The following is a 72089-nucleotide window of genomic DNA, read 5'->3' as shown; positions in this document are numbered from 1 at the left end:
ACTGTTCATAATTTTTCTCTTTTCTTTTTGTTTCAGTTTATGAGCAGCAGCTCGGCTCCTGACCAGTGGAGGCCGAAGATACTTGAGCGAGGATCTATACTCGTAACCACTCGATCCAGCTTGTCGACGGCTTTTTTTTACTTAGGTTCGAGTAGTGACGAGGAGCAATACACCATAGAAGGACCAATACCGGAAGAGATACCAAGGATAGAGGGAAACCCGAGAAGGATGGCCACTCAAGGAGAAGAAGATCCTGAGATCGGGACGCTAATGCCATACCGAGGGAGAACCACCTCATGCCATAGTTGTGACCCTAGGGCAAACTGCCTGTGATGTGAAGCCTCATGTGATCGCCATTCTGCCTACATACTACGGGAAGAGTTACGAAGGGCCTTCCGAGTTCCTTCATGAGTTTTGTAAGATTTGTAGGGCGCAGAGGAGGCCAGCAGGGGCGACCGAGGATGATTACAGATTGAAGGCTTTACCGTTCGTTTTGAAAGGGGAGGCAAACACCTGGTTCATGCGCCTGCCCCCCCGACTCCATTGAGAGTTGGGCCGATTTCAAGTCAGTATTCCTAGGCGAGTTTTTCCCATCATCCAAGACAAGCGCGTTGAAGAGGGAAATAACTAGTGTGAAGCAAGGGTACGATGAACCCTTGAGCGATTATTGGGCGAGGTATATGGGCCTTTTAGATGCATGTCCCAATCATCGCATGGCGGACATTGAGATACATCATACTTTCTATGAGGGGATGAACATAACAACCAAGGACCTGGCCAATTCGTCGTCGGGAGGAAGCTTCACACAGCTACGGTGGTCAGCGAAGCAAAGAGGGTCCTAAGGAAGCTACTGAGTGCGAAGAAGGAGTATGACCATTCAAGGGATGGATACAACCGAGAAAGGGTTGCAAGTGCCTTGTCTACTGACCAGGAGCAGAAGCTTGAACAGAAGATGGATTTGAAGATAAATGAGCTGAAGAAGTCACTCCTGAGCGCAATCGAGAAGAATACACCGCCGACTTCCCCAGTTGGGAACTACAAGGGTGCAGAACAGGGAAACCAAGGACCTAGCTATGATCAGCCAAACGACTTGGTCAGTATGGAGCAAGTCAATATATCTGCAAAATAGTTGCTCAAAGTGTGCAGGTTGAGTGTTCTAGCCAGTAGGCAAAGCTTCAGATACTTCAGGTGAAAAGGGCCTCAGAACGATTACGTACTGACCAGTATACATGCAAAAATGGCTCGAGATGGAGAAGAAGGATAGCTGGGACTGATCAACCACAATTAAGGGCAAAGAAGTCATCTCGCCACAAGGTTTTACCCTAAAATCAAGGGTAAGCCTCCCTATAAAAGGAAGCCACTTGGAGAGAGAGGGGAACGAATAATTTTCATCATCATCACTCTTAGGTAGAATTCTCTCGGTAGTTCAGTCCTTCAGCCCAGTCCAGAGTCTCGTTCCTCGCCACAACCATGGTCACTTGAAGATCATCAGTTCGCTGGAGTTCCATTCTCTCGTTCCAGCCAGTTTATTCCGTAGTCGTAGCAGTTCCATCGCCCGGAGTGGTAAAACAATCTTTATTCGCTTTCTTAGTTAACCTTTACTTGTTTTCTATCGTTGGATCTACTGCATTTTCAGTACTTATCATCCTTTGAAGTGTTTTGTTGAGATCCAAACGTTTTATGCAATGAAGTTGTTTTTATGCATCTCTTTCTGTTCAATTCTGCTTCATTCTGCCTAGGTAGCTTAGATCTAGTTGTTTTAGTAATTTCTAAGTGTTGGAAGCATGATTTCATTTGGAGTTGTTCGATCTGTGATTTGTTAGTTCAGTGGCTGTTTAGATTTATTTTCCAGAAGTGTCTTAGTGTGAAATCCGAGTTTACGTTATTCTGCCACTTGCATGTTGACCAGTAAGCATAATTGCAGTTTCAGTGTTCAAACTTTTGATTCGAAGTTTTAATTGTAGATCTGAGCTATGAAGTTTGTTAATCTGTGTTTCTCGTCCATGAAATCTGAGATTGTTGATCTGAGTTTATTCATGTCGAAGAAGATAACATCCACATCCAAGTTTGGGACCACTTTTACTTTTTAGTTACTTTTGCTTTTGTCCTTTACTTTTTCTACCTTTTCAGCTGGTACCCTACAGATCTGTCAGTCTAGTCACCTAACTACTTTTTTTCCTCTGATATTTTGTTTAACCTTTTATAGTAAACTAGCACTTTCCATATACTTCCTGAAAACCATGTTCCCCACTTTCCACGTACACAGCCGCCTGTCCACACCTTTCCCACCTCCTAGTCAGTAGAGTACCACCTTAAATTCCAGTCTAGATAAGTCTCAACCCCAAGCGTGGTAGCTAACCAAACCTTTCCAGAATATCACCGCAATCACTCCAACCGTCACCATCTCTGTGGGATTCGACCCATACCTTCACTATACTACCCAGTAGAAGAGGGTTGAGGAATTATTGATACCAGGTTTTAGGCTTAGCAGGAGGATTGTTTCATCCTGATCAGTAGGATACATCCTTGTTTGAACGGCACCTACGCAAACCTGCTCTTTCAAATGGCGCCGTTGCCGGGGATGTATGGCGTTATTAGTAGCTATTGTGCGTGATACTTTGGCGTATATACTGTTCATAATTTTTCTCTTTTCTTTTTGTTTCAGTTTATGAGCAGCAGCTCGGCTCCTGACCAGTGGAGGCCGAAGATACTTGAGCGAGGATCTATACTCGTAACCACTCGATCCAGCTTGTCGACGGCTTTTTTTTACTTAGGTTCGAGTAGTGACGAGGAGCAATACACCATAGAAGGACCAATACCGGAAGAGATACCAAGGATAGAGGGAAACCCGAGAAGGATGGCCACTCAAGGAGAAGAAGATCCTGAGATCGGGACGCTAATGCCATACCGAGGGAGAACCACCTCATGCCATAGTTGTGACCCTAGGGCAAACTGCCTGTGATGTGAAGCCTCATGTGATCGCCATTCTGCCTACATACTACGGGAAGAGTTACGAAGGGCCTTCCGAGTTCCTTCATGAGTTTTGTAAGATTTGTAGGGCGCAGAGGAGGCCAGCAGGGGCGACCGAGGATGATTACAGATTGAAGGCTTTACCGTTCGTTTTGAAAGGGGAGGCAAACACCTGGTTCATGCGCCTGCCCCCCCGACTCCATTGAGAGTTGGGCCGATTTCAAGTCAGTATTCCTAGGCGAGTTTTTCCCATCATCCAAGACAAGCGCGTTGAAGAGGGAAATAACTAGTGTGAAGCAAGGGTACGATGAACCCTTGAGCGATTATTGGGCGAGGTATATGGGCCTTTTAGATGCATGTCCCAATCATCGCATGGCGGACATTGAGATACATCATACTTTCTATGAGGGGATGAACATAACAACCAAGGACCTGGCCAATTCGTCGTCGGGAGGAAGCTTCACACAGCTACGGTGGTCAGCGAAGCAAAGAGGGTCCTAAGGAAGCTACTGAGTGCGAAGAAGGAGTATGACCATTCAAGGGATGGATACAACCGAGAAAGGGTTGCAAGTGCCTTGTCTACTGACCAGGAGCAGAAGCTTGAACAGAAGATGGATTTGAAGATAAATGAGCTGAAGAAGTCACTCCTGAGCGCAATCGAGAAGAATACACCGCCGACTTCCCCAGTTGGGAACTACAAGGGTGCAGAACAGGGAAACCAAGGACCTAGCTATGATCAGCCAAACGACTTGGTCAGTATGGAGCAAGTCAATGCTGCCGGGTACTACAATTTTAGTGGGCACTGGATCCAAGGGAGACAACGGGATGCACCATGGAGGGATGGTTGAAAATATAGCCCAATTACTGTGTTAATGTGTCTAAGTATTTTAGTTTTCTTCTATGTGTTTGTCTTTGTTATGTATTTTTCTTTGCATCATAGTTAGAGTCTAGGGTAGGATAGAGTCGGTCAGGGGAGTAACCAGGCTAAAATTCGACTTACTTCTTTTTGTTTGTTCTTCACGCTTGAGGACAAGCATGTGGTAAGTGTGAGCAGTTTGATAAGTCGTATTCTAGGCCTTGGTTACTGGTCAGTATGATGTGCATAATTGATTATATCTGCAAAACAGTTGCTCAAAGTGTGCAGGTTGAGTGTTGTAGCCAGTAGGCAAAGCTTCAGATACTTCAGGTGAAAAGGGCGTCAGAACGATTACGTACTGACCAGTATACATGCAAAAATGTCTCGAGATGGAGAAGAAGGATAGCTGGGACTGATCAACCACAATTAAGGGCAAAGAAGTCATCTCGCCACAAGGTTTTACCCTAAAATCAAGGGTAAGTCTCCCTATAAAAGGAAGCCACTTGGAGAGAGAGGGGAACGGATAATTTTCATCATCATCACTCTTAGGTAGAATTCTCTCGGTAGTTCAGTCCTTCAGCCCAGTCCAGAGTCTCGTTCCTCGCCACAGCCATGGTCACGTGAAGATCATCAGTTCACCGGAGTTCCATTCTCTCGTTCCAGCCAGTTTATTACGTAGTCGTAGCAGTTCCATTGCCCGGAGTGGCAAAACAATCTTTATTCGCTTTCTTAGTTAACCTTTACTTGTTTTCTATCATTGGATCTGCTGCATTTTCAGTACTTATCATCCTTTGAAGTGTTTTGTTGAGATCCAAACGTTTTATGCAATGAAGTTGTTTTTATGCATCTCTTTCTGTTCAATTCTGCTACATTCTGCCTAGGTAGCTTAGATCTAGTTGTTTCAGTAATTTCTAAGTGTTGGAAGCATGATTTCATTTGGAGTTGTTCGATCTGTGATTTGTTAGTTCAGTGGCTGTTTAGATTTATTTTCCAGAAGTGTCTTAGTGTGAAATCCGAGTTTACGTTATTCTGTCACCTTGCATGTTGACCAGTAAGCATAATTGCAGTTTCAGTGTTCAATCTTTTGATTCGAAGTTTTAATTGTAGATCTGAGTTGTGAAGTTTGTTAATCTGTGTTTCTCGTCCATGAAATCTGAGATTGTTTATCTGAATTTATTCATGTCGAAGAAGATAACATCCACATCCAAGTTTGGGACCACTTTTACTTTTTAGTTACTTTTACTTTTGTCCTTTACTTTTTCTACCTTTTCAGCTAGTACCCTACAGATCTGTCAGCCTAGTCACCTAACTACTTTTTTTCCTCTGATATTTTGTTTAACCTTTTATAGTAAACTAGCACTTTCCATATACTTCCTGAAAACCATGTTCCCCACTTTCCACGTACACAGCCACCTGTCCACACCTTTCCCACCTCCTAGTCAGTAGAGTACCACCTTAAATTCCAGTCTAGATAAGTCTCAACCCCAAGCGTGGTAGCTAACCAACCATTTCCAGAATATCACCGCAATCACTCCAACCATCACCATCTCTGTGGGATTCGACCCCTACCTTCACTATACTACCCAGTAGAAGAGGGTTGAGGAATTATTGATACCAGGTTTTAGGCTTAGCAGGGGATTGTTTCATCCTGATCAGTAGGATACATCCTTGTTTGAACGACACCTACGCAAACCTGCTCTTTCAAGCGCATTTCTAGCTTTCCACGTGAGACTTACCATTGCAGCAAGGGCTATCCATTTTGCTTTTTTCATGACAGCTGATCCAACATTCTCTCGCGCCATCCATTTAATGGCACTTGGTATTGTTGTGAGGGGTCTTCTGATTCCAAGCTATATCTTAATATCTTGCCTAGTTCTTCTAGTTGTGTTGCATGAGAAGAAAAAATAGCTGGCCGTTTCTGGTTCCACGTTACATAGTGGACATACCCGATCAATGTCGAGGTATGTGAGTCTGCCTCGGGTTGGGAGTCTTCCCCTGCCAGGTGGTAAAGGAGTACTTTGGAGGGATGTACCCTTTCCACACATGTTTAGGCCAAAATCTACGCTCGCCCTTCGGTCGAAACCATTCATATGCTTCTGTTGACCCTGTAGACTGGTACCAAGTCCCCAGCAATCTCGGCACTTCGTCTCGCGGCATGTTTTGGAGTAGAAAATCCCAGTTGGCAAGTAAAGGTTTGATGAGGGATGGGTCTCTCTTCCTTGCGGTCCAGTCCCATAAATCCCCGCGTCCAATGTACACATTGTGCACCCATTTAATACAAAGAGATCCTTTTTGGAGAAGATATTCCAAAGGACACGCGAGAGAAGTGTCGTATTCCATGATTTAAGGCTTTAGAATCCAAGGTCTCCCTCCTCCTTCGGTAGGCAAAGGTCTTGCCAGGCGACCGATGCTTGTTTTGTGCCCCGTAGGAAAATACGTGCCACTAGAGTGATCCTATCAATAACAGTCCCGGGCAACGGGAACACTTGAAGCCAATAACACTCCACACCTTGCAGAACTGATCTAATAAGCTCGGCTCGCCCAACATAAGAAATGTTCTTGTCCGTCCATTTCTTTGTCAACGAAGCAATTTTGTTGACAAGGGGTGAGTAATGGGATGCTTTGAGTTGCAATGAGGTTAGCGGTACGCCCAGATACCTAATGGGTAACTGCCCATCAGCAAAATGAAAGGTTTCCTTGATTTGTTGGAGCTCGACTCCATGTACACTAGCTGTGAATAGATGAGACTTCTCCCTATTAATCTCAAGTCTTGAGCACCATGTAAATTCCTCTAGTGTCTTGGAAAGGATAGTCATGGATCCCACGTCTCCTCTACAAAATAACATCAAGTTGTCCACAAAGGCAAGGTGTGTGATGCCTAGTGTTGCACACTTGGCATGATAATTGAAGTCTTCGGTTGTTCTTACCTACAAGAGTCTTGAGAGATATTCAATACATAAGATGAAGAGGTACAGTGACATTGGATGCCCCTGTCATAACTCCGATTTACCCAGGAAGAACCCATGCGGGCTGCCATTGATTGCAATAGAGAACGATGGAGTTGTGACACACTCCATTACCCATTCGATGAAGATAGGGTGGAACTTAAGTCCTAGCATGACCGATCTCAAAAATTCCCAACTGATAGTATCATATGCCTTTCTAAGATCAATTTTGACTGCACACAGTGGGGTAGACCTCTTGAACATGTAGCCTCTGACCAGCTCTTGTGCCAAACAAATGTTGTCCATGATGCTCCGGCCTGGGATGAAAGCTGACTGTGCTTGATTAACAATCTTTGGAAGTAGGGAAGACATCCTCTTGGAGATGATCTTGGTTATCACTTTATAGATAACGTTGCAGCAAGCAATGGGTCTATAATCACCCACTTTTGGGTTCGATGAAGTCTTAGGAATGAGTGAAACCACAATAATGTTTAGCCTCCTTAATAGCTTGCGTGTTCTGAAGAATTCCTTGACAGCGTCGATGACATCTTTTCCGACTTGTGTCCCAAGATTTCTTATAGGAAGTTGGGGTATAACCGTCCGGTCCAGGAGCCTTGTCGCTCCCAATGGAAAAGACTATCTCTTTAATTTCGTCATCCGTGATGATTTTGATTAACTCCCATGCTTCGTCGGTGTTCAAAGTGTATCCATTTTGCAGTGTCTCCATTCAGATCTGCTCAGTTCTTTCCTCACTCCGAACAAGCCAGAGAAGTAGTCAACAAACTTATCAATGATCACCCTCGGTTCCCTTAGTACTTGGCCATTTCTTCGCAAAGGAATGCAATGTAATTGCGGGCATTATTCCTGTTGACAAGTGAGTCATAGAAGGAGGTGTTCCGGTCACTCAACAAAAGGTGCTTGAGCTTGGCTTTCTGGCTGAAGAATTACCTCTCCTACCGACCCCAATCTTTTGCCTCTTACCTCAAAATTTTGATCTCCTCTCGAAGCCGAAGGTTGTTTGTGTCTGCATCTAGTTGGAGCTGCATCTTCTCAAGCTCAAAAGCTGCTTCCTTTGCTCGTTTGAAGATTAGGCTTGTTTCCTTAAAGTTGAATTCCCTAAGGTGGAATTTGAGTGTCTTTCCTCTCTTAGCAAGCACAAACTGAGCAGTGCCGCTAACATTTATAGGCCACTTATCATTGACCAAAGGATCATACACTGCATGGTTAGTCCAAAAGTTGAAGAACTTGAAGGATTTTGGAAAAGATACCGTGTCTCCAAAGAGTGTTGTTATGGCAAGCGAATGGTCAGAGAGAGCACTGGAGGGCCTGAAAACTGTGGAAGCCATGAATTTGTTGTCATGCCATGCCTCGTTTGCAACTATACAGTCAATCTTGCTGAACCTTGTTCCGTTAGTCCAGTGAACTTGCAGCCCGAATAATGCATGTCATCTAGGCCTAATAAAGTGCATGTGTCAATTGGGTCTTTCATCTCATATTCTGTAGCCACTCTGTCCCCCATTCTTTCATCTGGCGACAATACACAATTGAAATCCCCACTAAAAAGAGCTGGTTGGTCATCATAAATGAAGTCTATCAATGAATCCCACATAGGCAATCTTTCAGTATGGGAATATAGCCCGTAGACAAGAGAAAAAAGGAAATAATTATTGGAAAGCATGCATCTAATTTTGACGTTGATGTTCTGTGCTTCCACCATAATGGGCTCCACGTCTGCCTTGGCCGGGTTCGACATAAGCAACATTCGGCCATTACTGATTAGTTAGAAGTTGTTCGCAGATTTCCAATCAGGGAAGTAATTTCGCAAGAAATATTTAAGATTCTCGGGATCCATCTTTGTTTCAAGGATCCCCAAAACGTCAACTCCATTTGCTTTAACGAAGTCGACGATTGCAGCTTGTTTAGAGGGTTGTTGCAAGCCCCTTATATTCCAAGTGGCGATAATCATAACGCCCATTGGCGTTGTCTTCTAACCCATACTCCCAACTGCCCGGAGGGGGTCATGATGTTGATTTAGACCGAGTTCTGGAAAAGCTCTTCTTCCTCGATTTGTGGCACTCACTTGTCCCACACTTGGCCTGTTCGGTTTGATCGGTCGCCTGAACCACGATAGCATTTTGTATATTCGAACCATTTGGAACCGGTGAACTGACAATGAAAGAGTTGGTTGCCCCTTGTTTTGGTCCTGGGCTCCTTCCACGTTCGGAACCGCTCTTAGCCGCATTAACATAGCGCGTGCCATCCGCCACTGCATCTGCCGCTGTTTTCTCAATATTGATATCCATTAAGCTAAAGGGGCAATTGTTGTTCTTCTGCTCCTTAGGCTTCACACGTTGCCTGTTCGGTTCGTCCAGTTCTTGGTAAGCTTCCACTTCGTCACAAATCAGATCAAATCTGTTAGGCGAAGAAAAGGCAAAGATTGTATCAACTTGCTCTGGTTCAGGGTGTTGCACTCGTTCAACCACTAAAGGGTTTCCTGTTGGCTTCCATTGAGCTTTCCCTATGGGCTGCTTTGCTGGTTGCCTGTTTAGATCATGTTGTGGTATAGGCCCATTGTTCCTTCGATCATTTGGTTTTTTCTTCGTCCCAGTCGTTCCTTGCCTTGGTGGCTGGCGGATAGTGTCCTTTGGTCCCATGCATCCGTTTTCCAAATGGCCAAAAGAGCGACACTTAGTACAGTACTTGGGAAAGCACTCATACTCAATCTTAAGATCGTAGAACTCTCCGGTGTGAAGTCTTATTGTGAGTGATTCCCTCGGTTTGGTAACTGCGTTGACAATCACTTGAATCATTGGCCCATCATTATTCTCCCTTTGGAGTGTACGATAGTCTGTAGCAAGTGGGACCCCAAAACATGAGGCAATCTTGTTGATGGCCGAATGTCACGACCACATCTCCCTAGTCAAAGAAAGTGTAGCTATATCGCGACTAAAACTTACTGAAGCTGCCTCAACTCATCATAAGATGCTTAAATCAAAGGAAACATTGTCTGAAATGTGTTGAGGGTACAAATCGTACTGAATCAGAGTAGTTATGGAACAATTGTCTTTGCTAAAAGCAAGTTCTAAAATTTTCGCAACGGAAGAGTACCAAGACAGATGCAATATGTATGAAGACATACTACACCAGCTATCCTTCTACTTATTTGGTCTTCTGTCCCAACACCTCCTCGGCTTCGACAACGATCAACCTGCACATTAAGGAAAACAATATGCATGGCTGAGTACTTGATGCACTCAGTGGGCTCATGCCAAAAACTATTTTCTTTTAGTTGTCAGCCAAGCTGAGTGAACGCGGGGTTTTTCTGTAAACAAGTCCCGGCCACTAAAATCTGTTATTTCTTTCTGAAATAGACTGCAGTCATTTAAACTTTTGATGATATGCCATATCAGCTGCGTGAATCGGGAATGTGGCCACATTCCACGACCACTGGGCCGGCCAACCTGGCGCTAGCTCACGACCCACGAACCGGCCAACCTGGCGCTAGCTCACGGTCCCTATGTGTACACTAGTCCGAGTAGGATTTACTGACCTACCGGGACCCGAATTCGATTTAACAGATAGGCAACCACAAAACAAAACATGGCATGACAACTCATTCAAATAATCATGTTTTCACATAAACACGCTTTGAAAGATAGAAGAGAAAGGCCCACCTCAATTGCTTAAACTCTTACAAAACGGGTGCTTTCCTTTCCTGAGATTACGTGTCGAGCGACGATGTTCCTTTACAAAATTTAATATACTTAAATTAGGCTTTAAATAATTGTTTATCTTGCATGTATGCATGTCTAAGCGTGTGCTCTTTTTTTTATCTCTTTCTTTCTAAAACTTAGAGATCTAAATTCTTTAATTAAATCGGCGATTTGATTTATTCAGAGTCTTGCCGAACTGCTCGGGTACTAAAATTCCCGGATTATTTTCTTTAAGTATTTTGAAATACTTACTTGTCTAATAAAAGTCCGCCTTAATTATTTACTGACTTTTGTTGTATCACGGCTAAAATAATTTCTCTTCTTCCGTGGCTTAGAGAAATTAAATTCCAAATTTATTTAGGGCGGTGGCCCAAATTCTGTTTTAAAAGAAAGGAGAGGGCCCAATCATTTATAATTTTCATACATCAGCCCAACTTCCATGTACTTAAATATCAACCCACTCTCTCTCCCTTTTTTCTATTATTGCTTTGGCCCAACACGTAATGGCCCAAAAGAAAAACAACAAGTCCAAAGGACTACTCCACTTCCCCTCTCGGTTGACACCCCCTCTCTCTCTTCCTCTTTCTCTCTCTCATTTTTCCTTCACAAGATCGAAATGGGGAGTGAACCCTAGGTCGGGAGTCCCCAATCGGATTCCGTCGCCCATTCTTCTCCCCGCATCGGCGCATCACCATGGTCAACGCCCAAACGCCGGCGGAGTTTTACCTCTTTGAGCTCTCTCCCTCTCTGGCTCGCTACAACGGCGCTGAGCTATGTCACCGTCGCTGTTGGCCCTCCGTCTCCAGCCAATCGACGGGCTGCCGCCGTCGAAGTCCCGTGGAGAGCCATCCCAGCTTCGCGAGGCTTCCGCCGTCGCTGTCGCTCGCCGAGCTCACGCCGCCGTCGCTGTTGCTTTTGGCTACCTCCGCGGTCTCGCGGGTCTTCCCCTAGTGACGAGCCGCCCCCGATTCCGGCTATCCGTGGTACGCAACGGCCTAAAGCTAAGTCCTTCTATCTAGTTACTACTTAAACCATTTGTGTTGAACGTGGGCAGTAGCTAAATTGATCCTCCAAGTTAGAAGTCTCGTATGTTAGCTTGTTGGAGTAAATTCTTGATCAACTTAGGCTCTTACTGTTTTTGCTCATGAGGCTACTTAGCTTTTCCCGTTGTGACCATAGCCCTCTATGTGTAGATTTCTCGGGTTCTAAACGAGGAGGTTTTAAGCCTGTTACCGTTGTAGGTGAGGGGTTGTCCATCTTCTTCTAAAGTAAAAGGGAAGACTTATGCAAATTTATGATTTACGTTTCTATTTTTATAAATTTCTACATGATGTTGTGGTACATGCTTGAGTGTGAGGTAGGAAAGAAAGGAAAAAGAAGAAAGGGGTTACCTTCTTCCACTGCCCTTGATCTCCGCTCTTAGCCTCGGTCTCCCTCACACTCTAACTCACTGATTTGCTGACTGGAATTGTTGTGTGGAAGAGAATGAAATCGAGGCATGGGACATTTATAGAAGGGCTGTAACTGAAAGCTGCAAGAGTTTGTTTTAGTTGCAGCTAAAGAGAGTGCAGGGGAAAAGGGTTTTTGTCTCGACTGAGTATTGGCTGTTCTCCTGCCCCTTTTTTCAGGACTAGTACTTGTGAAATAATTGCAAATTTCTGATTCTGTTATGCTACTTACTGCAGTAGCCTTACTTGCTCAGTCCCTTGCAGCCTTTAATTTGGTTTTGGTGTACATTGCAGGTGCACCAGGTTGCAGAGGTTGTTGGCTATGATCAGCCGGTTGTTGCAGCCGGGAGACTGCTTTATTGGGCTCGTGGCAGCCTTTGCTCAGGCTGGGGTGTGCAGAGTACAGCTGCCGCGGCTGCCCCATTTTGGTAAGTCATTCCTACTTCTTTTGAAAAGCTTTGCTGCCTCTTTCTCTACTTAAGAAAACATGTAGTCTCTGGTTTTGTTTGCTAGTTTCTCCCACTTCAATTGTTTTAACTACTTTGGTTCTACATTGTAGGCTTTGGAGAGAATTATCCACTATGCGGGCTCGTAGTTCTCGGCCCAATGGTGTGTATCTGGCAGAGACAAGGAGGCTGATTTCCCCCCAGTCTGTTATCTCATCGGTTCGGCCCCGCGGGCCGTCGGAACACTGGGCCGACGTCTAGGCTAAGGGGGAGGCCCAATTGCTAACTTTCTTTCTTCAACATGTAATAGCTAGTTGATGTGTATTTTTTTTTTGCTCAAGAATATAAACGAATGCTCTTTCATTCTCGTTCTTTAAATTCTAGTCTCTATTTCATAAATTCTGAGAAATTAGACCTCGGCTGTTACACCGAATCATTCCACAATGTTTCTCTAAGGTCCACCAATCGTACCCAAAGCGGAATGTTGATGTCCGGTCTCTGTTAGGGTTGAAGTCTGAAGACATGGGCTCAAAGATTAGTGGGATTCCGAAGATGGCATGGGGGCCTTTTTGTCTTGTGAGTTCCATCTCTTCTTCGTTTGCAAACTGGAACACCATCCAACCTCGCCTATGGAACGACACTCTAGCCTTGTGCGGCCAACGTTGCATCAGATCATAAACATCCTGCTTCTGCTTCCTAGGGAATCTTCCTGCAAAAATGCCAAGGATGCAAACTCCCCAACTCTTGTGGACGGAAACATGGTCGGATTTATCAAGTTCAAGGATGGCGGTGCTTGGGTTGAGCGATGGTATGTGTTTAAGGGTGAGGTCCCTTCAGAAAACTCTAGAGCTCCCTCAAAGCATTTTGATCTTCTCATCCAAGTGGAGCCGTGGTCTTGTTGTGAGGTTGGTGGCTGTATTGGGTCAGCCATGGGAGTGTCTGGTATCACCTCGCGTTCGTCTTCGCTAAGGTCACTTAGCTCCCCTTCATTTCTATTGTTGCTCGTGAATCCAGACATATGAGCTTGTACTTTCTTCAAGGCTGCCTCATCCTTAGCTTGCTTCTTGCTTTTCTTGCCCATTGCCCGTGTCCATGTGCCTTCATCAGTATGGTTGGACATAGCTTATCTCACGGAATCTCTTTTGCAATGACGCTGGGCTAGCCCAAAGAATATTGGGCTTTGGAACGTCCCTTTTTTCCTTACTCCTCTCTCCACATGGCTGCTAAAGTGGTTGACTTATTCCAGCTAAAAGAGGCAAGGACAAAGTTTTCTTTCTCCTCTAATTGGCAGGTTGTGCAATATTAGAAGCTAACAAATTGGAGGCACATGTGCCAGATTTGAAAAGGGATCTCACCAACCCATGCAGCAGGAGGGTTCTATTTTTGGCAAAGGATCCAAGATATTTTTGGTTGTGCAGTGTCCTTTTATCCCAACCCAAATGGAGTCAATTCTGGACAGCTGCAGCCCTAGTTAAGCTGTGTTGACCAGGCTCAGGTTCAAGTGACCGTTTCCGGCGGTGACCGTAGTGATGCCGGAGCAGGTCGCTGGAATCTTCAAAAAAATTGAACTGATCCTCGTTTATGTCAGAATTTGACCTTGCTAGATACCAGCAATAGCTCAAATCCAACAAATAAACAATAACAGGCAAACAACTTCAATGTAAAAGCTTCAAATTAGAGAATCTAGCACGCTCCTTCATGCAAGGATGAACTTAACATTAAGAAGGAGCACACTTGATTCTACTTGAAGAACACAAAAACAACTATGACGGCATACTAAGAATGAAGCTCCACGAAATTAGCAATGTTGCAGTTTAAAGCATGCCATAGTTGGAAAAAAACCGGAAATAATTCCTTTAAAGTACTGTTCACCAGAAACTGTTAACAACTCCTGGTAATCGCCGGCCAGACCAAACCCGATTTTTGTTCACCTTACAGAATGCTGCCGTTAGCCTTTAAGAGCGAGCTTCCAAAATCTAAGCTTGCTCCGTTCACCGTGGAGGGTATCGCCGGCCAGACCAGCCGCGATATTCAGCTACCCCACTCGTCGTCGCCAGAAAAAACAAACGTGAAATCAGCGTAGAAACTCGTGAACCCCGCCGGACAGACCTAGCGCGAGGTTTTGAATGCTACCATCGTCTCACACCCCCCGGACCTACACCTCCCGTTTCAGTTTTAGATTCTCTGATCTCCGATTTGTGACTGGAGTTTCTCTACTGTGAAATGGGGCTAAGAGTAAGGAGGGAGGATGGTTGAAGGTGGACGGAAAGTGTGCTCAGCAGAGAGTGAGGTGCTAGGATCCTGGAGAGAAAAATCCTAGTGAGAGAAAATATCAAACCACATTACTAAGAGCTCTTTCTTGATCTTGTATTTATGGAGTGGACTGGTTTTTGGTAGGAAACCCTAGTAATTTTTCTTGAAAAAAGATTAAAAATGTATAACTAAAAATGGTTTTGGTCTTAAACCTAGCAGAATAATCTTACTTTCTTCATATGGTAATACTAAGAGCTAATATCCAAGTTCATAAGATTGATATGCTAATACTAAGACTAATTACAACTTAAAATCAAAACACAAAATAAATATTAAACTAAAATAATACAGAGGATGAAATAACACATTTACAAAATCATAAGACAACTGGTTAAATGTTAAGTGATCTAACGTTCACACAAATGCAAAATCCTAGTTATAAATTCAGTAGTGAAGCACCAAAGTAGAGCAACTAAAATGAGCAAAAGTAATAAGTATGAGTAGTATTCTATGATAAGCATATAGTATACGATAAACAAACAAAAAAAGTATCATAAAAAACCTGAACTTCAAGACCTTTCAGCTTCACTCTTACAGTCAGCAACACCTCAAGCAACACCTCAGTTAGTGTCCTGGTGAGACAGAAAGCAATGAAACACCAGATTAGGGCAACTGAAGTTAAGCAAAAGTAATACTCCCTTCGTCCCTGAAAATTTATCACATTTTTCCATTTCCGTATGTCATACAAAATTTGTCACATTTCACTTGTTACCATTTTTGGTATGGACCCCACATTCCACTAACTTATTATAAAACTAATACTTTAAAAGTAGGACTCACATCATACTAACTTTTTCAACTCACTTTCTATTACATTTCTTAAATTCCGTGTCCGGTCAAACTGTGACAATATTTGAGGGACAGAGGGAATAATATGTATTAGTTCTAGTGGTAAATATATTATAAAGAAACAAATAGTAAAAAAAAGTACCAAAAGAAAACCTCTGAACTTCCAAAATTATCAAATTGTATAAAGGTAAGCAACATCTCACTTTTCATCTTATATAGCCAATTACAACTGCATTAGAATTTTAACTTTTGTAGGTTATAAATAATTTGTTTTACATAATCCATTCTCTTTAATAATGTTCTACTTTGAGTAGCCAATTTATAATGTGTTTAACTTCCGTAGGATATAAAGTATAATCACCAATAAAATCAGAACTTAATTCCATAATCATTTCAGGTATTAAAATTACTTTGAATAGTTTTAAATATGTTACATTCTTAAAAATAAGTTGATAGAACAAATAGGGGTTGAAAATTATAAGATCTAACAAAAGAACGTATAGTGGTTAAACTTTAAAATAAAATTTGATACAACACAATAGAGTAGACTGAATTTATACATCTTTAACATGATGAAAAATTAAAATTTGCTTATTAAGATTATATCATTAAGAGTTTAACATAAAGTTTGTATGATTAGAATAGAAATTAGGGTTCATGGTTTAGTTAACAAAGATAAAAAGCAGATGTTAAGTTACACAACCAAAAATTATGGCAAACAACAAATTGAACAAAACAAATTCATAACAGAAACTCACCCCTAACAATTTGACTCTAAAAAATAATGGCAAACAGCACCATCACAGAATCATTACAATAAACTAAACAATAAACTAAAAAAATATGGTCCCAAAAACATTCTAAGATGGGCAAACATGTAACATCAACAAATGGCCAGAAAAATAAAACCAAAGCACAAAAAATCTATTGAAATTGAGATACTAATGATAGCATTCCACCCTGGTCAGTGTCAAGATTGTTCTAACCAAATGACAGCCTTATTGTTCTTTAAAACTTCATCATCACACCCTTCAAAATCCAGATCAAGACATCTCTTGGCTATGGACATCAAGCAGCTCACACTCAACATCCTTGGTTAATGTAGAAGATATAGGACAAACAAAACTTTCTTCACCAATCTAACAAAATACAGAAATTCAGAAAAAAAATTTAGAGTATATAAATATATATAGTACATAGGTTAATAATGTAAGTAAAATACACAAAAAAGAATAAAACCAAGATCAAAAGTACATTCCTGAGAACCCCAAATTTGGGGGATGTAACTTGTTTACAACATCCGCTAATGTGCAAACGTATTAACAATAAAAGGGTTATAAACACTAAACTCCATATCACTCCGCAACAGCACCTTAAAGAGAACAATTTGACAACTGGCTTTTCCTCTATTTCTCTAGGAATATAATCAAATTCAGCAACCTACAATATTTAAAATTTAATCAGTAGTATAGAACTATTAACATATATCATAAATCTATGTTCAAATATAGGAATCAATACCTCATTATTAGCAACAGTAAATATTAGCAACTCTTTTACCTAAAAAATGGACTCTCTCAAGATCCCAAAGAAGAAGAGTAGCATTGGATCTCCCATCCACAATATGAACTACAAACCTAAATTTAAATGACAAATAACAACATAGTTCTCTATTCTACTATGCAAATAGTTTTGAAAACTAAAAAAAGTACCTAATCCAACATCGCAAGTAGATGAGGAAGATATGTATGAAGACGATACATATGAAGCATTGGACAGAAACATCAGATAAGAGAAGCTTCCCACAATGTGGGGGTGAAAGATAAAAACACAGTTCTATATTCTACTACTATACAGACAGTTTTGAAGACTAAAAAAAACTAATAACTAATCCAACATTGCAGGTGATGAAGAGATGTATCTGAAGCAATGAACATAAAATCATATAAGGAAAGCTACGACAATAAAAGAGATTCTCCTATTTAAGATGTAAGAACATAGAGAATATATAAATAGAACATTGTGAAGCACATGTAAATGTAAAACTATTCAAAAAAAATAAAAGATATAATAACTTCTGTTAATCCAACATCACAGTTTAGATTATTTGGATAAAATACGGCTGAAGCAATGAAGAGTAGAATCAGAAACAAATTGTTGTGAGGTAAAACAAAGGTAAATACCACAACTTTTAAGTTGAGTGATGGAGTTGCTTGGTGATTGTGAAGTAGTAATAGGTGGGTACTTAATTATTTATAGAAGAAAATGTGGGGCTATTATGATTAAAAAATGGGTCTGCAGATGGCATGAAAAAATGTAGGTTCCCAAAATAACATAATAATTAAATAGAAATCTCACATATAATAATAATAATAATAATAATAATAATTAAAAGATTAACAAAAAATATTAGTATTCAGGGAAAATGAATATATTTTATAACACTAATAAAATTATATTGGAATTACTTTAAAATAGATAAATATTGATAAAATAAAAAATATATAAAACTATTAAAATAATCTAATAAGTACTCGAAATACATAAATATGTATAAAAAAATATATCACAAACCAAAGTAAATATAGGATAATATGTAAGTAGTAGATTACTAAAAACTAAAAATTCTAACTGAAAAGTTAAATTCAAATTATATTTTTAAAATTAACAAACAGTCTAAGGAGACTAAATAGAGAAAAAAGAAAAAATAATAAAACCCCCTAAAATAGAATAAATAGAAAGAAAAGTATACACGCACATATGTAATAAAGATAGTATTATATTTTTATTTACCGTTACTATACTTATATAGAGTCTACAACTATATACTTGTATCATTTTTATATACAAACATCAAAATGCGTTTTAAAAAAACTTTTTTTTATTATTAAGTATTTAGTAATATATCACTGCAGCCCTCCATAAAGTAAAACCAAGCAAAACTTAAAAGTAGAGCCTCCTCCTCTCATCTCGGTTAGAACCTAGAGAAAAAATCAGAAAAAGAAATATGGAAATAAAAAAAGGTGCAATTGAAATATGGTATGTTGCTTCTAATTCTAATGATTACTCACACTCACCGATTACAGCAATGCACGCTGCTAGGTAACCTATAGAGGCGCAGCAAAAAGTAGGAGAAGAGAGACGAAAGAAGAAGAAGATAAAGAGGTACTATACTAAACAATTAGTAGTAACTCTGTAGGTGAATTCGCATATTAGAATGAGTAAAGTTTCATTATGGTTTAGTTCCTTCAAATTCACATTTTGAAAATTCTGTCATTTACTATATAAATTTTGAAAATTCTGTCATTTTTAATACTACTCCCTCATTTACTATATAAATTTTTAATACTACTCCTTCAAACCCATCAATATAAATTCTACTTTAGGAGTCTGCATATTACACATCAGATTTTTTCTTCTGTTTATTTTATTTCGAAACTGTCAATTAAAGTACTCTATGAATTCTTCATATTTCTTTGGGTCAAAATCCATCAAAATAAATTCTGCTTTAGAGTTTTGCACATTAAACATCAGATTCGTCTATAATTTTTTAAAGTCGGTTTGTTAATATTTGCAATAATTATAGGAAAAAAATGTTCTTTAATTCAATATCCAATATAATCTTTCTTCATTAGATTTTATTTTCAGGTTAAAGATCTTCCAAAGAGAGAAACAAAAGAAGCAGTTGCAGATTTGCAGAAATTAAAAAAAGTTACATTTTGCAATTTAATTGTATTATAGGATCTGTCTATTGTAATAGGCCTACACCTATACCTTAATTGTGTGATACCGAGAATAGGAGTGAGAAGTGCTTCAGAAGGTAGTTACCAAGCATTGACAAACTAATTTTAAAATATGATCTGAAATTTTAACTCATAAAAAGGCAACAAAAATTATAAAAATAAAAAAGGAAAATAACTTCATTTTCCAATCAAAACTGTGCCACGTGGCCGTCTAAAAAACTGGCGCTATATATATCTATAGATTTGTATCAAATTAATGTGGCATGTTGTACTTTTTATTTTTATTTGTTAATAAGTTATTGGTGAGCTAAGTTACTATGCCACTATGGTATTGAATGATCATAGATTTTTTACTCCATCTTATTAGAAAGAAAAGAATTAATAAAATTAGAAAATTTATAGGAGTATTTTTTAGGGACGGATTAAAAAAAGAAATAATTCATACTTTTCTGAGGCAGAGGGAGCAATAAATAACTAAAAATACTAGTATTATCTGCAAGAGAACAAACATTCAATGCAATATAATAGGTATCGATCCCTTAGGGAAGATAATAACTGTAAAAGGTACTCTATCCGTCCTAGCTAAATAACACATTTCTTAGTCGCCACGAGATTTTAGAAGTAGTTAGTTAATATGGTTAAGGGAAGAAAGAAAGAGTGGGTTAAGTATTAAATAGAAAGTGAAAGAGGTGAATATTTAAATAGAGAGGAAAAAAGTAGTTGTATGTATTAATTACATAGAGAAAGTTAACGAAAACAGAAATGTGTCATTTTGATTGGGACAAACTAAAAAGAAAAGGATGTCTTCTTAGTTGAGAAGGGGAGTATAAATAAAAGTAAATTCGCTTGTTTTAAAGAATTTGACTTAAGCTTAACAAAATTACAGAACAAGTAACTAAATTAACAAGTAGGTGGAAGAACTACACCTAATTTAGTTCGGGTAACTAGACTAACAAGTAGGTGGAAGAACTTCTCCTAATTTAGTTCGGGTTGCCAATATTATATTTCTTATTTTAAAACTAAGATTCTATTTTCTATGGATCTAATGTTATTTTACTCTCTACTACTGTCAGTGGAAGACATATTAAGGACCGGAGGTGGGCTAAGCCCCTTCCAATTCATTTTTTTCATAAACGACGCATTTAAAGATAAAAAATTAAATAGTTAATACATATAGGTGTATGGGGATTTGTTCCACTCTTATTTTTATTTGTTTATATTTTACCAATAAGCTATCCTATAATTCCTCCTCTCTATGACGAGGCTATGCCATTAAAAAATAATTTCTCTTTAAAAAGTGATCAACAATTCGTTAAGATTTTTTTTAAAATTTAATAGTCTTAATCGACTAACCTATATTGAAAATTTTATTACCAAATTTCTTTTTAATCGACCAGGAGAGGACGAGAAATATATTTCTAGGTAGAGTAGTGATAAAATGCAAATTCAATATATTGTACAAACTCCAAACTTTTCAACACAGTGAACACAGTATAAAATTTCAATATGTTGATGTCAATACGGTGTTAACCACTGATATTGTGTTGATTTTTCTATTGATGTTATTTTTTCATCCGTTGACATTTTCTAACGGTACAGATTATTAGTATGTCTTGAATCTGTATAGTTTGCCGCTAGCCGAATTGTTATATTGGGCCTAGCTCGTCGTCTATGTGCCTATTTATATAGAAGTAGGGCACATAACTCTGTAATCTGAAAATAATCTGAATACAAAATCCAATATACTATCATCCAAGTATTGGCATTTTAAAAATCAAATCCAACTTTAAGTATGGAGTATTTTTTTTTGACTTTTTAGTCTTTATTATGTATAAAATGTGCTTAAACAAATTTCAAACAATAAGGTGAAAATTACAATTTTATTGATAATAAATTTGAATTAGACTAAAAATTACAACTTATAATGAATATATTTTATTTAAAAAAATTAATAAACACTACTTAAAGTTAAACCTTTTGATTTTTAAATATCAATACTTAATATTGGACTTGAGCATTTAAATTGGAAGAGAGTGTATTGAATTATAGGGAAAACACTACTTGAATTATAGAGAGTGTATTGAATTATAGAGAGTGTATTTCAACTTATAATGAATATATTTTATTTACAAAAATTAATAAACACTACTTAATATTTTATTTATCATTAATGATTTGCTTATGTTTATAAATTTATGTATATGTTAACTAATAAATAATATTATACACATTGAAAGAATAATTCTTATACAAATTGTATAAACCTAACAATTATTATTACACAAATAAATATTTTCTATATACAAATTATATTTCTCAATAATTCTTTATTTTTATCAATCAAGAATATATTTGAATAATAATTTTGTTTATATATATCATACAAAACATGAAGAAAAGTATAAGACAAAAGAAAGTTTTGTATCCCACATTGGAAAAAGATGAATGAATGCCCTAAACATGTAGTTATAAAAGAAAGTACTTCAACATATTTTGTCCCACATCGAAAGTGGAACATTAAAATTCAAGGATGTCTCTATAAAAGAGAAACAACCAAGAATGATTTTGTCCCACATTGAAAGTGGAACATAAAACATTCAAGGATGTTTCTATAAAAGAGAAACAACCAAGAATGATTTTGTCACACATCGAAAGTGGAACATAAAACATTCAAGGATGTCTCTATAAAAGAGAAACAACCAAGAATGAGTTTGTCCCATATCGAAAGTGGAACATAAAACATTCAAGGATGTCTCTATAAAAGAGAAACAACCAAGAATGGTTTCATAAATTCGCAAGCCCATCAAATATATATGGGCTATTACGAATTTCTTGTATTCATTTATTTGTAAATATTGATTTTAAATATTAAAATCAATTTTTATAAATAATTTTTTTTTAAAAAATTCAGTTGAACCGGCGGTTTGAACCGTTGAACCGCCGGTTCAAACCGGTAAACCACCGGTTTTGAACCACCGGTTCAAACCGGTACGGGTTTTGAACCGCCGGTTCACGGTTCACGGTTCACGCATCCTTCGACCCTGAACCGGCCCGTTGGAACTGGCAACCCGCCGGACGGTTCAAACCGCCGGTTCCTGTCCCGGTTCCGGTTTATGAACCGGCGGGCTCGAACCGGCGGTTAACCGCCGGGATGGTTCGGTTTGTGCACACCTAGATGAAACCCATGTGTTCTTTCTTCGAATTTATTTTCTCTTTACTAAAATAGTAATTTTTAAATTGGAAGGGGGGGTTTCTGTTTTTCTTACTCCCTCCGTCCCATTAAAGTTGACCCACTTTCTTTTTTGATTTGTCCCAGTAAAGATGACTCTTTACTATATATGGAAACATTTTTATCTCTACTTTATTCCATCTCTCTTGCTTTACTCTCTCCACTTTACACAACAGAATAAAATTGCAAAAATTCTCGTGCCGCTCAAAGGAGGGGTCATTTTCCTTGGGACTAAGGGAGTATTTAATTGTTTCATTCCCCTAAAATATTTTTGGTGTTTGATTTAAAGTGGAAGTGTGAATGGGTACGTGTGTTTTGGAATCTGAGTATACAAATCCTTTTTTCTTCTTTCTGAGTCAGTATCTTACTTTGAATTGGGCTTGGGAGTATTTGATCTATCTTGGGAGTATTTGCTTTATCATTTGTTGAATTAATTGGTGATTAATTTTTGGGTTGCTTTCTTTTGAGTTGGGTTATTTTAAAATAATTACTTATGGATTGGAGTGGAGTTAATTAAATCTTCGTGGACCGAATTATCTATGTGCAAATTTTGTTGGGGACGTGCGCGACGCTTTGGGCGACCAAAATTAATCGAAATAATTAAGTTTCTAATAGGAGAAAATTTTTAATCTTATCGATAAAAATAATTGAAGCCTTAGGATGCATGTATCTTAATTATTGCTTGATTCCTTCTATTGATCTATGTGTTACTTTAAATTCTAAAGGTGCTATATCGCAAGTGAATCGTGATCGCAAGGGAAATAATATAATTTCGGATTAAGCACTCTAGGTGGGCTTTCTTTTATATAAGCACAATGTCCTAACTCTTTTATCGATGGGAATGAAATGTTAATATGTTTATCACGCCGTATTTTGATTTTAACGCACCTATCTGAAATGGCCTTGCCATTTATTATTTAAATAGAATTCAGGTTAGGGCCGCAAACCCTACTAGGTTTAGTGTACACCTATAGTAGACCGTGTGCCAACGTACGGGTTGGCCGGTCTAGTGACTTGGTTTGTGGCCACATTCTAAGTTATGTATGAGCAGATATGGTTGACGTCTATGGGAAATTGGCTGCGTAGCCGTGATTTTTGAATGATGGAATATTTTGGTGCCTCGGGCATTTCTAAAGCTAAAACCCCGCTGGTTACCTGAAATTGGCATGATATATATAAATATTATTGATAAACTGTTTTCGGCATAAGTCCACCGAGCCCTGCATGTGTTTTCCCTATGTGCATGTTGAGCGGCGACGGGGCTGGGTGGTGTTGATCTTAAATTGAAGTCTTTGTGGTTATTATTTGAATTCCGAGTGTCGTTGTGTCTTCATACATGATGTCACTCTTTCTCTTGAACGCTTCCGCTAAGATAATACTATTTTTCCCAATTATATTTTGAACCCCTTTTACTCTTATAAATTATGAAATAGTAACTGTTGGTCGTTGAATTTATGACATTACTCTGATTTTCCCTCCGTTATTTGAATATTACTTATTTTGGTTAAACTCTTTATTGAAACTGATAAGGGAAAGACTCTTATCAAGTGAAAAAGATAAATAAAGTCGCAGAGAAACCGTGCTCTGTCGACAATCGGAAGTTATAAACGGAAAAACTAAATAAAGATAAAAGACAATAATTATGATTTCATTGATTGAATTATGAAAATAACAATAGGTCCTATTTATAATACTCCTATGAATAACCTAACTTGGTGAATAAGATAACAATTATATGGAAAAGATATGATAATATAATAATAAAGATATGGGAGATATTTCCGAAGATATACTCGTATCAACTCCCCCACGATTAAAATCCACCTTGTCCTCAAGGTGGGACCCACAACACAATGAAAAGCATCGCGAACATACGCTTTGGCGGGCTATTCCCTCCTGGATCAAATGCACACCAAACAGTTGAGCATCTCAGTCGCAAAGACAGTTGAGGAATTAGTTCTAGGGAATCATAACTGAATTTAGGGTTGCTAGGTGCTGAGTAGAGGCTCGGTGGATGCCCATCGGAGGCAGCAACAAGCTGTTGGTTGAGGAAGGGTGGAGCTGTCTGTAGAGCGGGGTTCAGCGGCCACGGCCTTGAATCTGCGAGCCACATCTCTCATGCCTCATCTTGAGATCCTTCATTCTGTTCAATTTCATCGCTCACATCTACCCCGACAGCAGTGTTGATGGCAACATCGATGATGTTGTTGGGAACATCGTGAATGTCTTTAGGAACATCCGCACTCAATACCATCATGAAAGTGTTATCAATGTTCTCCTCAGTTATATTCTCATCATCAGTGTTCTCCTCAAACCAAGCGGTCACACGAGCGAGCAGGGCGGCTTGGTCCAATCTATACACACGTAACTTCACGTTGTAATCGTTTACGGCGGCTAGTTGGGCAGGGAAGAACGATCGAGCCATGAGGTCAGGATTATTGGGGTCAGAACCCTGGTATGTCGCTTCACCATAGGCGAGGTACGGGTTGTGAGGCGGCGACTGATCATAGGTCGAAGAACTCTGCTGCGTGCGCACCCATGGCGGGTCCCAGTAAGTGGGCTGTCGGGCCTGGTAGGGATGATATTGTGGGTGGAAGTGCCTATCCTGTGGATAGGATTGTTGCAGATCTAATGATCCAATCGGATGGTGTGGTGGCTGATATATGGGTTGCGATGGGTGGTGGGCGAATTGCGGCTGACGGTAGTCGAATTGGTGATGGTAATAGGCAGCATAAGTGGATGACATGATGGAGGTAATTCGGAGGATGAGAACCGAATGAAAGCACCAATTGATAAGGAAAAGACCCTTATCAAGTGAAAAAGATAAAGAAAGTCACAGAGAAACCGTGCTCTGTCGAAAATCGGAAATTATAAAGGAAAAGCTAAATAAAGATAAAAGACAATAATTATGATTTCATTGATTGAATTATGAAAATAACAATAGGTCCTATTTATAATACTCCTATGAATAACCTAACTTGGTGAATAAGATAACAATTATATGGAAAAGATATGATAATATAATAATAAAGATATGAGAGATATTTCCGAAGATATACTCGTATCAGAAACCCTAGAATATTTCCCTTTCTTAATGTCCTATTAGTTGCGACCACCCGCGTTTATTAATCTTAGAAAGGGCGGTCGTGACAATCATAGTACATTTCATCTATTGAGAAAAAAAAGTTAAAACCATCGTGCATTTCATGATTTTACCTGTGGTATCAGTTATTGGAAAAGAATAGAAGCACTATTAAGAAAACAATAAATAAATGGACACAGTTTTTGAGACATGACTAATAGTATTATTATATTATAAATTGAATCATCTTAGAGCACCCGCAATGGGGCGGACGATAAGCCGCCCGATGCCTCGGGTGCGCCATCGTCCGCCACTGTGGGTGCGCGGACGATGGCCGATGCATCGTCCGCACCCTATAGATCGTCCGCGGACGATAGAGCATCGTTCGCGCCATCGTCCGCCCAATGTGGGCGACGCGGACGATGCAACGCATTTTTATTTTTTATTTTTTTTAATTTTGAAAAAATTATTTATATAAATACCCCCTACCCCACCTTCATTTGTAACCTTTCCATTCACTTTTCCACACTCAAATTACACTATAAAATGGATTCCGGTGAATACCCAAGTCCGAATAGTCCGATGTTTGAGGGTGGTGCACGTTGGCCGGGTACAGACCCTGACGAATATCGGCCGTTCGACTCCAACACGCAGTACGATCCCGAATTCAGTACGGATTCGTACGGTCTGTCTGACATAGAGCCGTCTCCAACTTGCCCCGCTGCCCCCTCTGCCACCGCCGCCCCCGCCAGAAAGAAGCGGAACCGGCACCGGGCGTACAAGTTGCCACCTCCAGAAATGAATGAAGAATACGCCCTCGGGAGGACGAACTACCAACCGGATGAAACCCTCGGCTTGGCGAGGTGTTGGGTGGATATTTTGGAGGACCCGGTATTAACGAACAACCAAAAGCAGGTTGCGTACTGGGAGCGCATCGCCGAGCACTAGAATGAGGCGAAGTCGCCGAGCGCGTACAAGCGCCATAGGGAGCAGCTCCGCAAGCATTGGGATCAGGTGAAGAAGCAAGTCAACCTATTCTCGGCGGAGTACGAAAAGTGATCGAGGGAGCAGGGAAACGGCGAGAGCTTGAGCGATGTGCGCGCTAGAGCGCTATTATCGTACCAGTCAATGTACGGCGACTTCAAGCATTTCAACATCTGGGCGCTCTTGAAGGACAAGCAGAAGTTCCAGGGCGGGACCACCGAAGCCGGTGCTTACACAAGCAGCGAAAGCGTCGCATATCCGGTGGACCTCAACCGGACGATGTACAAGGAGGAGGAGAGTTCCGGAACACCGGTGTCTTCCCGTCATCCCATTGGCGTCAAGGCTGCGAAGAACAAGGGGAAGGCGAAGGCGACATCCTCCTCGCAAGCCGTGCCCCCCCCTCGCCGATCCCGACCCCGGCGGCACTTGCCTACGCGGAGTTGGCAGCGGCCGCCAACCGGAGGACGTTGTTGGACACGCACAACGCCCTCATGCAATGTCAGGACCCGGCCTAAGCCGAATACCTCCAGGGGATGATCGATGAGCTACGCCGCAAGTTGCGACTTTTGTAGAGAAGTTAATTTTTTTTTCATTTCTAACTCGTGTAAAACCTTTTTTTAATCAATTTAGGATTTGTCGTTTTTAATTAATCGTGGTATTTTTAAATTATTTTGCATTGACATATTTGAAAACATTTAAATTAATTAACAAAACAATAGTGAAACCTATATAGGGCGGCCTTTAGGGCGGCTTATAGGGCGCTCCACTGCAGGTGGAAAGGTAGGAGGATAAAATGCTAACGTGGCGGTGCATAGGGCGGGCTTTAGGACGTCCCTTAGGGCGCCCCACTGCTAATGCTCTTTTTCACAAACATCGGGCGGCCATTGTTGTCCCATTTTTATAAGCAATTTTTATTTTAAGATTTATTTCAACCCTTTTGTCATATAACTTTTGATGATTTAGTTTTCAAATACACTTATTTAGTAAGGGCTATAGATAATTTTTCAAAAATATAAAAGGATTTAGAAGTAGAATAAATAAGAAAAATATATTTTGGGTAAGGGCTTAAGCCCTACCCTTCTTCTATGTGTGTCCACCTGCTAGGAAAATAACTGGTCAAACACTCATCAAACTGAAGAGAATGATCGGAGAAGACGATTGGAGAAAGGAGAAAGAGAGAAAAGAAAGTGGGCAATCATTTTCTTATTTTTTACATTTCTATTGCTAAATATATACATCTAATATATTAATGGAATGAAGGATATGAAGTGTAGGGATTGCTTTTTCTTTCTTCTCTTTACACTATTTTATTGACTGTATGGATTTCATCTTAATGGAGGTTCTAATTAAACACGTAATCTTAATTGTTAATAAGTTTTTTCGTAAACTAACTTTTTTCAAAAGAGTTGGTAAAAAAAATAGTTTTGAGGCTGTAAGGATCTCCTAATTCATTTTTCCTACTCTATTCCTAATCCACTAATGTAAAATTGATATATGGATCCACTAAAAGCCTACTCCATTCCTAATCCATGAATGTGCCGCACTAAATCAGCGCCAAATCAAAACAACCTTTCATCTTCCATTTTCAAAATCAGCGCCTCTTAATTTATTAGTAGCGGTAAGTATTTCTCCCTTCTCCATTGAAGCGTTGAAGCTCACAATATACCATTCGATAAAAAGCATTCACAAGTAGTAATTGTTTAGAAGCATTCAAAAAAGGTAAAAACTTTGCAATTTTTTTTCTGATATCACGTTAAATGAGTTATATTAGAACAATTTTTTCTGATTTCACGTTACAGATAGATGTGTATCTACAGTCTTTTAAACATAAAATCAGGATCCTAACTCTCGGAAAATATAATGCGGAAAATAAAATAAAATAAAATACAAACAGAAAAATAAAAGAACAATGAAACTAAAGACTATATTGTGAATGTTTTTGTTGTGTTTTTAATGAACAAGTCCACCACCCTTATATATGGTCAGCTTGTGGTCTAGTTATGGAATACAATCAATGCCCTTAATCTACTCCAAATTAGTGTTTAATGTGATTTTATCTAATTGCCTATCAATCGTGTCTCTAATTGATTCTTGATTGCTAATTTAGTCTTGATAGGCTCCAATCATGTTGATATTGATTCTGTTTGACACTCCTCCTCAAGTTGAGTATCAAGATTTTTGATACTTAACATGCACGATCTTCAGTTTGATGAATAGTTTATACTCGTATTTAGGAGTCCTTCAATTTTTCATTGATAGTTTAGGCTCGTATCATAGAGCTTCTTCAAATCATCATTGATAGTTTAGACTCATATCAAGGAGTTCTTCAATTTTGGTTAACAGTTTCTGCTCGTGTCTTAGGAGCCGATTCCGACAGTTTTAACTCATGTCGAGGAGCCAATTTTAGACCATTCTCGGCCCATTCCAGCTCAAACCATGAGCCAATTTCGTTTCTTTTTGGAAGACCATTTTCGGCCCTTTCTACAGCTCAAACCATGAGCCAATTTCATTTTTTTTTTCTTTTTTTCCATTGATGGTGCTTCGTTCAGCTTTCCTTCTTTCAACAGTGGTTGAGCGACACCGCTTCATCAGAGACCACCAACAAACCTTTTCATTTTAGCATCTCCATCTCGGAGACTCTCAGTAGTCCGGCAGGATTTCTTCCTCTCCCATCGATTCTCTTTGTCCTTTCTTTTCTCCAAAAATCATCTGCCAATCGTAGGCCGATTTAGGGTTTAGGATGTTGCTGCTGTCAGCAATTGATCAAGTTGATCTGCTCACTCGATCAACTTGAAAAGCTGAACTTGCCTCCTGCAGCACACTTGTTGGACATGAGCACTTGATCAACTCTTCTTCAGCAACCTTTGTGGCCTTGCTATTACCTCTTCCGTCAGTTTTGCTTCCACCGTGATGACTTTTTCGCGCCTCTCTTCCTTCCCGGTGACAGCCTCTCCCCCTGTGACGGATTATACTTTAGAAGCCGTCAACGAGCTGTCTCCGGATCCTTTGGGCTTTGTTCCAACTTCATCCGCCTCATTCTCTTCTGCCGCCCTCGACCTCGATCTGGGGTGGTCTCGTTCGGTCGGATACTTCCTCTCCCCCTCGGCCGGACAGACCCCTCGTTCATTGTCCGAGGTTCGTCGCGCCTCACCGTTCCTGTTCGCCGTTCGCTGCTGTCTCGCCTTCTTCGGCAGAGACCTCTTCGCCCGGCTCCAAACCGCTGGTCTGCTTCTCCTCTGTTTGTCCGGTCGGAGCACTTCATCTCCCCCTTGGCCGGACAGACCGAGAACTCCTCTCTTCCGGTCTCCCACCAGCTCCACTTTCTCGCAAAATGCCCATTTGATTTCTCTCAGACCTTTCAACAAACAGCTTACGCGCAAGAGTTTCTTTCTGAAAACCTCACCCAGATGCTCTCTTCCATTTCCCCACAATTTGACCTACAAATCCACTTGTATTCCCAAAATCCGCTCGCTCAAATGCTCGTATTCGACTTTAGATTGGCTGCAACCACTGGAAAACTTTCTCCTTCGAATCCCTAAAATCATCCCTCGCTCAATTAACGCCCCTCGACATATGCAAATGGTGTTTCGCGCTCTCCTCCGCGATCGCAGCGTCGAAATGGGCGGCAAATCTGCTCTTCAGCCCCTTTTTCTGGATGTACTTGAGCTGGACGTGGGTATTCTGGCCGTGGGCGGCGGCAATTGCGATCGGCGCGTACGGCCTCTACAGCCTAAGCAGACACTTGAAGGGTGAGGCCATGTTGGCGGAGCAGCTCGCCATCGTGACATCGACGCTAACGTGGCTGACGCTGGTGCCGCCGGCACATGTCAACGGTGGCGGCGTGCGCTGTGGGCTGAGGGAGGCCGACTGACACCTCGAGGTCATAGTCAAATCAAGGTCAGACTCATCAAATTAACACCATCTGGTTGTTCTCTAGCACCACTCTCACTGTCTCCTTCCTCTTCTGCTTGATTTGGTTTGGTTATCTTAACGAATTAATTGTCGTATCATCTCCAGATCGCTCTCCAGATCGGACCGTTGTAGCTTCGACCGTTTCTTCTAGTTCAGCGGTAGACGCGCCGATTCTACCCGCTGCATTTGCGGTGCCGGCAGCCCGGTCGCGGTGGTCGCCGATCCTGGAGACTCCTCTGCCTCCTTGATTTCCTCTGTTCCGTTTTGCCATCTTTCGTTTCATCTCCTCCTGTGGATCCGAGTCGCCCTCGAGATGGATCTGGGAAGAGGTTGTCTTCTCTCTCATGGCGGTCGGGTCAAGCTCCGTCCGTCGCATTCGCCATCAGAGTACTTCTTCGCCCGATGGATCAATTTTTCGTTTTTGAACAAATCAGAGGGATCTCTTCTGGTCCATCTGCAGCAAGACAGAACTCAAGCCAGGTTTTGGAAGTCCCTGCTACAGTAGAGTAATCAAGAATCCCACCTCAAAGATTGTCTACGACGAGCACAACTCTCTGAATTTTTTTTGGATAGGTATATTAACAATTGGTTTTCAAACAAACTAACGAATTACGGATCATTAGCTCCTCTGATACCATCTTGGAAAATATAATGCGAAAAATAAAATACAAACAGAAAAATAAAAGAATAATGAAACTGAAGACTACATTGTGAATGTTTTTGTTGTGTTTTTAATGAACAAGTCCACCACCCTTATATATGGTCAGCCTGTGGTCTAGTTATGGAATACAATCAATGCCCTTAATCTACTCCAAATTAGTGTTTAATGTGATTTTGTCTAATTGCCTATCAATCATGTCTCTAATTGATTCTTGATTGCTAATTTAGTCTTGATAGCCTCCAATCATGCTGATATTGATTCTGTTTGACAATAACTAAGAAGTTTTTTTAATATATATACTGAAGTAGTATTGTGATGAAAGGAATTTGTAAGTAGCAGTGAAATTAGTGTCTTTAGCAACTTCTATTGTGTAGTGAATATGTACTGGAGTATATATGTAAGGAATTTCTATGTGGCAGTGAATTGATTGTGTAGTGTAGTTCTTTTCAGAAATTAGTTTTCAGAAACTTTAGGAGAGAGAACGAGCTTCTCGTTAGGAAGACAATGAGAGAAATTGTTTTGAAGGTTGTTTTGATATTTTGTTGATATTTAGTGCGGCACATTCATGGATTAGGAATGGAGTAGGCTTTTTTTTCGCCCGCAGGGGCGTAGCGCGGGGCAGATCTTGCTGCAATTAGCCTGGGTTCAAATCCCACTGCTGTCGTGTAGTTGCTTCCATCTCTCAGGCACAAGTGTGAGGCCTTAGAGATGGGCTTTTGGCAGTCAGTGGGTTAAGACATCCCCCTTAACGAGCTACTGCTTACCCTGATTTAACCCCCTCATATGATGTCGGACCGGAGTGTGGGGGCCGCCAAGGCGACGGAATCGCCTTTTGCTGCAAGGAATGGAGTAGGCTTTTATATATATACAAAAATAGATCTATATGTCAATTTTACATTAGTGGATTATGAATGGAGTAGCAAAAATGGATTAGGAGATCCTTACCGGTCTTGATGTAGTTTGATTAGAACGGAAAATTTTAAACAAAAAATTCAAGATGTCTGCAAATTTGCTAATGTTTTACCTTCTCATTTTTTTATTATATCTTAATTCTTAGACCATGTATATTTTCATAATATCAGTATTATTTATTTTAATTATGAAACACTTTTCTAATTTGGCACTCAAAAGAGATTTTAACATTCAATTAAATTTATAAGCTAAAATACTTATAAATTCCAATCATATCAAATACTCTCTGCGTCCATGAATAGGAGTTCTGTTTACTTTTTTGCACTTGTTTTATAAAAATTATAATAAATAGTTAAAGTGTAGAAATGATAAAGTAAGAGAGACAATAAGTTAGACGCTCTCTCTTACTTTACCATTTATGCACTTTAACTATTTATTATAAATTTTATAAAACAAGTGCAAAAAAGTAAACGAGACTCCTATTCGTGGACGGAGCGAGTATTATAGTATACTCCCTCCGTCCCGGCCTAAGTGAGGCGTTTCTATTTCGGCACAAGAATTTAGGTCGTGGTGTTTAGTAAATTAAATTATTAATAGTAAAGTAAGAGAGAGTAAAGTAAGAAATTGAAAAAAAGGTAAGATAGGAGATAAAGTAAGAAAGGGAAAGAGATAATAAAGTAAGATATATGATAAAGTAAGAGAGATAAGATAATAAAGTAGGAGAGATGAGTGGGTTGATTGTTGATGAAAAGGAAAACGTCTCACTTAGATTGGAACCTACCAAAAAGGAATCCTTCTCATTTAGTGCAGAGAGGAGACATAAAAGTGGTCAAGATTGCGTCAGAGAACAACCTGGTAGATCCTTTTACAAAGGTATTTGGCGGTGAAACCGTTCGACTGCCACGTTGAAGGGATGAGAGTTCGACTCATTCAAGACCTCAACTCACTTTCAGTATAAGTGGGAGAAATTTAGACGTGTGCACTACTATTTTGTATACTCGAAAGCTGTTTTGAGTATAAGTGGGAGATTGTTAGGGTTTTTTATATACTAGAAATCACCTTTCAAGTGATTGCATACTGTAAAACTCTAATGGTTATTTTCCAATAAATGCAACAGATTATTTTTGTCATAATGTTGTTATGTTTTATATTTAATGGTTGTTTATTGCAAATTTAAATGTATAAGCAAACGTAACAAAGTCTAAGTCTTTGTTTTAGTAGACCGGTTGTGGGCGTCTAAATAAAGAAAAATAAGAATTTCACAACCTATATAGGCCTAGACTACCTATCGCGAAAGGTTGCAATGTCAATCCGATTATTTCTAAGCCTTATTGAAATAAGATGGCGTTGGTGTGGTATAGCACTGAATGGATCTAACAGCAAGACGAGTCTTTATGCTATCTACTGAAAGACGAGGTCTTGATAATTAATTTCTTAATCAATGTACGTTAGCATTGAGCACACGACATTGAGTATCCACTACTTTGACTTACCAAAGGTGCGGGTTTTTCGTAACCGAACGATCCAGGTATATTGGGTAGTGGTGATCATTATCTAGCGGTGCTAGGATTGCTATTATGTTGAAACGTGCGCGAGGAGAGTCTCGTTTGATAACATCCACAAGAGGAGCTCGAAACAAGGTTTTATTATTCGGAACCTAGCTAGTTGGAGTTTAATTACTCTATGAATAATAAATAAGAGTTTCTTGCTAAGTCCACTCTTGGAGAATAAAATATGTTAATTAATTAAGTCCATAGCAGACAATAATTAATTAATGGATGTTTCTATCTTAAGCACGGGAAATAAATTGAACGCGAATAAAGAAAACCCGGAATACTTGTAATTTCAGATTTGGAAAGGCAGTACAATATTACTTCTGTAGTGGCTGCTTGTAATATTCCAATATAAGCTTATATTAAATTGTGGGTTCAATTTAATTAGTAAAAAGCTAATTGGGTGAGGCCTGATCCAAATTCTTCCTTAGATCCATGACTGGGCCCAATATGTGACTTATATAAATAGGAGAATAAAGGAGACAGAAAACACACCTTTTTCCACTCACAAATTTTCGTCCACTCCTTTGAGAGAGAGAAATCGAAAATTGCCTTCCTCCGTGAGCTGAGTTCTGTCTTCGTTATTCAAGAGTTCGGTGCCTGCCTTTTTCCTTTGCTAGGCTTTAAGCCAGAGGAACGAGGCGCCGAAAACATCATGGTCGCCTTAGCCTGGACCATAAGGTCCTCTGCCGACTGAAGTTCAGTCAACAGCTCTGCCAAGGTGTAATTCCTTTTGTTCATCTTGAAGTTGAGCTTGAACTGTTGGAAGCTAGGGGGAAGACTTTGAAGGATGATAGTCACCTGGGACTCGGGATCGATGGTCCCTCCCAAGACCTCAATTTGGTTGAGGTGGCCCATCATCTCGAGGACGTGATCCCTCACAGATGAGCCTTCCTTCATTGTCTTCGACATGATACTCCGAAAGGCTTGAGATTTAGTCGTTCGATTCTGAGTACCAAAAAGATTTTTGAGATTCTGCTTAATCTCGGCGGCTGTTTCCATGGATGAATGCTGATGCTTGAGTACCGAAGACATAGAAGCCAACATGTAGCACTTAGCCATCTCATTCGCCTTATGCCACCGTCTGTGTGCATCTCCGACTCCTGCCGCAGCGTTAGCCGGCGACACTGAAGGTCGCGGGGTGGTGAGCACAAAGATGTACTCATCTGCTGTGAGAACGATGTCCAAATTTCGTTTCCATTCTATGTAATTTTGGCCCTCGAGTTTATTTTCTTTGAGAATTGCGGAAAGAGGATTAAACGACATATTGAGGATTTGATTTGCACTGCAAAACAGAGTATTTTACTATTGTCATAAACTTCTGTAAGAAGTTTGATTAGATTAACCATAAAACTTTTCAAAATCTTACAACTGTAAAATTAAAATTTTGTACCCTCCAGAGGAAGTCAATACGCATTAAAATCTTACAATTTTATTGGTCACAACACCGACGAATAGTCCAGAGACCACAGAGTGGCATGGCCGCCTAATGTTTCCTAAGCAAGACCATCTCTTTAGCATTACAGAGTCTCATTTCTACAACACAGTCCCATAACAATGCTCATGTGCTGCTAACAAGATCAAGCTATCTCATAAATCCTATGTGAACTTCTGAATCTCGCAGTTTCTTAGGATTATTGTCCGCACAGAGCAGGTGGCGATAATATTGGAAACTACATTCTAGTTCATACTATTTATATTTGAGAAGTCCGCCCTCATGAACTTGCTATTTTCTTAGGATTATTGTCCCCACGTAGCAGGTGGCGATAATATTAGAAAAAGGCTTCATAAATTGCAGACCAATTGATGGAGACCATATACAAACGTTGAGTTCGTAATTATAGCTTAGATATTTTGGGTTATGGTTTTACTTTAATTATCCTTAGCCTCAAGGCAGTTTAAGGGTTGATTAAATTCTGTTGGTATTTAATCTACTGGATAATTAAATCTTTAGATTAATGTTGTTATCTTCCTGTAGAAAATTGTTGATCTAGAATTTTATTCTTATTCATGTCTACTATAAGGTATATCTAAAATAAATAAATTATTTAATCCTTAATAGGACATGAAAAATAAATTCAAATTATTTCCTTGTTCAAGATTAGGAAGAGATATTTTATTATTTAATGTATTCATACATATCTATCCTTATTAGGATCTTAGATATATAAATTTTAGGAAACTGTTAAATTATTCTCATCCATATCATCTAGGAATAAAATAATCATTGTTTATTTCCATAAATATAGATAATAATAAAAATATTCCTTAAATCTAGATAAATTTTAGGAAACTATTAAATTATTCTCATCTATATCATCTAGGAATAAAATAATATTATTTATTTCCATAGATATAGATAATAATAAAAATATTCCTAAAATCTAGACAAATCTTCCAAAAAGATTTTATTTCCATTAAATAATAATATTTTAATGATATCTTTTAATAAAATAATCAAATAATCATTAAAATAATCCTTCATCGTTATCTCGTCGCACGAGGTTCGCACGAACGATGAACGATGAAAATCCGATGAGTTCGTCGTCGGATCACGACGCATGAAGCGTCTCGGCCAGCAGCGCATGAGTGCGCACATGCTCTCGGCCGCCTGGCTAGACCACCGGCGCGTCGGTGTCTCGGCAGCTCTCAGTCAGCGATACGCGCACAGAAGCCTCAGCTCTCGGCCAGCCGCTAAGTCCGTCTCGGTGTCGTGGCTCGTCGGGTCCCGCGACTCTCGGCCAGCAGCGCGCACGACTGCGGCGCTGCTTTCGGCCAGTTGCATTCGCCCGTCTCGTCCCTCCCGAGCCTGGATTCTCCTCTCGTCTCGGCACACGTCGCGCCTTATGGCTCACACGTCTCGGCCACGACTGGAGCTTCGTCTCGGGAAGCCTTCTGCCTAGGGTTGGCTTGGTGTCTCGCGGTGTCTCGGTGGTTCTCGGACGAACCACCACTCCGCGCCAGTCACCGCCACGTCGACCTCGACTCGGGTTCCATCTGGTGCGTGTGATCTCGGTCGGCGGCGCGCACGAGCCCCGAGTATAAGCTTGCCAAGCGCCCTCAAGAGATAGTCTGCAGCAATCACAAACAAGGCGGGGGAGATGGGGTCTCCTTGCCTTAGACCACGGGTCGATTTGAAGAATCCCGCGGGGGCGCCGTTGATGAGGACGGAGAACCAGCACGACCCGATGCATCTTTCAATGAGGGCAGTCCATGCCGCTGGAAATCCCATATGTCCAAGCACCTTCACGAGAAAAGACCATTGGACTCTATCGTAGGCTTTGGCCATGTCAATCTTAATCGCCACGTTTGGTGCCGGAGAGCACCTAGCTAGCTCATGGAACATTTCTTGAGTGAGGAGGACATTGTCGTTAAGGAGACGCCCTTTAACAAATCCGCTCTGGTTGGGAGAGATAACCTGTGGCAAGAAAGGGGCAAGCCGAGCGGTTAGAATTTTAGTAATGATCTTATTAAGCACATTGCAAAGGGTAATGGGACGGTAGTCCGTCCACGGGACCGGCACTACTTTTTTGGGGATAAGGACAATATTGGTAGTCGTGACACTCCGAGGGAGAAAGGCCCCATTGAAGAACTGGTTTATCGCATTCACAACATCCGACCCGACGATGCCCCAACAAGCTTGGTAGAAGGTGGCCGAGAATCCATCGGGCCGTGGTGCACTGTCCCCCGAGATCTCAAAGACGGCTCTTTTGACTTCTTCCGCGTTTGGTGGCTCAGGTAGATCCATGAGTGCCTCTGATGGGGGAAGTCGTTGCATTAGGTCAAGATCAGGCTCCATAAGCACTGGGTTGTCTGGTGCTAGGAGGTGTCGGTAGAACTCGACCGCCGAGTTTTTAATCTCTGTGTCCTCTGTGATCTCTCGCCCATCCTAAAAAATGGAATGGATGCGCAATCTGACCCTCTTTTGTTTCACCCAGCTTTGGTAGAACCTAGTGTTTTTGTCTCCATCCGCTAACCACCTCAAAGCCGCTTTCTGGCGCCAGAAGTCCTCTTCCATTCTAAGTAAGAGGATATGTGTGGCAATGTTTTTATTGATCTCCGTCCTATTCCGGGGTGTCGGATCAGTTTCGAACGCATCTTGAGCCCTTGCAATACCTTCTTCCATGCTCGTAAGGTTTGCGTGAATGTTGCCAAAAACTTGCCGTTTTTTTTTTAAAAAAAACACCCCTAGGGGTGGAGGGTTGAGCCAGTGCCCGACCCGTTCACGCCCGATTTACCAGTCCCAAATGTCATCGAAGCAACATTCTCCTTCAAATGCCATGAGTCTATATGTTGAGCTTTGATTTACACATCGCCCTCATGTACCTTGCCTTTCCTCTTTCTCGACACCAATTGGAACCCATCATGATCCACACTTGGTTGACTCCTGCTAGCCTCTCTTGTCTTTGGCGGTTCTGCATCCGTTGATCCCTCCATGTTCTTCGTTTGGTTGGTACATTCTTTAGCCTTGTTCGAACACCCACTAGTTGATGAGGTGCCGGCCCAAGTATCCGCCTTTGGGCGCCACTCTTGGCGGGTGATCTTGGAGACATGGCTCGAGCAATATGCCCATACACCTACATGTATTAACTAGTTGTTAAAATATATACAAATAAAAATAAGAGTGGAACAAATACCCATACACCTATATGTATTAACTATTTAATTTTTTGTCTTTAAATGCGTCGTCGTTTCTCGAAATAATAGAGCAGCCATTGTTACTATTCTTTAAATATCAAATTCAGCTCCTTTTAATAATCAACTTTTACTTATTTACTATGTAACATCAATAGTTTGCGAAGGGCTATGTATTTGTTTTTAAAAATTTGTAAAAAATCAACAAAAAAATTATGAAAAAAAATGAATTGGAAGGGGCTTAAGCCCACCTCCGGTCCTTACTATGTCTACCACTGATAGCAAGAGAGAGTAAAATAACATTAGATCCATAGAAAATAGAATCCTAATTTTAAAATAAAAATATAATATTGGCAACCCGAACAAAATTAGGAGTAGTTTTTCCACCTACTTGTTAATCTAGTTACTTGCTCTGTAATTTTGTTAAGCTTAAGTCAAATTCTTTTAAAAAAGTGAATTTACTTTTATTTATACTCCCTCTCTCAACTAAGATGACATCATTTTCTTTTTAGTTTATCCCAATCAAGATGACACATTTATATTTTTGTCAATTTTCTCTATCTAATTAATACATCCAACCACTTTTTTTCATCTATTTAAATAATCATTTCTTTTTCACTTTCTATTTAATATTTACACTCACTCTTTCTTTCTTCAATTAACCATATTAACCGACTGCTTCTAAAATCTCATGACGACTAAGAAATGTGTCATCTTAGCTAGGACGGATAGAGTAGTTGTTACAGTTATTATCTTCCCTAAGGGATCGATACCTATTATATTGCATTGCACGTTTGTTCTCTTGCAGAAAATATTAGTATTTTTAGTTATTTATTACTCCCTATGCCTTAGAAAAGTATGAACTATTTTCTTTTTTTAATCTGTCCCTGAAAAATACTCCTATAAATTTTCTAATTTTGTTAACTTTGTTCTCTCTAATAAGGTGGAGTAAAAATTCTATAATCATTCAATACCATACTGGCATAGTAACTTAGCTCACCAATAACTTATTAACAAATAAAAATAAAAATTGCAACATGCCACATTAATTAGATACAGATTTAACAAATCGACAACATAAAATGTAACGTCCATTTAATCATTTTATGGAAAGTATTAAATAATATATTAAATATGAAAATTACCATATGGAATTAGTGTTGTTATATAGGAGTATTACGTACTTCTCTCATAATATAATACCAATATCTTTATGAGAATGTGATTAAATGCAAAGTGTAAATATTGTACAAACTCCAAACTATGATCTGGAAAATGTCAACATGTGATAAAATAGTAGCAACAGAAATGTCAACACAGTGTCAACGGTTGATGCTGTGTTGATATTGTGTTGACATTTCTGTTGCTACTATTTTGTCATCTGTTGATATTTTGTCACAGCCACAACTCCCTAGTGCTAGTGAGTGTAGCTATTTCGCAACTAAATTAGACTCACTGAACATAAGCTCGCCATAAAGAAGTACTTAATTCAAGGGCAAAATGTCTTAGAATGAAAGGGTACAACCAAATCGAAATCAGAGTAATTAACCAAGTGTATTATATTGCTAAAGCAATGCTTAACCACGCAACGGAAGGTTCCAAGACGAAGTAATATGTATGGAGACATATTAATTCAGCTACCTAGCTACTTATTTATAAGCCTCTCCCAACACCTTCTCGATTCGATCACGATCAACCTGCACGTTAAGAAAACAAACATGCAGGGCTGAGTATTTGATATACCCAGTGGACTTAGTGCCAAAAACATTTCTCATTTAGTTGTCAGCCATACTTGAGTGAGCGCGGGGTTTTTCCTTAAATAAATCCCGGTCACTAAATCCTTTATCATTTCATAAATTTGACTGCGCAGTCACATAACATATCATAACATACCATATCTGTTCTTGTGTGAACCGGGAATGTGGCCACATTCCACGACGGTCACTGGACCGGTCAACTCGAAAGCTAGCACATAGTCCCATATGTGTACGCTAGTCCGAGTAGGGTTTGCGGCCCTACTGGGACCCGAATTCGATTCAACATGCTTGGCATAGCCAACACAAAGGTAATCATAAACAAAACATGGCATGACAACTCATTCAAAAATATTCACGTTTTCACATAAAATCACGTTTTGAAAGAAAAGCCCACCTCGTTTGCTTAACTCTGTAACGAGCGTTCCTCGACTTGATTTTACTTGTCGTGCGACGACGCTCCTTTATAAACAATAAGTATACTTAAATTAGATTTAAGTAACTAATTATTTAGCGTGCATGCATTCCTAAGCGTGCGATTATTTTTATTTTCTCTTTTCCTAAGTCCATAAAATCCTTAAGTATTAATTAAATTAAGCGATTTAATTTATTTAGAAATTTGCCGAATTATTCGAGCATTAGTTAAATTCCGAAAATTTTATCTTTAAAAGCCGCGAAATTAAATGGTAGCTAGCCATCATTTAATAGGCAAAACAATAGGAAAGCCTATTGACTAATTTAAACTTTTTGTCATGCTTGTATTTTTAATTGGTAGCCCATTTTATGTCTTTAATTTATCATTAGTCCATTCTCAAATTTAATTCTCTTGTTTTAAAACACTTAATTGGATTAAAAGGCACAAGTCCAATTTAACTATTTATTGGACAAGGTACTAAAATGACTAACATTTTTTTATGGCCCAACGGAATTAGATTTCATGGCCTCAATTTATTAAGGGCAGTGGCCCAATTTAATTAAAATAGGGCGTTGCCCAATTCCATTTCAATAAGAAGAAAGGCCCAAATCCAAATTAAAAAGAACAAAACAAATGCCCAAAATAAAAAGGAAAGAGTCCAATTTCCTTCTTTTTTTTAAAAAAAATTCTTGGCCCAAAATAGAAAAGGAAAAAATGAAATTGACACCCCACCCCCCAAAACCCGTCGCTGCACGCCGCCCCCCTCCTCCTTTCTTCTTTCACCCTTCTTCTTCCCCAAATTAGAAATTGAAGGCAACCCTAGCTCCTTCTTCCTTCTTCCTCTCGGTAAAATCGCCGTCATCACGCAGCGCCGCCGCCGTCGGTCTCGGGCGTCAACAGGCAGAAGCGGTCGTATCGTCCTCCAATTTCTCCTCTCATTCGTCGGTTTGGCAGGACACCGCGGCGACGCCATCTCTCTCTCCCATATGCCGCCGCCGCCGCTGCTGTTGTGCATGTACAGGCGGTGGTGCTGAAGTCACAACTTCCGCCACCGTATGCGGTTCCGCCCTCGCCGGATCCCGACCGGTAGGTGTTTTTATCTTTGTCCTTATTCATTTTCATTTTATTTTTCTAAAATTTTTATCTTTAGATCCATGAGTTTAGTTGTTTAAATTAACAGATTTGTAAAGACCTTGAACTAATTAAGGGCTATGAGGCTTGTGGGGCTTCCATCGCCGTCGGAGAGTCGCCGAAGCAACTGTCGGAACATGCCACCGAGATAAGCTTCCTAACTTTCTATTATTATAGTCTTGAGACTTGTGTTGGTCATATTTTATGAGTTTGATGCACTTATGCATATTTTGACATTTTTGGAACACTTTGTAATCTAAAATTTTGCTCATTTGTTTTGGGAAGATTCTAAGTCTTAATTCGAATGCTATGCACGCTTTGATGTAATAAAAAATAGAGAGGACATGTATTCCTTACTTACATGAATTTCCTAAAATGCTATGTCTATAAGACTTTGGATATGATTATGAGCTTAGATTCCTATTGTGAGGGGAAGGAAAGTTACCTCTTCAAAGGATGGTGAAGGGAAGAGGGGCTGCTCCTTGTTCTCGGCTCTCATAGGGTGATACTATGATGTTTTTTTTTCTGTGTGTGTGGAAGGGGTGCTCAAGGTGGTATTGAGGGTTTTATAGGTGATTTGGTAACTGCAAAATCTGCAACTCTTAATCCTCTTGCAGGGACATTTTTGTTGGTTGTGAGAGTGTACTCTTGGTTATTAAAAGAGCTGATTTTCCTTTTGTTTCCATATGCAACATATCTTCCTTTTCATGATCTTGTAGTACCTTATAAATAATGTTTCTTGGTGTAGAGCTTGGGACAAAAGGACTCTTGTAATCATGTTTCTTGCTTGATTTCTGCAGGGTGTACATAGGGGAGCTGGGGCGGTTGGAGGAGAACGTGGCTGCCCAGCTGCTGTCTCCGCGACGGCTCGCTGCCTCGGGCCATCGTGCTCGCTGCCCGGAGTCGACGGGTGCACGAGCCGCGGTGGGTGCGGTTTGGCTCGGGGAAAGAATAGATCCAACTTATGTGCTATTTTCTTTCGTTTTTATTAATATACAATTTCTTTGTAATCTAAAACATAGCTTTAAAATGTAGCTATTGTAATTTATTCGACTAAGGAATAAACGAGCACATATTCATTCTTCAGTCGTACTTCACTCCCGTCTTTATTTCTAGATCGTTATTAGTTATTAATCAAGCAACCAACGTAAGGGTTGTATATTTTTCGTACTTAACGTAATTAGGAAAAAAGCATTTGCTTTGTGGTTCGTTAATTATTTTATAAGGTTAAGATGATCAAATCGTGGTCATTACATATTTTTTCACGGTCCAGATCATAGTTTGAAGTTTGTACAATATATGAGTTTGCATTTTATCACTACCCTATTAAAATATAAGATGAACAAATTTATTTCTAAAATGATGTAATTTGGCAACTTTAACTGAATATTGTGTAATTTAGCATACCATTCCTCATTTCAGAAAATACATTATAAAAATATAATCTAATTTGCAAATTTGGTCATACATTACATACATATAAACGAATTAGCATGGAATAATACACATGCTAATGTTTTTGCATTTATAGTTTAATATTGAGTTTATATTTAACATACTCTCCTCCGTCTTGTATTACTCGTACTTTTTTTACAGGTTGTAAATTTGGAATTGATTTTTTAGTGTAATTAAATTAGTATTTTAAGTGTAATGAGAGATCACTTAATAAATGAACACTTAATTTGGTATAATTAAATACCATGATTCTTATTTAAAATAAATATAGTGCAAGTAGCTTGGGACGAGCGAAACATAAAAGTTCAAGTAACACGGAACAGAGGGAGTATTATTTTGCAGAGGAATGATATGCTACATATCTCTCCTTATATGAGCACCGCTCTCGTTCGATGCTCGTTTACCGTGGTTCGTTTTTATTTATATATTGAGTTTGATTCTAATACTTTGAAAATATGATTGCATTTTTAATTTCATAAAATTCATATAAATTACAGTTCAATTTGCTTGTTTTCTCTATAATTTCAAATAAATTAATAAGATAACAAATCAAGCTTTGACTTTTATGAATTTTATAAAATTAAATTTTCAATAACATTTTTTAAAGGGTTAGAATCAAATTTATTTATTTTTAAAATCTAAACGAACAATGGTAAATGGCGTCAAATGAGAGTGGTGCTGACATAAGAACTCACAATAGATATGTAGCATATTATTACTCTTATTTTGCATATCTCCATAATGGGATATACTAATATGCTAACTAATTTTAAAGTGCTAACGTAAGTCCAATAACGTGCTGCCATGTGACACGAAAAATGCAATATTGTAAACACAAAAATGCAATATATATTTGTAGAAGTGATAGATGAATTTTGGTAGATTGCATTTTAGCTATAGGCAGATTGCATTTTTTATTGTTGAGTTTTGCATTTTAGATATTGACTGTTTAATTTGCATTTTATATATAGACGGATTGCATTTATTTATAGCTTATTTTGCATCGTAGACAATTAATGTTAAAATGCAACACTTAACAATACAAAATGCAATTTGCCTATAACTAAAATGCAATATGCGGAAACGCATTCACAACTTCAGAAATGTATATTGCATTTTCGCATTTACAATATTGCATTTTTCTGGTATATCAATACAAAATGCAATAACAATACAAAATGCAATTTTTCTGATGGAATATCAGTGGATGGGATTGAAATATCTAGACTCATTTCTGGTATTTCTGGAGAGTTTGGAAAATGAGATGGAGTCAAGTGTGATAGAGGGAAAATATCCTCATGAAAGACTACATCTCTTGTGATGAACTCTTCCATATTCATCAAATTCAACAGTTTATACCCCTTGAAGTCTGAGGGATACCCGAGTAGGATGCACTTAGTTGCTCCAGGAGAGAATTTATCTCTGCTTTTTTGAAGAGTTGATGTCACGACCGCCCATACAAAGGGGTACCACAACCGCGGCGATCGTGACCGACATGCATGGATAACAGTTTAAAAGAAGACTTAATTAACTTAAGAAAGGAAAACAACCTAGTTTTAAGAAGTTTAAGGTTATAAAAATTTTTGAGAAGACTTAAGGAAAAATGCTTTTAAAAGAGCAACGGGAAAAATTAGACTTATGAGATAAAACAATTAATAACTAAGGTCAAACAAATATTTAACTTAATTCTCGGAGAACACCATTTTCAAAAGACAACGTAAATACTTGTTTGAAACCTAACACCACCATACATGTTCAAACACAAAATATAAAGAGAAGGTTAAAGTCTTGAGACATAGTTCAAATTATAGCAGCGGAAAAATAAGGTTTAAGGAGAGTCAAGGATAACGCCTATGTATGAAGACACAACGCATCCTAGGTACTTAAGCCAGCTCAACATCCACCGCAACATCCCGCTCAACCTGCACATAAGAAAAATAATATGTAGGGCTGAGTACTTGTTGTACTCAATGGGCTAATGCCGAAAACATTTTAATAGGTTATGTCATCCATACCAGTGATCTCGAGTTTTATATAGTAAGAAATATCACGAGAAACACAAAAATTCAAGTCTGGCCAGAAAATTTATCTCCCCACTTTTCACATCAATTCATCAATCACAATCACATTGCGACGAAAGTGTGGCCACACTATTCGCCCACGAGACCGGCCGACTAGCAAGGACGGCTCACGATCCCACCAGTGTACACAGCCTGATAGGGTTAGCGGCCATACTCAGACCAGAATTCGTTTCACAACACAGCCATATAGCCTAACGGAGTAAACTCAAACGAACTAGGCATCAGGCACACAATCTCATAACAAAAACAACATGGCATGACATAACAAGTTAAACCACCCTTATAACTTCACATAGTATTTTCGGAAAAATAAAGAGGTTTGAAAAGAAAGCCCACCTCGTTCGCCTAGCAATTCACAACCCAACTTATAGCAACTCTCGATCCTCGAGTTCACGAATACACAACACCCTTGTCAACGACAACACAAGTCAGCCTTCCACAACAACATTTTACTATGCATGTCCTATCGCTTCTCTCTCGTCGTTTTTCTCAAATTCCCCAACCCAACATACGTCACAAATGTGTAAAGACACACGTAACACATTCCAACTTATCCCAAGTGATTACACCATTTAAACACGTTCCTTGGACATACATGCATCATATAATACTTTTAAACTTGAAACTAGGCGTCATTTTAACAAGGCAGAAAACTGGCAGAACTGCGCGACCGTTTTGAAAAAAAATCCCTATAAATTCACCCGACCTCAAAAGAAGCTAAATTTTGGTCATAATACAGAGGACACATTCAAGTTCATCCATGAATATTTTCACACCGAAATCACGTCATTTAGTCAGTCATATCACATATTAAACTCCCTGGTCGGAACATACAATTTCTGACAGCACTGCGCAGTTCATTTGAAAAATTCACCATAAATTCATCCAATGCCCAAAAAGGCTGAAAATTTAACACAACTCAGAAGACACTTCAAAATTTCATATAGTTCAAGAATAACATCAATCGGAGGTCATTTGTTCAGTCGAACAGAAAACGAAACATTCCTGGCGAGAACACGAGTTTCTGGCAGATTTGCGCAGTCAACTTCAAACATTTATTAAAAATTCATTTTTCGATAAAAAAGGCCTGAAATTCACACGAGACACAGGAAACACCTTGAAGTTTACTCAGTAAAAATTTCATGTCAAAATTCGTTCGTTTGATGGGTCAATTACAGATCATAAGTTACTGGTCGTGCACCACAGATTTCAGGTTCATAGTTTGAAAATAGGGTTCTCATCTTCCATCAAACAAACACCAATTTTTCATGCTTGAAAACACATAATCATGCTTTAAAGTTTCTCATACACATATTTGCACATAAACTCACATCAATCACCAAATATTCCAATCCAACATCACATGATTTCAAACAAAAACACATAACCATCCAAGTTCTTACGAAAACACACTTTCCCCCCGTTAAATCTTGCGATCTATCAATCCTACACCCACTACATGCATGTAGGACTCAAGAACATGGTTCAAACGCAAAGGATGAGGAAAAGTGAGCAAATATACCTTCTTTGACAAAAATAAAACGGTAGGAGCAAAGAACGATGCGATCCGTCGGAGACTCTTGAAAATAATTTCAATGGTTGCAAGAATAAAGCTTGAATGGAAGATTTTTGGAGAGAAAGAGTGGGAGAGGGGGAGAAAACGTGTGAGGAGAGAATGAGGGAGAGGGAGGCGTGTGAAAATAGTGGCTAGGGTTAGGGTTTAGTCTATTTTATGTACTAAGCTTAATTCACACCCAATTAATAATTAAATTGTGGGAGGAATAAAATAAATAAAAATCCCACAATCATGGAGCAAAGTAGGCGTGTGGTTTTGAAGGTGAGGAAGTCAAAATTTGCTGATTTAATTACAAGGAAATATAGCAATATTTACTTGGAGAGAATATATTCATAATTTAGGAAATAAAGGTGAATATTCTATAAACAAGGGAACAAAATAAATTAAATCTCCAAGTAGTAAATATGGTGAGGGGGCCGAAAATTTAAGGGGGTGTGCACAAGGAATTTATTTAAATCCTCAATTAAATAGAATAGGATTTAAACTTGGTAATTTCTTTTACAGGAAAAAGGCTCCCATCAAATAGGTAACAAATAATTATATTCCCGCAAGGAAAAATAAGGCATAGGGGCGTGTGGCATAGATGGGGAATAAAGGAAATATTCACATCCCCAATTAATTAGACCTAGGTATTAGGATGGTATTTAATTGAATAAAAAGGGATTCCACAATTTAGGAAACAAATAAATTATCCTCCAAAAATTAGTGAAGGGACCGAAAATTATTAGGCTTAAATAGCCAAGGAAATATTCCAACTCTCTCTTTATTTTGGGTGAAGAAATAAAATGTGACAGGATTTAATTGGATTTAATTCAAAAGAAGGGGGGTCAATAAAGCACCAATTAAATCAACGGAAAATTAAATCATTCTCCTATTTTAAATAGGAGATTTTCGAAACTCCCAAGGGTAATAGAATAGAGTTCGAAATTCATGTAATACCATTTAGGAACCAATTGGTTTGGATTTAATTTGGATAGAAGTCCCGAAGCAATTAATTAAATCCAAGAAATGAAATACTATTTCAATAATTAGCAAGGGCCGAAAATTTCAAATGAATTGACTCGAAAAAAAAATAAATGCATGATCCTATTAATTATTTCCCCACATTGGAAAATATAAACTATTAAGCACTTCATTCCACATCACTCACGACAATTATTTCACGCAAATCACTTTAATCACATAGAAACAAAAGTTTCATAATCAACATTTCAAAAGCATAAATAAAAGAGTCACAAAAGTTTGGGATGTTACACTTGAGGTATAGCACAGGCACCCTACCACTCTTAAATGTGAGTAAGATGGTGCTTTCTGAAAAAGGACTTCAAAAGGAGTTGAATTGTTTGGTAAGACAGAGGAATGGATCCTATTTATGAGGTAAGAGGCACTAAGAATGCAATCCCCCCAAAATTGAATAGGCAAGAAAAACTGGAAAAGCAAGCTTCTAGAGACATTCAATAAGTGTTGGTGTTTCCTCTCTACCCTGGCATTTTGTTCAGGAGTTTCAACACATGAGTGTTGTATGATGGTGCCAAAGGAGGCATACAGAGAAGGGATGTTGAATTCAGGTGCATTATCACACCGAATGGCTTTGATTTTCTTCCCAAACTGGGTGAGAACTGTATTGAAGAACTGAGGCAGTATTACTCTATCATTATATTTGTTTTGCATCAAAAAGGTCCAAACAAATCTAGAGCAATCATCCACTAAGGTGAGGAAATATTTGAAACCTTGATTGGTGGAAGCATTGAAAGGTCCCCATGTATCACAATGCACAAGATCAAAGCTATTAGCAGCTATGCTATCTGATCTTACAAATGACAAGTGTTTCTGTTTTGCAAGGGGACAAATCTCACACAGAGAGGTAGTTTTATGTGTGAAATGAAGGATATCAGACATGGATTTCAATTTATTATAGGATAGATGCCCCAACCTTTTATGCCATACATCAATTCCAGTGACAATATTTGCACAAGGAATTATAGAAGAGGCTGAAAAAGAAGTAGAAGCAGTTGAATAAATTGAAGAAACAGGAGAAAGAACAGAACAACCTTGATTCTTTTCTTGCTCTGAAAACTCTAGAGTGTATAGGTTCCTTATTCGGCTACCCCTCCCAATCACAGTTGCCTGAGAAGCTCCCTGAATTTCAAAGGAATTATGAGTGAAGACAACAGTGCATTGAAGTGAGGAAGTTAGGGAACTAATAGAGATGAGATTGAAAGTAAAGCTGGGAACACAAAGGACAGATAGAAGAGTTATAGATGAGTTCAAGATAATGGAACCAATGTGTGTAACTAGAGCAGTTGCACCATTAGGAAGGTGCACAGAAGCATTTTTGATGGATGAATAAGTGTTAAACATGGACAAATCACAGCAAACATGGTGAGTGGCTCCTGTATCTAACAACCAATGAGGATTTGATGTAGTCACAGAAGCAACAAAGGGAATAAAGGAGATAGTACCTGCGAATGAGGCACAGTTTGTGGATGAAGTGTTATTTGGTGAGGCTGAAGGTGATGGAGAGGGAGTGGCAATAGCAGCAAGAGATGAATGAGCTGCTGACACTGCTCAGGAGATGGTCCAGCAATATTAGTGGAGATAGCAGCCTTATCATATTCATCAAAGCTATTCTCCACATAGTTGACATACTTGGAAAAATTGTTGTCCTTAGCATTGTACTTTCCTTTTACCTTGCCAAAACTTGGTGGAAATCCATGTAATACAAAACATTTATCTACTGTATGATTAGTTTTACCACAATGAGAGCATATCGTGCTTCTATTATAGGACTGAGTAGCATTTGCAGAGTATAATTGTTCACTCATTGAAGGAGTGACAATTGATGTGGAGGATGCATTGCCATCAATTGTGCGTTGCCTTTCCTCCTGCGAAACAAGAGAGAAAACCTTGGATAAAGAAGGCATAGGAATCATAAACAGGATGCTTGATCGGATCTGTGAAAAACTTGAGTTGAGGCCGATTAAAAACCGCATGTTACACTCTTCTTCTTGATATGTATGCCATTTGGATGCACTATTGCATCAACATGTGCCACAAACACACCAATCAATAGGTTGAGAGTGCCTATATTCATCCCAGAGTATCCTCAAATTGGTGAAATATGTGTTAATATCATCACTCCCCTGCGTGAGCGACATGATTTTCTGTCGTAATTGATAAGCTCTGGCTGTATCCAGTTGAGAGAAACAATCACATAGATCAGACCAGATCATCACATAGATCAGACCAGATCTCATGTGCATTGTTGATATACATGATGCTCGAGCAGATCTGAGCCATGATACAACCATACTATTGCATCGAAGCCACGCATAATAGATCATCTTTAGTCGACCGAAGAAGAGTGCCATTGATGAAAGCAAGCTTATTCTTCGCCAAAAGTGCCGTGGTGACAGATCTGCTCCAATTGATGTAATTGGAGCCAGTTAGAACGTGAGGAACCAGCTGAAAACTCGGGTTATCGCTTGGATGGGGGTAATGCGGACTCGAGCTGTCTTCCATTGGAGGAATTGGAGCCGCATTAACACCACGAGGATTCCGAGAAGAAGAAGAAGAAGAAGAAGATAAGCGGAAGCAATTTTCTTGAATAAACTCTGGTACCATGTGAGATTTATGAAACTGGATTCATGCGATCCATTTTGATAACAAGGATTGAGAGGAAAGATAACTTTTATTCATAAAATTTCAATGGAGATACAAATAAGCTCAAGCTAATTATTTATACTAAAACAAGATATTTTTGGTGGAGTAACTAACTTCTAACAAACTCCCTAACCGTTCCCATGCTGACTAGATGCTGAGTCAGCATCCGCATGACTCACAACAGCCAAACTCCACGTCCATTTTATCTCATGCATGAGCATGCTTCATTCACTTCTTCATTTCTCTCTTCATGCATGAAATATTCCTTCATGTATCTTCGTTCTTTAACTTTCACACGAAGTGTTTTTAATATTTAATTTTGAACGAAATAATAATTTCTAAAGCTTTTATAAAGATTTGTGATAAGGCTCATTTCATGCATCGGTTTTGGGGGTAAAACATATACTACTTGATCGGTTTATCGCGCAAACAAGTGTTAAAATGTACAGAAATGCTACTTGTCCAAGGCATTTCTGTACATCGCTTTCTGTCGGCGTAACTTAAGTTTCTGTCGGCGTAACTTAAGTTTCCCGCTGAGATTCTTCTCAGTTTACCGCTTTCTTTATTTTCGAAGTGTTAGCTTAGTTTATTTTCACGCTGTAATCGTATCTTAGTTTAATCAAAGTTATTCTCTCTTTTAAATCGCGCATTTACTTTTCTGTTATTACCTGCAATTTACTTGACTCAGTGTTTAAATTTTCGTTGATCGAGGTAGCTAGTTTGAATTCTGCCTAGATAAAAGCCGTAGTTAAAACTCCCAAGTTAAAGCGTGGCAGCAGCCAACCCCCTTTTCACTACTCACACACTCGACACACCAACTTCTCTGTGGGATCGACCCCGAACTTGCCGCTTTACTGTTAAAGTAGTGCGAAATCGGGAGTTATAAGTATTATCTTTGGCGCGTTTCGGTTCGAGGATTGATTCGATTAAGTGGCAATGACAATTTGCTAACTGGTCCAACCGATTCAGTTATCCTCCATATTACTTGATCCAATCTTAATCCGCGCGTTTCCGGGCCCGCCAAAATGGCGCCGTTGCCGGGGAAGCATGGTGTTACTTTATGTTTGTGTGTAGTGAGTAGGAGTAAATAGTTTATTTCTTTCTTTTCTTATTTGTTTTTCCTACTGTTGATGAGAAGGTACCACCAAGGCGATTACTGGAATCATCCTTTGATATATAGAAGAACTAACAATCGTTGGAGAGTCCAGGAAGCCGGCGTAGTTACCACTCGTTACAGAGCAGCTTTAGAGGCAGCAGCAGGAGCTGAGCAAAACCCACTACCACCACCACCAAAGCAAACAGAAGCAGAGATGGCCGTTGTCATCGACGACTCGGGAATCGGCTCTTTGCATGCTCATGATGAGAAGGAGCCCACAAGGGAGGCGACGCCTCCTCTCCACTACTGACTCGCCGAGAGAGAGAGCACTCACCGGAGGACGTTCGACGGAGGGAGCGGGCGTGAGCGGCAGAGTGCCGTGAGAGAGAAAGGAGACGCCGCTGCTCCTCCATCTCTAATTTTGGGGATCTGCAATTGGGAATTAAGTGGAGTTTGGAAAGAGATGGAGTCACGATGGGGGTGGGACTGCCCATTTCTAAGTGTTGGGCCATTAAAATTATTGGATTGGGCCTCATAAATTAAGATAGTGGTTGGGTACCTTATTTAATTAACTGGGCCGCTCTATTTAACTAGCTGGGCCCTGACGACTATTTGGAGTGTTAAGTGCTAAGTAATCAAATACTGTTTGGGCCACCTTGGAGTAACTAGTTGGGCCGAGATTGTTGAGGAGCAAGGAAATAAATTACGTTGGGAAGGAATTAAAACAAGATTCAAGATTAGAGCTTAATGAATTAATTCCCGAATAAATTACTAAATTCCCAAAGATGAAAAGTGATGAAGCGGGAGATGCGAAGGCCGACCGGCGTCGCCCCGCGACGCCATGGGCGGCCTTAAGAAAAATTCGAAGAAGAAGGAATTTAAGGAGGGATTTTAAGAATCCATATTAAGAGATAATAGAATTTCTCCAAGATAAGTAAAGCGAATAATTTAAGTGCCGTCGTACAGAAAAGCCGAGTTAGGATTTAAGAAGAATCCTTTAAGCCGAGACTAAGAGATAGGATGCATGCATTCTTTTCTCAGAAAAATAGTTCGATTGTTAATTAGCATTTTACGCTATTTATTTCTGAAGGAATTTGTTCAAGGGGCAAGAGAGGCCGAACGAGGAATTGTTAATTGGAGATAAGCATAACAGGTGGGCTTTCTTTTAATATCCAGCACTATAGTGTGGATATAAAGCAAATGTTTTGAAGTTATGAAATACCTTTTTCTCAAAAATGGATATGTGATCATTTCTTTTAAAGTGGTTGTCATGCCATAAAGTGTTTGTTTTCGAGACCTGCCTGTTGAAGATATTTGTCTGTTGGAGAGGTTGGCCGGATTGTGGTGCACAAGAGTCGTGAGCCATCCTAGAGAGGTTGGCTGGCGAGGGTACCATTGAAGGTGGCCACCTTCACGGTACACTAGATTCTCAGACATGGCAGGATACACCAAGAACTTAGACTGCAGTCAGACTTTTAAGATCACAAAAGAATTTAGTATGCTCGGGCCTTTTTAAGAAAAAACCCCGTGTGATACTGTTGATGGATGACAACTTATATTTGTATGTTTTGTTTTCGGCGCGTGTCCACTGAGTACTCCTGTACTCAGCCCTGCATGTATTTATAAATGTGCAGGTTGAACATCAAGATGGAGAAGATTTGATCGGAGTCGATGCTACTAAATAATCGTGTGGATTCCTAGGTGATTCATGTCTTCATACACGAAGTCGTTCAGTAGGGACATATTCCGCTGTGTTTTGTCAATTGAGAATAGTAATGTCTCATCATCGAACTCTGATTCAGTTGACTTGTTGAATGACTCTATTTCTTGAGAGTTTGTAAGTGAATACTTGACACTTATTTTGGTGATATCAATCATTTGGCCTTCGGCAAGTTCTTCAGATTCTACCCCTTTTCTATCCCCGCTTCTTTAATCCCCCATTAGTCGCTAGTTACTCATTCTTGTTATCCTTAACGAGAATTGGGTCGTGACAGAGTGGTATCAGAGCCCTAGTTTCTTTCCGGCTCTGCTACCCACACATTTCTTCAGTTAAGATCTAGACTTGTTCGCTAGATCCTCCCAAGTAATCGACTCGATCAATACTCCTGGACGTTCAACCGAGGTGAAAGTTAAAGAAGCGAGATTTTGAGGTCGCTAGAACCAAGTGCGACGGGAATGCCCACCTGATAAAGAAAATAAAGAAGAATCGAAAGGAAATGAGAACTTTCCTAGAGAATGTAGTTCAAACTGGAACTACAAGGGATGAACTATAAATCCTATGATTGCTCCCCCGTGCAATCAATTTTTGAGATAGATAATACATCACGAAGCTAAACATGAAAGCGTGAACCCAAGAGAAACGATTTTTTTCGCAAGAAAGCCAACGCCCAATGCATAAGGGCACGAGAGGGGCAACGTTGAAAGGATAGACGAGGAACAGTGCTATAAGGGAATAGCACAAGATGCATCCTCACTGTGGTCAAGTCACTCATGTAGATCCAGGGGTTGATGTTTTCACCACGTTTCGCGAAGACCTTGTAGAATGATAGTTTGAGATGAGAACTTAGTCGGATGACATTAGATCACACAGTATAGTGGCTCTAGAGGATGATTCCTTAGACTCGCATGCATCGTCTTTATGTTCTTTACGTTTTCTTCACGACTGCACTCTCTAACTCGGGATCCACCCACGTGCAGATGGAGGGACAGGACCCAGCCAGACCTACGCTTGATGCTTACGAGAGCCTAGCAGAGTACTTGCTTCGTGCATACCGATCTTACCGCCCGTATGATGGAGAGGGCATACTGCCGATTCTGTACCGCTTTTACGTGCTGTGGAAGAAGACCCACCAGTAGGGTACCACCGAGCTCGATGGCATCCGCCAGCTGATCTCTGTGCTTCCCGACGAGTGGAGGGTCTGGGCCACTTGGATGTCGAGTAGCTACATCTATAGGAGGGTCGATACACAGGAGAAGATTGGGGACTTCCGTGGCTTTATATCATTCATCTTCTTACAGTATGTTCATTTCCTGGACGTTCCGCCTGTTGCGGAGGGCGACTTTCCACCACCCCCACTCCAGTGGAGCATGTCGACCCCTCCCGAGGGCAGCACCTTGGCCCGCCATGACCATGAGGCGGGACCATCCCGGCATCTAGGGACGCCAAAGCCAGAGAGAGCTAGGCACGATCCAGAGGGGCGAGGCAAGGCCCCGATGGTAGTTGCCGACGAGGATGAGAGTCCGGGAGAGGTCCGGATGACTCACACCATGGTAGCTCAGGAGAGGGCCCCGGAGATGGTGAGACAGGCAGTCGAGGCACCCGAGCCACCACCAGCTCACCACTAGGTGGAGGACCTCCGCACCAGGTTCCGTCAGCAGTCGGAGGAGAGGATGGCTTGGCTGCAGGCCATCCGCGCTGAGATGGAGCTAGAGGCGGTTCTCTTCCCGATAGTCGCAGCCCCACCCCCAGCGCCCGAGGACATGCCAGGGGCAGCACCTAAGGATCCTATCCTGGTGATGGATAGTGATGATGACTTCGAGGGGAGTTCGGGAGTGAGCTCTCTAGGATCGAACGAGGAGCAGTAGGTGGCTTGTACCATCAGAAACATCTCAGTATGATGGCGTTCGGATGTAGTGCTTTCTTTTGAGATGTAGTAGATTTCTTTTGGATTAGCACGTAAGACCCGAGCTGTTAGACGGGCAGTGGCTAAGTACTTTTGGTGATGTTCCGCAGTACCGGGACTTCATGATGCGTACTTGGATGTGCGTTCTTTTTGTAAAAGACCTTTCGAGGCGAACTCTTATGATGTACTGGATTTGCGATTATATATGAAATCTCGTTATCTTTAAAAGCGGTGTCATTTATATCTTGAAGATCCACATTTTCTGTTTAGCTATCGTGTGTGTTGTATACTTATTAAAAAGTTACATAAACCATCAGGATGCCACCACGAAGGGCTGGCAGGCCACGAGGCCGAGGACGTGGAAGGGGCAGAGGACAAGCCCGAAACGACCTTCCAATCTTTGAAGGGGAAGTGCAAGAGGAGTGGAATGAGGTAACACCACCTCCATCGCCAGTTCCACCACCGTGACCACCCCCGCCACCCCCCCAACCACAGGACCGTCGGGTCGAGGAAATGTTTCTGAGACAGAACCCACCAACGTTTAACGGGTTAGGAGACCCAACGGTGGCAGAAACATGGATCCGCGCACTGGAATGCATATTCAACTTTTTACACTGCACAGACCAGGAACGGTTGTCTTGTGTGACTTTTCAATTGACTGGACCCGCAGACTTTTGGTGGGAGGCGAGGAAAAAGACTATGGCTCCGATGCAACTGGGAGAAATGATTTGGGAGGAATTTAAGACTGAGATCTATGAGAAGTATAATCCCAAGAGCTAAAGGAAGAAAGAGGAGGCTGAATTCTATCATCTGAAGCAAGGACGAATGTCGGTGATGGACTACGACCAGATGTTCTGTGAGATGGCTCGGTACGCCCCAGATCAGGTAGATACCGACGCCAAGATGGCTGAAAAGTTCTGTACTGGGATGAGGCACGAGATACGCATGACGCTGGCTAGCCACGGAGGACTGTCCTACACTGAGGCTCTGGGACGAGCACTGGACATCGAGGCAGCCATGCCGGGAGAAAAGACTACACCAGCTGTGAACCCTACTCCATCCCCGACTCAGTCCCAAGCACCCAGGGACAAGAGGAGATGGGAAGGACCACTGGCCCAGCCTGATCCTAAGAAGGGAGGGTATGGACCAAGCAGGCCACAATATGGTGGATACCAGACTACCCCTGGATCTTTCAAGGGGAACATGTCAAAAACCAGTCCGTGTCCTAGATGCAACAGGCTGCATGGCGGCATCTGCAGGGCAGGGGCTGATACCTGCTTCAACTGCGGAAGAGCTGGACATTTTGCTAAGAACTGCCCAAGCAAGAACCCAGGGACGGGAGCAAAACCTCACCCGTCAGCTCAGCGCCAACAACTGCGCGCAATGAATATCCAACCTGGAACAATGTCACAGCGGTCGCCTAGAAATCAGCAGCAGAGGCCGAAACTCCTAACACAGGCTCAAGCTTATGCGATGAGGCAGAAGCAGCCAGATGTGAACCAGGGAAATTTGGCAGGCATGGGTAAGCTTTTCGACACACCCGTTAAGCTTCTGTTTGATACTGGTGCTTCGCATTCTTTTATATCTGCTCATTGCGTGACTACTCTGAAACTCGATACGAAAGAATCTGAACATAGGATGGAAGTAGTTTCCCCAGTAGGAGGACAGATAGAAATAGCTTGTACTTGCTCGAACTTAGAAATCACTCTGGGCGAACTTAAAGTTGTAGCAAACAACCTCAGTGTTATGATTATGTGGGACGTAGACATAATCTTAACACCGTTGGTGCATTCGTTAGTCCAAACGGCACCACTGTAAACTCATAGTGACCGTATCTAGTTCGGAAGGCCGTCTTGGGCACATCCTCTGGCTTAATCTTCAATTGGTGATAACCTGACTTCAGGTCCATTTTGGAGAACACACTGGCTCCCTTGAGTTGGTCAAACAGATCGTCGATCCTGGGTAATGGGTACTTGTTCTTAAGAGTCAACTTGTTAAGCTCGCGGTAGTCCACACACATTCTCATGGTTCCGTCTTTCTTCTTGACGAACAGTACAGGTGCTCCCCACGGCGAGACGCTGGGTCTGATGAATCCCAGGTCCAGGAGTTCTTGCAACTGTACCTTCAGTTCGTCCAGTTCCTTTGGAGCCATTCGATATGGTGCCTTTGATACCGGTGCAGATCCTGGTTCTAGATCTATCGTGAACTCTACTTGTCGATCTGGCGGTAGACCAGGTAGAGCGTCGGGGAATACATCTGGAAAATCACGAGCGATCTCGACTTCCTCCAATTTTCTCTCTTCTTTCTCTTCTTTGTTCAGGTACACAAGGTATGCCGGACATACAGGCTCAAGCTTATGCGATGAGGCAGAAGCAGCCAGATGTGAACCAGGGAAATTTGGCAGGCATGGGTAAGCTTTTCGACACACCCGTTAAGCTTCTGTTTGATACTGGTGCTTCGCATTCTTTTATATCTGCTCATTGCGTGACTACTCTGAAACTCGATACGAAAGAATCTGAACATAGGATGGAAGTAGTTTCCCCAGTAGGAGGACAGATAGAAATAGCTTGTACTTGCTCGAACTTAGAAATCACTCTGGGCGAACTTAAAGTTGTAGCAAACAACCTCAGTGTTATGATTATGTGGGACGTAGACATAATCTTAGGGATGGATGGACTGGCTGGCTGAAAACCATGCCACCATCTTATGCAAGGAGAGACAAATTTCCTTTAGAAACCCCGAAGGTGAAGCTACTCGCTTTCACGGAATCTCCATGGGAACCCGAAAGTCTGTAATCTCAATGCTGCAAGCCAGCAAGTTGATAAGGAAGGGATGTCCGGCATACCTTGTGTACCTGAACAAAGAAGAGAAAGAAGAGAGAAAATTGGAGGAAGTCGAGATCGCTCGTGATTTTCCAGATGTATTCCCCGACGCTCTACCTGGTCTACCGCCAGATCGACAAGTAGAGTTCACGATAGATCTAGAACCAGGATCTGCACCGGTATCAAAGGCACCATATCGAATGGCTCCAAAGGAACTGGACGAACTGAAGGTACAGTTGCAAGAACTCCTGGACCTGGGATTCATCAGACCCAGCGTCTCGCCGTGGGGAGCACCTGTACTGTTCGTCAAGAAGAAAGACGGAACCATGAGAATGTGTGTGGACTACCGCGAGCTTAACAAGTTGACTCTTAAGAACAAGTACCCATTACCCAGGATCGACGATCTGTTTGACCAACTCAAGGGAGCCAGTGTGTTCTCCAAAATGGACCTGAAGTCAGGTTATCACCAATTGAAGATTAAGCCAGAGGATGTGCCCAAGACGGCCTTCCGAACTAGATACGGTCACTATGAGTTTACAGTGGTGCCGTTTGGACTAACGAATGCACCAACGGTGTTCATGGATTTGATGAACCGCGTTTTCTATCCGTATCTCGATAAGTTTGTCTTAGTCTTCATTGACGACGTGCTGATATACTCCAAGAATAGAAAGGAACACGAGGAACACCTACGGCTTGCCCTGGAGACGCTACGGGCAGAGAAGTTGTACGCCAAATTCAGCAAGTGCGAATTCTGGCTCAAGGAGGTGAATTTTCTCGGGCATATTGTGACAGCAGAAGGAATCCGAGTAGATCCTGCCAAGGTAGAGGCAGTAAGGAACTGGAAGGCGCCGACGACTCCCAACGAGATCCGAAGTTTCCTCGGACTAGCTGGCTACTACAGAAGGTTTATTAAGGGATTTTCAAAGATTGCAAGACCAATGGCTCAGCAACTCAAGAAGGGAACCAAAGTCTCATGGTCTCCCGAGTGTAAGGCAAGCTTTCAGCTACTAAAGGAGAAATTGACCAGTGCACCCGTATTAGCAGTCCCAGAATCAGGGAAGGACTACGTCGTCTATACGGATGCTTCCAAGAGCGGACTTGGATGTGTGTTGATGCAGAATGGGAAGGTGAATGCTTATGCGTCACGACAGCTCTGACCACACGAGCTCAACTACCCAACACACGACCTAGAACTAGCGGCATTGGTTCACGCGTTGAAAATTTGGAGACACCACCTATATGGAGTTAGGTGCGAGATTTTCATGGACCACAAGAGCCTCAAGTACTTCTTCGAGCAGAGGGACTTGAACATGAGACAGAGAAGATGGCTCGAGCTAGTGAAAGATTACGACTGTGGCATAAACTACCACCCAGGGAAGGCCAACGTTGTGGCAGACGCGTTGAGCCGTAAGAGTCAGCACCAACTAGCAGTCCTGTTCACCCAGGAGGAAGAACTGCTTAGAGAATTCGACAGAATGAGTTTGGAGATGGTGCAAGCACCTGAGACGGTGGAAAGTATAATTTCGACTCTAGTAGTTGTTCCCGATTTAAGGGCTAGGATCGTGGAAGCCCAGAGGCGGGACGAAACTCTAGAGAAGTTGCGTCTGAAATTGAGGACGGGTAAACAAGAGAACTACCAAGAGGAGGCAGACAATACGCTCACATTTGAAGGGAGGTTGTGCGTACCCAACCAAGAGGAGCTCAGAAATGAGATAATGAGTGAAGCGCACGATACCCCATACACCGCCCACCCAGGGAGTACAAAGATGTATCAGGACTTAAAGAAGACGTTCTGGTGGGACGGAATGAAGAGGGATATAGCATCCTACGTCGAGAGGTGTCTTGCCTGTCAACAAGTGAAGGCACTACACCAACGGCCGTACAGAAAGTTGCAGCCGTTAGAGATTCCCGAGTGGAAATGGGAACATATAGCCATGGATTTTGTCACGGGATTACCAAGATCTCAGAGAGGAAATACTGCGATTTGGGTGATAGTTGATCGTCTCACCAAGAGAGCTCATTTTATACCGATCCCTATCACGTACGGATCAGAGAAACTAGCCCAGTTGTACGTGAAGGAAATCATTCGCCTGCATGGCATACCAGCGACGATCACGTCGGATAGAGATGCCAAATTCATTTCCAGATTTTGGAAGAGCCTACAGAAAGAGCTTGGGACGCGACTAAATTTTAGCACGGCATTTCACCCACAAACCGACGGACAGTCGGAGAGAACCATTCAGACGCTCGAGGACATGCTGAGAGCAGTAGTGCTCGATAGAGGGAGCAATTGGGAGCAAGTGCTGCCATTGATAGAATTTGCTTATAACAACAGCTACCAGGCCACGATTGATATGGCTCCGTACGAGGCGTTGTACGGGAAGAAGTGTAGATCACCCCTCTATTGGGACGAGGTCGGTGAGAGAAAGATTTTGGGCCCGGATGTAATTGAGGAAATGATAGAAATTGTCAGAAAGATCCGAGAGAGGATCAAGGAGGCTCAGGACAGACAGAAGTCCTATGCGGATGTCCGACGGACTGATTTGCAGTTTGAGGTGGGAGATAAAGTTTTCTTGAAAGTGTCACCCTCAAAGGGAATAGCCAGATTTGGAGTCAAGGAAAAACTCCGACCCCGATACATAGGACCGTACGAAATCCTAGAAGCAGTTGGACCAGTTGCTTATCGATTGGCGTTATCGCCGAGTTTTGGAAACATTCACAACGTATTCCATGTATCACAGCTAAGGAAATATGTGTTTGATCCGAAGCACGTGATTCATCAGGAAGAGATTATAATAAAACTGGATCTGAGCTATGAGGAAAAGCCAAAGGCAATTCTGGACAGGAAGATGCAACAATTAAGAAATAAATCCATTCCTTCAGTGAAAGTACTTTGGGAACACCACGGGCAGGAAGAGGCCACGTGGGAGTTAGAAGACAAGATGAGGGAGCGATATCCCGAGTTGTTCGAGTGAAGCCATACAAATTTCGGGATGAAATTTCGTTTAAGGAGGGTGGAATGTGACGCCCCGGAATTTCTTTCCCCTTTTGTTATGGATAAGCCGAATTTAGTAAACTAATTAATTTTCGTTAGAGGGCGTAAAATGCTTCCATGTAATTCCCGACGTTGGATCAAAAAAAGTATTTCGTTGGAAGAATTAAAGTTCAAGGAAATTAATTCAATGAGAAAAGTAAGAAAGTATGCTTTTTTTTAAGAGTACATTTTGGAGATACAATTACAAGGAGGATGGAAATACAAATTGTACTTGTTTCGATTCCCACACAATGTAACAACTAATCCTACTCTAGCTATGAGAAGAACTAAGATCAAGCTAGTGGCCAAATTAGGACTTGGTCAAGAACTATGCCAAGCCTAATGCCTAAGCAATTGCTAGATCTAGCAGTGAAACCAAGTATGTGACGCATAGATTCATCTCTTATCTTCCCCCCACATCTTCTCGATTTCCAGCTCCCACAACACTCCAAATGTGCAGCCCTAGACCTGCAAAGATAGCACAAAATAGGGGTTAGAAAATGGACTCATAAGAAAAGGGAAGGAGGGGAAGAGCTCGAATGGGATTGAGGAGATGGCTAGCTGTTGGGTCAGCCAAGAGACTGTCATCTAGGCTAGGAGATCAGCCATTCTGTCACACTTTCTAGTACACCAAAGAAGGTATCAAATTTGGTACATAAAATAAAGGAAAAGGGAGACACAAGCTCAGTTAAGGGAGGAGATGGGGTGGACTGCTCGGAACAGCCTGGAGCTGCAAGTTAGAGCTCGATAACCGCTCCTTTTGTCACCAATCCAAGTTTCATCAAAAAAGAAATCAACACAAGGTACCTCTAGGGAGTGGACTCCTCACCAAGCTCAAAAGAGCAAGGCAAATCCACACAATCCCAGGCTGGAAGAGCAGCCTACAAACAACTCCAAGACTTACACCAACTTGGCATGATCAACATACTTATAAAACACAAAAGGTAGCCAACTGTGTAGCCAAAATTAGTAATGCAATGACCCATAATTCTGCCACAAGAAGCCAAAGCATTTGGCCTATAAATATCGCCGCCCCCTCCCCCTCCACAGAGGCATTCCGTCGATTATCAAAAGGGTAAAGAGTGTGACGGAGTGAGGAGTAGCGGCGCGAGACGGCAGAAACGGGAGGGCAAACTAAAAGGAGCCAGAGAGAGAGAGGTAATCACCAAACCACCTTTGCATCATATAGACAAATAAGATAGCACAAGAACATAGACTTTCTCAAATAGGATCACCACAGTTTCAAAAGCAATTACAGTAGGCAGAACCCCATCAAAACGATGAACAACAAGAGATAACTAGCTTCTCCCCGAGTCTCCTTAAACAACCCCACGAGATCAAATATTCATGGAACAAAGAATACGTAGCCACTGCGTAATTCAACAAAGTAGTAAACGGGGGAAAAGGGGAAGGGACTTAGCTTCTGGACTGAGAGGCCGCTGGAGCGGCAGCGCGCGAGACGGAGGCGGTGCAGCGCGAGGAGGACTCCCCGCTAGACTCCAGCGACGGCGAAGCTCCGGAAACTCCCGCGGAGAAATTTCAGGCCGCGGCTGAGGAAGAGGGAGGGAGGCGACGCCTCCTCTCCACTACTGACTCGCCGAGAGAGAGAGCACTCGCCGGAGGACGTTCGACGGAGGGAGCGGGCGTGAGCGGCGGAGAGCCGTGAGAGAGAAAGGAGACGCCGCTGCTCCTCCATCTCTAATTTTGGGGATCTGCAATTGGGAATTAAGTGGAGTTTGGAAAGAGATGGAGTCACGATGGGGGTGGGACTGCCCATTTCCAAGTGTTGGGCCATTAAAATTATTGGATTGGGCCTCATAAATTAAGATAGTGGTTGGGTACCTTATTTAATTAAGAATCCATATTAAGAGATAATAGTGTGGATATAAATCAAATGTTTTGAAGTTATGAAATACCTTTTTCTCAAAAATGGATATGTGATCATTTCTTTTAAAGTTGTTGTCATGCCATAAAGTGTTTGTTTTCGAGACCTGCCTGTTGAAGATATTTGTCTGTTGGAGATATTTGTTTGTTGGTTTTGGCTACGCCAAAACGTTTCGATTCGGATTGTGGTGCACAAGAGTCGTGAGCCATCCTAGAGAGGTTGGCCGGCGAGGGTACTGTTGAAGGTGGCCACCTTCACGGTACACTAGATTCTCAGACATGGCAGGATACACCAAGAACTTAGACTGCAGTCAGACTTTTAAGATCACAAAAGAATTTAGTATGCTCGTGCCTTTTTAAGAAAAACCCCGTGTGATAGTGTTGATGGATGACAACTTATATTTGTATGTTTTGTTTTCGGCGCTTGTCCACTGAGTACTCATCATAAATGTGTAGGTTGAACGTCAAGATGGAGAAGATTTGATCGTAGTCGATGTTACTAAATAATCGTGTGGATTCCTAGGCGATTCGTGTCTTCATACACGAAGTCGTTCAATAGGGACCTATTCCGCTGTGTTTTGTCAATTGAGAATAGTAATGTCTCATCATCGAACTCTGATTCAGTTGACTTGTTGAATGACTCTATTTCTTGAGAGTTTATAAGTGAATACTTGACACTTATTTTAGTGATATCAATCATTTGGCCTTCGGCAAGTTCTTCAGATTCTACCCCTTTTTTATCCCCGCTTCTTTAATCCCCCATTAGTCACGAGTTACTCATTCTTGTTATCCTTAACGAGAATTGGGTCGTGACACATAATTTATCAACACAAAAAAGATTGATAAATTTATGTCTTTGTGTTGATATTTTTAAGATACAATATTGATATTTAATTATTAGTTATTACTATAAGAAGTTAGTATTTGATCACACACCCTATATTGCATACGCACAATATAATCATATGGATTAACTACAACATTAGAAGGTTTAGCCGTTTATGAGCCGAAGTGAGAAATAATTTATATGACAGTTATTTTGCCTATTTAAGGTAAATCAAATATTCAACTACATTTTTCCTCTCTACTTTATTCCATCTAACAACACTTCCTAAAATCTCATACCACAAAAAATGTGAGTGGGACGGAGGGAGTGGTACATTTCATTCTTTTACTTTATGTACTCTTTTTGTATGATTATTACTAATATTTATTGGTTGTGTTCTTATCGCATGGAGAAATAAGTTGAAACCATAGAATTCAAAATCTCAATGACTTACATCCTACCATAATTTCATCAATCAATAAATTAGGTGTGTTTGTGTTTTTTAAATGACCAAATCAAAAGTCATTGGGGTTTTCTATGACCATATGGTATGTGTTTTGCCATTTTCTTTTTTATCTTATTAGGATTGTTAGCATGATTCTTGAATTCTAAATTTCTTTTGATTTGGAGACAAATAAAAAGTCGTTAGCTTGAAATTTGTATTCTATGACCATATGGTATGTCTTTTGCCATTTTCTTTTTATCTTATTGGGATTTTTAGTATGATTCTTGCTTCTTATCAACAGATCTTATTGGGGTTTTTAGTATGATTCTTGTTTTTTACCAATAGAAATACATTTACGTTCCTTTAATTTTATTTACTCTCTTTTTGTATGATTATTATGTTACTAATATTTATTGGTTGTATTCCTACTAGATGGAGAAATGAATTGAACCCATAGAATTCTAAATTTCAATGATCTACAACCTACCACAATTTCGTCGGTCAATAAAGTTCTCGGTGTGTTCGTGTTTTTTAGATGATCAAGCGTGAAAATAAATAAAGTTTGTTTTCTATGACTGTGTTTTGCCTTTTTTTATCTTATTGGGTTTTAAAGTTGATTTATCTAAAACCTGTTTAATATTTTACCCTACATGTTGCACACGCATTGCTATAAAACACACAAACACAACACGCAATTTACATATATTCACACTATATTGAAATACAAAACATTGCGCTACTCATATACAATACGCACAGTACACAAAATATCTACACTATACACAATATAAACACCACACTATACACACATTATACAAAAAATACAGACACTACACACATACTAAACACACTATACACAAAATCACATACTATAAAAAATGCACACATTGCACACATTATACATACTAAACAAAAAAACTAAATAAATATAGATAAAATACACACCACGGCCACAACATGCTCACATAGCACATACTACACACAATACACACAAATACACACAAATACACAAAGGACACAATGTAGATGCGCATATACACAATACATACAATGCACTCATTTGTATACACAATACATACAATGCACACGTGTAACAAAATACAAGCACAACCACTGCACAAAAAATACACACATTATACACAAACTATACATGTTATACATAATACATACACTTTACACAAAATGTATACAATGCACAAAATACACACATTATACACACTTAGACACAAAATACACACCGCACACATACACAAAGAACACACACTACTTATGTTGCACACAATACACAAAAAATACATACACTACGCTACACACACTCAATACACAAAATAAACATAAATAATACACAAAACACAAAATGTTGCACAAATTTTACACACACTTGGACAAAAAACAACCAAGTATATATATATATATATATATATACACTGCCACATACACTGCACACACAATACACACACTACATAAAATGCGCAGTATATTCAAAATATATGCATTGAAAAAATGCACAAACACACGCTACACATAACACACGCTTCACATAAACCCACACAATACTTAAAATACAAACATTGCGTGCACTACACATACACAATCCACAATATACACGCAGCACACAAAATATCTACACTATACACAATATAAACACCACGTTATACACAAATTAAATACATACTAAACACATTATACACAAAATCACAAACTATAGAAAAAAATACATTTAGCTGACTACATATACACAATACATACAGTACATAAATATCTACTCTATACCCAACATAAACACCGCACTATACACATATTATACAAAAATACACACACTACACACATACTAAACATATTATACTCAAAATCATACACTATAAAAAAATACACACATTGCACACATTTTTCCTATACTAAACACAAAAAATAACAACATATAGATAAAATACACGCTACTGGCACAATATGCACACAATATACACACACAAAGAACACACAATGCACCATGCGTATATACAAAATGCATACAATACACACACTACACCGAAAATACACAGAACTATGCACAAACTACACATGTTATACATAATACATACACTTTTCACACAAAATACACACTATACACATTCATACACAAAATATACACCCCGCACACACATACACAAAGAACACACTACACATACTACAAACAATGTCGTGTATATTTAGAATACAAACACTATGCACGTTATACAAAAAATACACATTATTCACACTCCACAACTATAAATACACTTCACGCACTATATACTTTACATTACACACTCTCACTTTAAACATAAAATACACACTATACACACATAACACGAACACACATACATTGACACTATACACTACAAATTTCACAAGCTGCACACACACTATACGAACACACATACTACAAAAAGAAAACAAAATACACACAGCTAGGAAAAATACATACAATACAAACTGCACACTACACAAACACATACCCTATAAAAAGAAAACACAAAGCATACACATATAAGTAGGGAAAATACACGCAAAACACATTATGCACATAATACACACATTACACAAACACTAACACAAAATGAACACGAGCACACATATACACAATACATATAATGCGTTACACACACTCAATACGCAAAATAAACCCACGTACACAAACCATATATATTACATACACATTGCTATACAAAAAATACACACTATACAAACACTTAACACAATATACATACACTGCACACACATACACATAATACATACAATACAAAAAAAATACAACACACTGCTACTAAAAATATTTTATAAAAAATACACACTATATACTAACACATACACTATAAGAAAAAAACACAAAGTAAACAAAAAATACATTCGCGTAAGGGCACATGTAAGGAAATTACACAGTATTACACAATAAACATATTACGCAAGTACTACACACACTACACTAAACACTTCATATATATACACACACTATACTCTAAATACAAACATTGCACTACACACAAAATATGCACATTACACAAAATATCTACACTACACAGTATAAACACCACGCTATACACACATTATTATACAAAAAAGAGACACGTACACATTCTAAACACACTATACACAAAATCACACAATATAAAAATATACACACACTAAACACACACATACACAAAGAACACACACTACTACATACTGTACTTATGTTGCACAGAATACATAAAAAATACATACACTACGCTACACACAATCAATACACAAAATAAACAAATAATACACAAAACACAGTAGGTTGCACACACAATGCTATAAAAAATACATACACTACATACTGTACTTATGTTGCACAGAATACACAAAAAATACATACACTACGCTACACACAATCAATACACAAAATAAACAAATAATACACAAAACACAGTAGGTTGCACACACATTGCTATAAAAAAAATACACTGTACGCACTCTTCACACAAAAAACATAAGTATATATACACACATAATACAAACAATCACATAATATACATACACTACACATACATTGCACACACACTACACATACTACATACACGCACAATTTATTCAAAATACAAACACCGTGTGAAACACACCACGCACATTGCACACACTATATATACACTCCATGCATTACATACTATACAATACATATACTCACTTTAAACACAAAATACACACTATATAAAAAATACACACACTGCACATATGCATACACAAAAGACACACAAACACAGCACGCACACTACACGCTGCTACACACATTGTTACTATACACTACAAACTTCACACAAGCTGCACACACACTATACAAATTTGTATTTTAGTCATGTGTTTAGTAGATGAAAGCAGAATATACACAAAATATACAAACATATGGAAAAATACAGATAATACAAACTGCACACAATATACAAGCACATACACTGTAAAAATAAAACATAGTATACACAAAATAATCAAATGTAGGGAAAATACATGCACAACACACACATTATGCACATACTACACACAAATTACATGCACTACACAAACATTATAAACAAAATGTATACGCACACATATATACACAAAATGCACACACGCACACTACACCCAACACACACTTCACACATACCCACACCTTACTCAAAATACAAACATTGCACTCATGCACACATACACAAAACTATATGCACTGCAAAAACACACATACAAAGACGACACACAACACACACTTCACACATACATACACCACTCAAAATACAAAAAATGTGTTACCCATACACAATACACAAAATATCTACACAAACACAAAATACAAACACCGCGCTATACACACATTATACAAAAAATACACACACCACACATATACTAAACACACTATACACAAAATCACAAACTATAAAAAATACACATTACACACATTATACACTATTAAACAAAATACACAATATTATGCACTTCAAACTATACACAATATACAAAAACATACACTATAAAAAGTAAACACAAAATGCACACATTGCACACTATACGTACTATGCACATACTAAACACAAAATATACACATTACACAAACACTATACACAATGTATATACACACTCGCACACACATACACAAAACTCATGGTTTGCAAAAACACACACACATACTACACACAACTCGCACTTCACACATACACACACTATATTCAAAATACAAACATTGTGCTACACATGCACTATACAAAAATACACACCGGACAAAATATCTACACTAATACACAAAATACAAGCACCGCGACAAAATGCACATAGTGCATACGTTATACATATATACATTATATACAAAATACACACATTCTACAAACATATAATCAAAACACAATCTACACACGGTACTTAAAATGAAAACATCACAATATACTGCGCACAATAAATACATTACTCATAATACATACATTTTGTGCAATGCACGTGCATTGCAAACACACATACACACCAACACTTACATTGCACACAATACAGACACCGCTACACACTACACACTACATGCAATACACATATCATACACAATACACACATACACAAAATGCACACTACACATATATACACAAAAGAAAATACAAACAATATATAAAAACACAATACACACAACACATGTCACACACTATACACAAAATACAAGCATTACACATGCACACTACACACAAGCACTTCGCTAAACACGCACTATACAAAAAATATACACATTGGGCACAATATACGTATAATAAACAGACTAAACCCAAACCCATACTACACGCAATATACACACTGCACATACTCATGCATCACAGTACGCTCACTACACATACACACAAAGTATTCACAGTGCAGATATACATACACAAAATATATTGCACATATACATACACAAAATACATGCAATACAAACCCACACTTAACGCAATACACACTTTACACACCACATACAAAATACACAACACACTGCGCGCACACATACATAAAATACATACACTACAAACACACATATACACACTGCACGCAAAATCACAAAGTACACGAAGTTCATACACTAAACCAAAACACACACAATGCGGACACAACACTACACTCACACTATACACAAAATACACGGTGCACATAGTACACACAAACACCTACACCCCAAAATGAATCTAAACATTTCCCTTTATGTGATGGACGATAAAATGTGAGGCAAGATAGAACACTCCTTTGTCTGCATAGAAAATTAGGTGGTGGGGGTTAGCTACTTTTCTTATCTTGTTTCCTAAAAAGTTAGCTCCTCCATAACTCCTACAAAACAAACACAAAAACAAAACAAAATAAACTATATAAATAAGCTGATGAATAAAAACTAAAGACATGAAGTACAACATAAGTAAATAAATACTTAAAAGTGCATATTCAGAGTACCAACTTAAATATGGGATAGCAAGTTATCGATGTTCACCACATAGAAAATATCAAGAGACCATAGAAAATATAAGAAATGTACTTGGTCTTGTTCACTACATAGAAAATATAAGAATGTACTTGGTCATTTTCAATATTATTAAAATCATAATGAGTTTGGTGTTTTAAATTAGGGAATCTTGTTCTCCAACCCTCGAGAGAAACTAAGTATACATTAATAACCCATAAAAAAGTGTTTCTTGTGACAATCAATAGAGAAAAAACCATTGAAACACACACAAATATGACAAATTACAACCACAAAATGAAGAATGCACGCAAACACCCACACCTCAAAACTATTATAAATATTACCCTAAATGTGAAGAACAAGAAAATGTAAAGGGAGATAGTATACTTAATTTTTTGCGTAGAAAGCAAATAAGGGGTGGTGCTAGGATAACACCCCTATACCGGAACCGAGAACCGGCGCAACTTTGGGGTAAGTCCCTACAAAAGTGTACTAGCAGAAAAATCCTAAGAGTATTGGATACAAAAATAACACCTCAATGTTGAAAAGGAGATATCTCAAGAATGCATGAATAATATTTAAATTTTTTAGTGCATCACAAGATTTCCAGAGCGGTTATCAATCGAGGAAGATGTGTGCATCAGTGGATGGATTCCATTCATTGGTGTCAACTCAGTTTGTGATTCTTGCAAAGCCGTATGGTATTTCTAATTAAAACCAATTAGTTTGGTGGATCCTAACAAGTTTTTATTCGCCTCTCTTGTTTTATTTTAATAGTTATTATGGAAATCAAGACAAATTGATGGACAAGAGATTATCACTAGCCACCAGCTGAAATGACTGCTCTAGAAGATCACTTGCTATGGCCCAGCCCTTCAGTGACTTTCCGAGTTGGCTAAATATTGAACCACGTAAAGGTTCCTTGATGTGATGTAAAGGCATTTTCAATCAGCACGCAAAATATATAAAGTAGTGTTCTGACAATTCACAAGATAATTAACATTTATAACACAAGAAAGTAATAAAGCAAAGGTTATCTATACCTACAGGTTACATTAGCAAGACTTCCTGTCAAATGTGCTGCATTTCGTATAAGTTTCTCATCAGGCTCTGTGGCATAGACCTGTCAATTAAAACCACATAACTTCTTTAGCATTCGCATAGTTATATACACTATGGAAAAAAGGGTCCTTCAGAATCAACACATCAGAGATAGAGTAATCAAATTATTTACAAACACATAATCAAGCATGCACACAAACACCCTCACCCCAAATCTTAATCTTAACATAGCCCTTTATGTGAAGGGAAAAAAATGTGAGGGGAAACAAAATACTCCCTTGTTTGCATGGGAAGTTAGGTGATGGGCGTTAGGTATTTCTTCTCTCATCTCACTTCCTTTAGAAGTTAGTAGCTCCTCCTTAACTACTACAAAACAAACAGAAACAAACAAATTCAATTATATAAATCAGCTGTGAATAAAAATAAAGAAATGAAGCACAACATATGTAACAAATACATAAATTGCATATTCAAAAGTATCAACTTAAATACAACCTAATATGTTGGACAACAAATTCCAGATTAAGAATCCAGCTGAGTTTGTAACCTTTTCGGCAGCTGCTATTCGGACTTGTGCTTCATAATATAAAGCCGGCACACATACGTCTAAACATATAAAAATGAGATTGTATCATCAAAATAACTCATTCTAATATCAAGGTTTGTCCCAAGATGCTCGGAAGACAGAATTGCATTAGTAGGATGTGCAGCATTTCCAGGTTCCTGCATTTACAAATTCTACAGGTAAAAAGTGCACAAGCAAACAATGGCATATATATAACAGAATGTTCTCACTTTTGCATAATTGGAAGGTTCCATCAGTAGCTAGCTAAAGCAGGAGGGAATGAAGGAATGATGTCGTTTACAAGAGTTTGTGGACCATTGCCAATTGAAATACGAGATGAGCGAACTGAAAAATGATCACCATAATTTTGCTAATTTGATTCCTTTTAGTTTTTGTTGGTCGGAGGGTTTACTCATAGAAAAACAACAATTAATAATTAACATTTAATCAATAATATAAAAATCAAAAGATGCCATAAACTAAACAAACCTTGTAGGATTCTGGGATCCAACTGGTTCTATCTCGTCAGAGTCGATTTCCGGTGTATGG

At 39.7% G+C, this 72089-nt stretch overlaps 2 protein-coding genes and 4 long non-coding RNA genes across 8 annotated transcripts in view; 2 read left to right on the top strand and 4 right to left on the bottom strand.

Annotated features, from left to right (window-relative positions):
- The first annotated feature begins 11026 nt into the window (after positions 1-11026).
- Positions 11027-12777, top strand: LOC121745139. 3 transcript variants are annotated; one of them, XR_006038777.1, is made up of 3 exons: positions 11027-11725; positions 12227-12360; positions 12492-12777. XR_006038777.1 is itself a non-coding variant. In XM_042138931.1 (3 exons), exons 1-3 carry the CDS (start codon positions 11258-11260, stop codon positions 12637-12639), a joined length of 492 nt encoding a protein of 163 aa, XP_041994865.1. In that variant the 5' UTR covers positions 11028-11257; the 3' UTR covers positions 12640-12777. The 3 variants fall into 3 exon arrangements, 1 of the variants encoding a protein (XP_041994865.1); XR_006038776.1 differs by having other exon boundaries at positions 11028-11467; positions 11678-12360; XM_042138931.1 differs by having other exon boundaries at positions 11028-11467.
- Positions 12778-39658: 26881 nt separating this feature from the next.
- On the bottom strand, positions 39659-40409 carry LOC121744390. The gene is made up of 2 exons (XR_006038592.1): positions 40343-40409; positions 39659-39888 (listed from the first exon to the last, which is right to left on the bottom strand). It is a non-coding gene; the product is annotated as an uncharacterized LOC121744390 (long non-coding RNA).
- Positions 40410-41101: 692 nt separating this feature from the next.
- On the top strand, positions 41102-42588 carry LOC121745327. Its single transcript, XR_006038800.1, has 2 exons — positions 41102-41446; positions 41541-42588. It is a non-coding gene; the product is annotated as an uncharacterized LOC121745327 (long non-coding RNA).
- A 2490-nt stretch (positions 42589-45078) lies between these two features.
- LOC121744306 lies at positions 45079-46713 on the bottom strand. The gene is made up of 3 exons (XR_006038545.1): positions 46550-46713; positions 45364-45435; positions 45079-45218 (listed from the first exon to the last, which is right to left on the bottom strand). It is a non-coding gene; the product is annotated as an uncharacterized LOC121744306 (long non-coding RNA).
- Positions 46714-47969: 1256 nt separating this feature from the next.
- On the bottom strand, positions 47970-49596 carry LOC121745905. The gene is made up of 5 exons (XM_042139847.1): positions 49066-49596; positions 48551-48742; positions 48334-48433; positions 48086-48222; positions 47970-47990 (listed from the first exon to the last, which is right to left on the bottom strand). Exons 1-5 carry the CDS (start codon positions 49594-49596, stop codon positions 47970-47972), a joined length of 981 nt encoding a protein of 326 aa, XP_041995781.1.
- A 20043-nt stretch (positions 49597-69639) lies between these two features.
- The window catches only part of LOC121745397, a 14887-nt gene continuing 12437 nt past the window's right edge, over positions 69640-72089 (bottom strand). The window contains exons 25-28 of the long non-coding RNA XR_006038816.1: positions 71771-72089; positions 71471-71698; positions 70957-71341; positions 69640-69783 (exon numbers count right to left, since the gene is read on the bottom strand). The exon at positions 71771-72089 is cut by the window's right edge and continues 154 nt beyond it. This is a non-coding gene — a long non-coding RNA (uncharacterized LOC121745397). The remainder of the gene's footprint in view (positions 69784-70956; positions 71342-71470; positions 71699-71770) is intronic.

The sequence above is a fragment of the Salvia splendens genome, chromosome 8, assembly GCF_004379255.2.
Source record: "Salvia splendens isolate huo1 chromosome 8, SspV2, whole genome shotgun sequence".
In the NCBI taxonomy this organism is placed as follows: Eukaryota; Viridiplantae; Streptophyta; class Magnoliopsida; order Lamiales; family Lamiaceae; genus Salvia; species Salvia splendens.
Note: the sequence above shows the minus strand (reverse complement) of the source record. Positions and strands in the feature narration are given on the sequence as shown.

Coding starts and splice junctions, on each gene's coding strand:
- LOC121745905 (XM_042139847.1), bottom strand. CDS start 49,596: ATGCGGTTTTTAATCGGCCTCAACTCAAGTTTTTCACAGATCCGATCA. Junction 48,434..48,550: donor ATATTGTCACTGGAATTGAT/GTATGGCATAAA, acceptor CTTGCAAAACAG/AAACACTTGTCATTTGTAAG. Junction 48,223..48,333: donor CAATGCTTCCACCAATCAAG/GTTTCAAATATT, acceptor TCTTCAATACAG/TTCTCACCCAGTTTGGGAAG.
- LOC121745139 (XM_042138931.1), top strand. CDS start 11,258: ATGTCACCGTCGCTGTTGGCCCTCCGTCTCCAGCCAATCGACGGGCTG. Junction 11,468..12,226: donor CCCGATTCCGGCTATCCGTG/GTACGCAACGGC, acceptor TGTACATTGCAG/GTGCACCAGGTTGCAGAGGT. Junction 12,361..12,491: donor GCCGCGGCTGCCCCATTTTG/GTAAGTCATTCC, acceptor TCTACATTGTAG/GCTTTGGAGAGAATTATCCA.